General features: G+C 44.3%; 2 protein-coding genes and 1 long non-coding RNA gene across 4 annotated transcripts; all 3 read left to right on the top strand.

Annotated features, from left to right (window-relative positions):
* The first annotated feature begins 11,451 nt into the window (after positions 1-11,451).
* On the top strand, positions 11,452-21,120 carry LOC135571826 (sodium/potassium-transporting ATPase subunit alpha-1). Of its 2 annotated transcripts, XM_065018948.1 has the most exons (21): positions 11,452-11,630; positions 11,891-12,016; positions 12,745-12,804; positions 13,728-13,931; positions 14,070-14,183; positions 14,363-14,497; positions 14,670-14,787; positions 14,894-15,162; positions 15,259-15,702; positions 15,971-16,163; positions 16,896-17,071; positions 17,165-17,301; positions 17,455-17,605; positions 17,711-17,879; positions 17,980-18,134; positions 18,299-18,422; positions 18,575-18,720; positions 19,354-19,484; positions 20,214-20,315; positions 20,609-20,700; positions 20,902-21,120. In XM_065018948.1, the coding sequence occupies exons 1-21, from the start codon at positions 11,619-11,621 to the stop codon at positions 20,928-20,930; spliced, it is 3,087 nt and encodes a 1,028-aa protein (XP_064875020.1). In that variant the 5' UTR covers positions 11,452-11,618; the 3' UTR covers positions 20,931-21,120. The 2 variants fall into 2 exon arrangements, with proteins under 2 accessions (XP_064875020.1, XP_064875019.1); XM_065018947.1 differs by lacking the exon at positions 11,452-11,630 and having other exon boundaries at positions 11,704-12,016.
* Positions 21,121-31,912: 10,792 nt separating this feature from the next.
* Positions 31,913-45,624, top strand: LOC115119455 (sodium/potassium-transporting ATPase subunit alpha-1). The gene is made up of 22 exons (XM_029648252.2): positions 31,913-32,063; positions 37,402-37,518; positions 37,725-37,784; positions 38,726-38,929; positions 39,081-39,194; positions 39,291-39,425; positions 39,522-39,639; positions 39,934-40,202; positions 40,319-40,627; positions 41,084-41,218; positions 41,379-41,571; positions 41,718-41,893; positions 41,987-42,123; positions 42,330-42,480; positions 42,645-42,813; positions 42,904-43,058; positions 43,153-43,276; positions 43,981-44,126; positions 44,234-44,364; positions 44,461-44,562; positions 44,778-44,869; positions 45,367-45,624. The coding sequence occupies exons 1-22, from the start codon at positions 32,052-32,054 to the stop codon at positions 45,393-45,395; spliced, it is 3,078 nt and encodes a 1,025-aa protein (XP_029504112.1). The 5' UTR covers positions 31,913-32,051; the 3' UTR covers positions 45,396-45,624.
* On the top strand, positions 32,070-35,950 carry LOC115119456 (uncharacterized). Its single transcript, XR_003861988.2, has 2 exons — positions 32,070-33,833; positions 33,971-35,950. It is a non-coding gene; the product is annotated as an uncharacterized LOC115119456 (long non-coding RNA).
* Positions 45,625-71,682: the final 26,058 nt, after the last annotated feature.

The following is a 71,682-nucleotide window of genomic DNA, read 5'->3' as shown; positions in this document are numbered from 1 at the left end:
CGAGAGTAGCAACATAGATGAATTGCAGCGCACATGGGAAAATAGAGATTCTGATATGATCAAAGCTAAAATAGCCAATATGAAAGTACAAGAGTAAACATGATTGTTTCTAGTTTAGTTCGTCACAAGTGAAGTGTCCTGGCTGGCTGCGCATCAGTTCAAAAGATTGACGAGCGACTGAAGTGACCGCTCAGGAGCTGCGTCAGCCTAATCAGACAACCAACTGAAAGAAGTTAATTCTGCCAATGAGAGGATTGCATGACATATCCTGCATGCTTGCTTATGATTGGACAAAAGAGATGAAAAAGGAGCTTCATGTCAAATTGAATGTCCGTTAGTCTCTCATATGGAATTCCTGTCATCACATTTTCGTTGACTAAATAGAAATTAATTTGTCGCAGTTATCGTTTTTTTTTCATGTCATTTTTTTATTATCGTCATTCGTTTTTGTCAGGAAAAATAGGTCATTTACATGTATTTTTAGTCATAGTTATTGTTGACGAAATTAACACTGACACACAGACACACGCATAGAAACACACACATTCGTTGTAAACTACTTGTAGTAGTCAACTGTATTCCATTCCACATCAGCAACCTGAGGCCTAAAATGTTATGGCACTGTCTGTTCTTCTATGAGCTTTTAATGTCATGAGACAATCTTGAAATGATTGGCATGCTCAAACCAGACCCTCAGAATTATACATTTTTCAGGAAATGGACTGTAAAATGCCCAAATTTGGGCTTGACGTGCTGCTGACCAAATTGGCAGTTTGAAAGTTCAGTTACCCTTGTGTTCAACTTTTCTTTTCCTCCCAATTGCAGACGTTAAAATCTTGGAAAGTTTTCAGTCTGTAGTGACACGACTTGAGGAGAGAGTGACCGCCACTCTGTACATAAGACCAAGTTGTATAAAATGTGAGAGTGCTGTAGCTAGATGTATTGACGTGACAAACAAGAACAGTTGAAAAAGCCCTTTCTCCTCGAGTTATGCTTCTAACGGCTCTACAATGAGACATCAAATGATAGATTGAACGGGATATTAAGCACAAACACGTTTTATACAGGAAGTAACATATTATAGAAAATGGATGACGTTGTACACAATTGTGCAACATTTTCGTGACCCCTTTTGGCTCGTGAGCACTACCTTCAGAAATACTGCCTGAAATGATACAAAATCTTCATAACACATATGCAGGGTTTCATATTTTGCCTCAGCACTGAGCTTAGATGGTCAATATGGTAGGTACAATCTCTAAACAAAAGCACTGGCACTGGTTTAATTCAAGCCCAGAGAGAAGAAGCCCATACCTCTTGCCAAAAGCAGCGCCACCATCTCCTCTTGGCCCTCTTGTGTAACCTCTATGTGTGGAGAGCATCCCTCATCGTATCCCTTCTCCATCAGCAGGGCAGCCAGCTCTGCATGTCCCCTACAGGCCGCCAGCGTCAGCGGAGACACAGCAGAGTCAGCAGGTATGTTGACCTGTGCCCCGCTGTCCAACAGCAGCCGGTGTGTGTGTGTACTCATCATACAAGCCTCCATGAGTGCTGTGTGCATCTAATCAGTCCCAGCTTCTAACAAACAGGAAGTGCACCATGTCCAGGTGCTCTGTGTGTGTGGACAAGAGGAACAATGATAAACAATGCTCTGTGTGCTTCTTCCCTACAATGACATTTCCTGTTTAACATTCACTCGATGTCAACAGAAGTGACAACATTAGATCCCTAATGCAATGTGTCAGATGTCTCCCGTGTGGTTCTGTGTTATGCAGGGAGGGAGCAGAGGCACACCGTGGCTGATTAGAAACTGTACAGTACTCTGGCTGCATTCATCACCTCCCTCTGATTCATGTTCCTGAAAGACAAACAGGAAGACAGACTGAAAGACAGGAGTGAGTAAAGTGGACACACGGAAACACAGGAGCAGCAATGTATCCCGAGATAAATGGCATAGGCAGCATGTGCGTGACTGATTACATTAAAGGTGCTATACATTTCATTTCTCAGAATTTCTCCCCTACAGTTTGTGGAAGCTAGTTGAATTGCAACAGCACCAGGTTGCAATCTAAACAAATCTCCCCCTCCCTCGTAACATGGCAGAAACTTTCGGTTTTGGTCCACCAGCTTCAAACAGCTATAAAACACATATTGTTATTGAACATATATTTCACAGATGGTACAATGATTCCCTGCACTATTCCGTGCTTGTTTTCTAACATAAACAGAAATTGAGAGAACAGTGTGGAATTTTACCAACCAGGAAATGACAGTGATTTATTTCTACATTGGCCGTTTGCCCTAATTGGCCACTTGCCCCACATTGGCCACTTGCCCCAGTTTCCACTAGATAAAACATCCACAAAACCAAAACAGCTTATTTTGCCGGCCGGTGGGAGAAATCAATAGGCCAATATCACAGCCAATCACAACACTGAAGTGATACTGTGAAACACTATCATTCCAGTATTAGTGCAGATATATTATGGACATTTTCTGGAATTACAATGCAAAAATGTAAAAAAATGAATTTTCTGCTCACAAGCTATGTCAGGTAACCTGAGGTCAGACTAGGGTAGCTAGGTAGCTACAGCAGCTATGGATAAGAGAAATGTTCAACACAGCAAATAATGACTATGATTCAATTAATGGAGCTTACCTTTCTAATTAGCAAGCTATGTTCACTATATATATATACAAAAGTATTTGGACACCCCTTCAGATTAGTGGATTCGGCTATTTCAGCCACACCCGTTGCTGACAAGCACACAGCCATGCAATCTCCATAGACAAACACTGGCAGTAAAATGGCCTTAATGAAGAGCTCAGTGACCTTCAACATGGCACCGTCATAGAGGAGGCCACCTTTCTAACAAGTCAGTTAGTAGAAATTATTGCCCTGCTAAAACTACCCCGTTCATCTGTAATGTTATTGTGAGGTGGAAACAGCTCAACCACAAAGTGGTAGGCCCCACAAGCTCACAGAATGGGACTGCCGAGTGCTGAAGCACGTAGCCAGTCAAATCTCTGTCCTTGGTTGCAACACTCATTACCGAGTTCCAAACTGCCTCTGGAAGCAATGTCAGCACAAGAATTGTTCGTCAGGAACTTGCCTTTCTTTGATTGCTGAAAGCCAAACTTTTTCAATAAACATGAATCAAATACAACCACAGACTGTTTGCTCATTGCTGTTGCTCTAAGAAGGCAATTGTTCCAATTTGTATTTGATTAACGTTTATTGGAAAAGTATGGATTTCAGAAAACAAAGAAAGGCACACCACTGCAGAGGACACTTTTGTAAAAGTTAAACGAGTATATTTATATAATGAATATGAGTTTGGAGGGCTAAAACTATTCAATATCAAAGCATTACACCTGTCTCCTAAAGCTTCTATTATTCTGAAACTGTATCTAAATGCAAACTGGTTTTCCAGTAGGCTATGAAGAGAGGCACATCCGATGTTAAAAGAGAGGCTCTTTGCTCTTATAAAGATTAAAACGATACATTCCCGGTGGATTGACAATGGAACCCTCTTTAAATAATCCCCCTTCTTAAAGGAGGAAGCCATGTTGGCTACAATTCCAATTTTATCCTCCAGAAGAGGCAGAATATATATTACAGCAAATATATATATATATTTTTTAACCTTTATTTAAATAGGCAAGTCAGGTAAGAACAAATTCTTATTTACAATGATGGCCTAGGAACAGTGGGTTAACTACCTTGTTCAGGGGCGGAACGACAGATTTTTACCTTGTCAACTCGGGGATTCGATCTAGCAACCTTTCGGTTACTGGTCCACTAGGCTACCTGCCGCACCTAATATTAATATAATAATATGGCTAAACTCCTGATGTACTGATGGAGGATAAACCAGAGAGAATGTATATGAGTATGTATTTGAGTATCATGTTTATGAAAGACATTGTTTACAATGATGGTAAAATGATGTCATACAATCAAGTAATCAAGGTGTATGGAGATGTATGCTCAATACAAAATGATAACCAACTCAGCTGAGCTCTCCAACAAAATTGGAAGATGCAAATTACTTAAAAGAGAAAGTAATGAATTAGTTTGTTTGCCTCCAATTAAAGATGGCTTAAAATGACCAACATAAATCATAAAATGTATCAGTTTTACTTACAGTCAAGAAGTTTGACAACTGTGCAGCATAAAATTAAAGATAGTTGGGAACAGATTTTCCTCGTCTCAATACTATGCCATCGGGTTTATGAACTGATATACAAAACAACAATTGATGCATCAATCCATTCTTTTCAATTTAAGCTATTATACAAAAATTCATGCCTCAAAAACAATGCTCAGTTTATGGGGCATTGAACAGTCAGACCGGTGCAGACTGCCACGTGGAAACAGAATCAATAGAGCATCTCTTCTGGTACTGTCCATCGCTGGCTTGTTTTTGGAGTCCGGTTGAACCTGCAAACTGTGTTGTTGGGGGTCAATAGGAAATATCATTGTGCTCTTGGGTAAAACAAAATGTTTTGGAGATGGGGAGGTTCAAGTCACTAGTGAGACACCATGGTAGAATGGAGGGATGTAATTGCAAGAGGAAATGGTAGAATGATGATTTACTGGGAAAGATGGGTTGATCTGAAGGTTGGAATTAATGAGGGTTGTAAATACATACACACATGCACAGCATCAAGTTTAGGTTGGAGGTCCTCCAATCAGGAGTGAGGGTGGGGATGTTTTGTGTTTAGTTATGTATGTTTGGTGTTTTGGTTTCACACTGTGAGCGATGTGTGTGTGAACAGTGTGTGTGCTGGTCCTGTTGGTTATGCGTGCGCTCACCCGGTCATCAGGCGTGGCTTGGTCCATCCCGCCCTTGGAAAATCCCTTTTGGGCCGGGGGCGGGTGCTTCGGGGTTTCGGGGAGAGTGGGGGCGAGAGCACCTTTTGACCAGAGCACCCTCTGACGGTAGCGGCTATTCATACTGTTTTTGTATTGTATTGTTGTTTTAATAAAAACATTTTTTTTAATGACACAGTGATATATGTCTTCACAATCGGTCAAACGTTACACTTTGAATATCTCTATTTTACTAACCATGCACAATAACAAATGTATTTTAAATCATGTGTGAACCTAATTGAAAGATGTACCAGAAATTGTTGCTACAGTTGTTTCTGAATTTAAAAGTAATCCAAGAAGTAATCATCTAGTTTTTCAAAAGCAGGTGTGTGTGTGTGAGGTCTCAGTGTTACTCAGGACTCAGTGATGATTAAAGAGAAAGACTTCTGCTGTCAGATTCCCCATGACATCCACAGAGTGTTCCCCTGCTGTTCCATACACTCAGCAGGCCACCAAGTGTGTGTGTGACTGTGTGTGTGTTTGTTTGTGTGCCCTCTCTGGATTTGGACAGAGGCTCTTTGTTTGTGGTGCCAAGTCTCAGCTCAGGCGAGGAGGCTGGCACTGGCAGAGCCCTGTTACACTCTCTCCTTTATTTCATTCTTTTCTTTTTCTACTTTCTGGACTAAACTTTTGGTCTTTCTCTCTTGCTCTCTTTCCTGTTTACTTCCCTTCTTTATTTTTTTTACCACTTTTCGCTTCTTCCGTTCTCTTCTTTCTCGCATTCTCGCTCTTTCTTGAATTCTCTCTCTTTTTTTCATTCTCCCTCTTTCTCTCATTTTCTCCACTGCTATTTCTGTCTCCATCTCTTTCTTCAGTCTCACTCTCTTTCTCTCACACCTGAGTCTCTCTCTCTCACCTCTCTTCCCTAACGAATGTGTCTCTACTCTACCCACATCCTTTAATTCCCCCTCCTCTCCCTCACTCGCTTCTGATCAAGACAGTAAACTGTATCTGGATTGATCAGATGTGTATCTCCTGTAGGATTAGGAATGGAAAGATTGTGAATGGCCGATGGGATGATTGCTCAGACCTCAAGGCCAGGATATGAATGCCCCTGGATAAGGTCTTTCACACTGGTACGAATGCATGGTGGTTAAACCTTGTGTAATCCACAATAGTTCCACATAATCAAAGATGCTGTTTAGGGACACATACATGTGTGTGTGTGTGTGCGTGTGCATGCTTTTGCGTGTGTAAGCATCCAAGCAATAAGGTTTTATTGCAGTGTGATGAGCTCTTAACCCCTCTTCCTCTTTCCTTCCTTCTACAATTCTATTTCTCCTTTTCCTCTTTCCCCTGCTCTCTCTGTCCTGAATCCCTCCATCCACAACTACCCCCCCCCCCCCATCTCTCTCTGTGTCCTAGTCTGGGTAGAGGACAAAGCCATGTCAAAGTAGGATGGAGAAGAGCAGGACCATCCAGGGACCACTGTTCTCATCCACAGTGATGTGTGTGTAGTTATGTGCAGTTGTGTGTGTTTCCTTTCTCTCTCTCTCTCTCTCTAGTCAGTGAGTCCTGGAATTCCACAGGTGTTGAGGGATTATTACAGTGTCCTTGTTGAGATTCAATTGGCACAGTGGCCAGTTTAGGGCAACAGCAATGAGTTTCCTCTCAAAACAAAAGCGATTCACCATTGGGATATTAAACATATGAAAACAGGCCCCTGTGCTAATGCCCCAGAATCATACACTTCCGCTTTGATTCTCAGTTTTCCAAGAACTTACCTCTTTTGCAGTTATCTGGGTAGCAACAAATGAAACGGTGAGAACGGATGGGGCTCAAGCATTTCAAATACAGGTGCCAGTTCCATTTTGTGTTTGTTTGTCCACAATCGTTTTTTTAATGCAGGGAGTGGTCACCTCTAAAAAGTGTAAACACTGGTCATGTTTGCTCTAAATAAGGAGCAGTTCTCTATTTGACACACAGACACACACCACACACATAGACACACACAGTTTATCTCCATATTTATCTCCTCCCTTGTCTCTGTAGCCAGTTGCACCTGTGGGCTGGTATGAGATGAGGTGAGCGATGCCATAAATACCTTTGTTTGGGATCTTTGTTTCCACCCTGGAGGACAAGAGACGGTGCACTTCACTGTTCACCCATCCATGCTGGCTGTGTTTGTCAAAGTTAGTCGAACTTTGGGTAAGCTAACTTTTGTTTGTTGGTCTGTTTGTCAAAGTTAGTCGAACTTTGGGTAAGCTAACTTTTGTTTGTTGGTCTGTGAATGTTTTACCGCTTGTTAAAGTACACGACAGCCATGTAAAACAATGATTTGTGTTTCAGTGACGTGTTCGGCGCAGGTTTGAAACGCGATCAACGCTGTCTGCGAGACGCAGCATTGAAACCGTTTTGTTGGCTGTGTAGGCCTGGAGAGTTAGCGATAAGTGAATTCGTCCATATCTTGGCGAAGTAGAAAGGGTTGGAAGCAATTTTTCAACTAACCAGGGCCTCATTTCCCAGAGCCTTTGTAGCGTTAATATCATCGTTAGAACCTTCTTACGATGTAGCTTTAGTAGCCCAGGTGTTTCCCATAGCCTTCGTTAGTAAAGCAGCTCTGAAAAACCTTTGCACATCTCTGAGTGATCCAGACCACTCGTAGAGCAGCCAAGGTGCACATCTCTGAGTGATCCAGACCACTCGTAGAGCAGCCAAGGTGCATATCTCTGAGTGATCCAGACCACTCGTAGAGCAGCCAAGGTGCACATCTCTGAGTGATCCAGACCACTCGTAGAGCAGCCAAGGTGCACATCTCTGAGTGATCCAGACCACTCGTAGAGCAGCCAAGGTGCACATCTCTGAGTGATCCAGACCACTCGTAGAGCAGCCAAGGTGCACATCTCTGAGTGATCCAGACCACTCGTAGAGCAGCCAAGGTGCACATCTCTGAGTGATCCAGACCACTCGTAGAGCAGCCAAGGTGCACATCTCTGAGTGATCCAGACCACTCGTAGAGCAGCCAAGGTGCACATCTCTGAGTGATCCAGACCACTCGTAGAGCAGCCAAGGTGCACATCTCTGAGTGATCCAGACCACTCGTAGAGCAGCCAAGGTGCACATCTCTGAGTGATCCAGACCACTCGTAGAGCAGCCAAGGTGCACATCTCTGAGTGATCCAGACCACTCGTAGAGCAGCCAAGGTGCACATCTCTGAGTGATCCAGACCACTCGTAGAGCAGCCAAGGTGCACATCTCTGAGTGATCCAGACCACTCGTAGAGCAGCCAAGGTGCACCGTTAGATGCTTTTTTTGCCATTCCGCATCACTGTATTCATAGAGGATCTCCGCTAAACATAGAATCAACATGTTGATTCTATCTGTCTGACTGCGACAACTATAGAACGAAGTTGACTACAAATACAAAGTATCCAAAGTATTTGCAATTGTTACAAACAAGTGAAGGATAAACGAATGCTTCAAATGAAAACCGAGATGACTGCATTAAAAGATATATAGGCTGCATGGGCCCATATAGGCTATTTCAGTTATACTGAAATCTATTTCATGTTCAGTCAATTAAGTTCCATTTTGCTACTAGGCTACTGTCTGTAAAAAAATGTTTTTGCCTCAATGTGTTTCATGATATGTGACAACATGTGCGCAATGACATACCCAATCTGTGATTTTGTGCATTATTATTAGGGAAGCATAATGAACCACCTCAATAGCCTTTTTGCAGACATAAGTGGTAATCTCTCTCTAGGAGCTGATCCGTCACCACTATTGTGGAATAATTCTAATGTTAAGGTAAGATTTGAATGGACAAAGCTGACCCGAGAGCAGCGATGGCTTTTTAAAAAATCCTATCAGTAATGACACATGGTCTAACGACGCACTTAGTGAACGTTCTCTACGTCCTTGTTTGGGGAAACACTTAAACAGCTGGCTCATAAATAACGATGCATCTGGTACGATCATCGTAATGCTTAAGTTACATCGCAACTGGAAAACGAGGACCTACTTTCTTAGTTCGGGAGAAAGGTGTATCTTATCAATGTCCATGTTCAGTTGCAGGTGGTTCTCCAAAAACCAGAGAAGATTCAGAAAGATAGTAAAAATCTAAGTTTTGTATCGAGAAAGAAATGCCTCATGCATGTGTTTGGATCTTTGTTTTGGTCGCACTGTGTGATGCGCTGTCATCTTTTTTTTACACGTGGCCATGGACGCGTCGCATAGAAATGACTAGTTCCTGCAAAGATGTTGGGAAATGCAAGATGTCTGGCAGCTATTATGGCGAGGGAACTCCTCACTTGGTGCAAAACGTGGATTCTACAAACTTTAAAAAATATTCTCTGGTTTTGGGAGAACCACGTGCAACTAAGCACAGACATTTATAAGATAGACTTTACTTCGGAATCAAGAATGAATAAAGTATTAGCAAAACATTACTTAATGTTAGTTTGAATCCCTTATATTAGGTAGGTAGGATTTAAAAAAAATGTTGAGTCTGCCCGAAGTGAATGAGCTGGTATTCAGGCAAAAGATTTGGTGTTGCTTTGGCAGTCGAACTAGTTGAATTTTCTTTGTTATATGTTTTGTTTGTACATTTGTCTTATTTTGTTACCACTTCCCCAGAGCCTTCCAGGGCTTGTTGTCTTTTTGGGGGTTATTTTGGTTAGAGAGCAGTGGCAAGTCTTAAGAATTAATGTGTGTGCTTTAGCATGCTAATTATCACAAGTGTGTTATCTTTTAAATAATGTTTCATATTGAGTATGCTATCTAACAAAGAATGTTCCATATTGAGTATGCTATCTAACAAAGAATGTTTCATATTGAGTATGCTATCTAACAAAGAATGTTTCATATTGAGTATGCTATCTAACAAAGAATGTTTCATCAGGTCTTACAAATATTTTTAATCACAAGTGTAATATCTTACAATGATTGTGAATATACTTTATCTAAGTTTGCATGCTATTCTCCTTGAAGTGTTTTACATGCAAGGTTTGAGTCTTGGAGATGTGGTAGTATTTCTTGCCCTGCTGCTAATCCATTGTTTGTGCCCTCTATGTTAATAAACCTTGGCACTTTGGTTAATTATTGTTCATCTCAATCATTTGACAGACCTGTGCTTAACTTGTCCCGAGGACCTCCCCTCGTGTATAAAAAAGGCGGCGCAGTACCGTTTGTATATCTCTAAAAACACACACTCTCTTTCAGAAACTCCCTCACCTTGTCTGTCTACCCATCTCTCTTTTCTGTCTACCCATCTCTCTTTTCTGTCTACGCATCTCTCTTTTCTGTCTACCCATCTCTCTTTTCTGTCTACCCATCTCTCTTTTCTGTCTACGCATCTCTCTTTTCTGTCTACCCATCTCTCTTTTCTGTCTACCCATCTCTCTTGTCTGTCTACCCATCTCTCTTTTCTATCTACCCATCTCTCTTTTCTGTCTACCCATCTCTCTTGTCTGTCTACCCATCTCTCTTGTCTGTCTACCCATCTCTCTTTTCTATCTACCCATCTCTCTTTTCTATCTACCCATCTCTCTTTTCTGTCTACCCATCTCTCTTTTCTATCTACCCATCTATCATGTCATTATTTCCCTCTCTAAATCTCCATCTACACTCCACAAAGTATAACAGCTACTATGGAAGAATTCACATATCGCCGATTTAAGAGAGTATGGCTTACCAACTTTAAAGGTTTGCACTTTTTTGTAAAATGAATAAAGTCTATTTGATTATGTTGGGTTCTTAAGAAAATATAAACGTTTTTATGTTGCTATTATTTAAATAAACTGGTGTTACACATCTACACCCCCCCCCCCCTCTATCTCTCTTACCGCCCGCCTCTCCCCACAGACTGATAACCACAAACAGCCAGACGTTTACTAAACAGACACCCGCGGCACTCCACCCTGCCTCCCGAAGTACAACCTCTCCCTGAGTGTGTCAAGGTTACGCACTCTTCCCCACAGCCTCCATCTTAACCTGTGGATTTACATGTGACAGCAAAGGTCAAGGAATGAATGTGCTGGGACGTTGTCCAGTTGGAAGGCAGATAAGATGGCCTCTGGGTCAAAGTCAGTACTGTTTGTTATTATTGCAACAAACAACACGCCACCGAACAAAGGCCAATGGCCTTGGTTTCTATACTGGCAACTTATGTTTCAAATATGAGAATGAATGTACAAACACAGTTGTTTATGCTCGCTTCAACAGCTTTTCGTGATATTATTTAGCTTCAAAGGTGCAGGATTTCTTTCAAATCAACCAACAAGTGAGAAAGTAAGTGCAGCAGAGAGAAAGAAAATGATCTTTATTCATTCATTGTCCTCGTTCTTTTCCATTCCACTCCACACTGTTATTACTGTCAACTTCTTTTCCATTCCACTACACACTGTTATTACCGTCAACGTCAGACAGATTCTTTCTTTCAGGGGCCTTGTCGTCAAAATGACCAAGCTGTATAGGTGAAGGTTGAATAAATAAATAAATGACATTTCACAGATCCCCCTCCTTCTCCCCAACCCCTCCCATCCTCAGCCCCCTCTCCACTCACCTGCCTCATTCCTCCTGTGTACCTCCCCTTGGGCAGGTAAACCAGTCGGGTATATAAATATATTCAAACCTAAGTTAGCTATCCAGGGAGCTCTGGGGTGACTCGAGACGTCGAGAAGTGAGAGAGAGAAGTGTAAGTGTAAACGTGTAACAGGTGGAGTTTCTCAGGATAAGGAGCAAGTATATTCTCTTTACAAACCACTGGGATTGAGAGTCCTAGAACAGCAGTGCAAGGATGGGGCTTGGAGTAAGTCTGGATTTCACTTTTAAGTATCAGGATTTGGATTTACGTATATTGTGTCCTTTCAACTTTTAAAAAATCTGTCGTTTTGTTTTGCAGTTCATATTAAAAGTTTAGCCCTCGGTTCATGGCTGCTTCTTAGTTTTTAAAATAAAGTTCTATATTTAATAAAGTTCTGAATGCACTGCTTATCTAAGCCCTCGTTAGGAAAGAGGCACATCGATAGTTCACACTTCCTCATCATTAACGTACCTTCTGATATACAGAAGGGGAAAGATGATTATAAGCTGGCGGCGACCTCCGAGGACAATGGAAATAAAAAGAGCAAAAAGGAGGTGAAGAAAGCAAAGGAGAAGAAGGACATGGACGATCTGAAAAAGGAAGTTGACCTGGTGAGGAAAACTGATTATTTATTAAATTACTAATTATATTCATCTCATTTTGTTGACATGAACAATGCACATTTATCCATATACAATTTACACATCAAAGCACTGGAGTTGGCGGCAAAAATGTTAATCCGTAGTCCCAGAGATGATTTAAATAGTGTGATTTAGCATCAAAACTATCAGCATTTTCAGCAAGAAAAGACTAAGGTAAACAGTAAGCCTATTAATCTCTGTGGATCAGAAAAGGTACAACACACAACCTTTCAAATGTGCATCAAGCTCTGTAGTTTCTAGACTTGCATTTGGGTACTCATTAGCATTTTAATTGACTTACTATTACTCTGCAGTGAGTCTTGGGTTTCAAAACCCCAATGGCCTGCGTTTAAACTTCAGAGGAACAGTAGCATATCTTTGGAAACGGCTTTTTTAAATACAAGGAGCAGAATAAAAACGTGTGTGCACTGTGCAGAACTTCTTCAGGGCAGAAATGTGAACCAGACAATTCCATCCATCATAAAGAAACACATGACTTATCTTTGGTTTATATTGAAATCGATGCAGCATAACCTCATCATACCTAGGATCATTTCAAATGGTTTGAGGAATGTGTTTCATTAACTATGCATGTTCTGCATATACTTTCGCCATGGGGAAAAGTTGAGAGAACTCCCTAGTTCAACAAGCAACTGTTTCTTTCTTTCTCAATCTCTCTCTCCCTCTCTCTGATTTAGGATGACCACAAGTTGACCTTGGATGAACTTCATAAGAAATACGGCACAGACTTAGCCAGGGTGAGTGAGTGAATATGTGTGTGCCCCTGTTTTTTAAAACTGACAACCAGTTGTATCAGCTGCTCCTACGGTTGATTTCTGACTGTAATTTGAAGCACATTGAGGTCGTGGAGGTTACGGCACCAGGTCATATCGTAGGTAGAACTTCATCTGCCTTCTAAGTCATGATCACATCATTATCTACCACTGAATCTTTGAACATGAAACACATCTATGTCTTCCTAAAGTTTACACAGAGTTTGGAGTCAAATATATATTTTCCGATTGTGTGACTCCCATTACATTCTTTTCATTTTATTTTTTGAATCCTTTATTTAACCAGAGTGGTCACATTGAGATGTACATCTCTTTTACAAGTGAGCCGTGGCCAGAAAAGTGGCATACAATAGTAAACACAGCATAAAAACACAACATCAGACATGACAGTGAGTGGAAGTTAAAACGCTGCATAGAACACATGGATCAGACTTTCTCCATTTGTGTGACAGCAAGTCAGATTCACATGAACAATTTTTAACAAGCCATAGGTTGGTCTAATGCAGGGGACACAACATCTGCAATATCAGCTTTGTGTGGAGTACAATTAGGACAGGCCTAAACATTGTTTTGTGTGGAAAGGATAACAGTTAAACACTGTTTTGGTGATGGCGCACAGATAATGATCTGTTGATATTTGATCCAGGGATTAAGCAGAATTTCCACTACAAGGGCCACATTCACACGGGAACATTGAAAGCACTATGTAGTGATGAGGGGCGAGGTATGGGGGGGGGGGGATAAGATTTTCTTGCTGAGAAAAGGGGAGGGGAAAGTTTTGAGTTCCATAGGTAATCACTCTACTGCCTCTTCCTGCTTTCCTCCCTCCTCCTTTCTCTTCACTCTACCTTTCCCTCTCTCCTTCTCTCTCATCCCTCCCCATCCAGGGTCTATCCTCAGCTCGGGCTAAGGAGATCCTTCTTCGTGATGGCCCCAACACCCTGACCCCTCCTCCCACTACCCCTGAGTGGGTGAAGTTCTGCAGGCAGCTCTTTGGTGGGTTCTCTATGCTCCTATGGATTGGTGCTATGCTCTGCTTCCTGGCCTACGGAATCCAGGCCGCCTCCGAGGATGAGCCAGCTAATGATAATGTGAGAATTATAGAATTCTGAGATCATTTGAGACTTAACAAAAACTACAATGCCTCTAGTGCCTGAAAGGGTTTTCTTATTTAACCGTAACGTAATAGTCTCATAGTCTTTCTCCCTCTTCGTTTCTGTCCCTCACAGTTGTACCTGGGTGTGGTGCTCTCTGTTGTCGTTATTGTCACTGGCTGTTTCTCCTACTACCAAGAGGCCAAGAGCTCAAAGATCATGGACTCCTTCAAGAACCTGGTCCCACAGGTTAGACTTCTGCCTTTTCAAACACCTCTGAGAAGAACTTGATTGTATTGTCATGTCTACGGATTGTAATCCTGCCACCTGCCTTGTAGCAAGCCCTGGTTGTGTCCTCTACCTTGTAGCAAGCCCTGGTTGTGTCCTCTACCTTGTAGCAAGCCCTGGTTGTGTCCTCTGCCTTGTAGCAAGCCCTGGTTGTCCGTGACGGTGAGAAGAAGAACATCAACGCTGAAGAAGTGGTGGTTGGAGATCTGGTGGAGGTGAAAGGAGGAGATAGGATCCCAGCTGATTTGCGTATTGTCTCTGCCAGCGGCTGCAAGGTGAGCACTTTACAATCCCAAAAAACTTGCCTGAGACCAAAACGAATAAAAACAGCACAAAATGTTGCCATATTATATGACAAACTTTCCTGAACTGTTTCGGATGGGAAGCATGCGGACGCCTTTAGTGTCATTCAATGTTGTATTAATGCAATTCTCTTTTCCCACTCAGGTGGACAACTCCTCCCTCACTGGTGAATCTGAGCCCCAGACACGTACTCCGGATTTCTCCAATGACAACCCCCTGGAGACAAGGAACATTGCCTTCTTCTCTACCAACTGTGTTGAAGGTAAATACCTTCAGTAACTAGCCATAGTGATTTAATAGTTCAAATAACTTGAAATGTATCACTTAGCCATTTTGTGATTCTAAACCATATTCTCATGTTTTGTCAGGAACTGCCAGAGGTATCGTCATCAACACTGGTGACCACACTGTCATGGGTCGTATCGCTACCTTGGCCACGAGTCTGGAGGGTGGGAAGACGCCTATAGCCAAAGAGATTGAGCACTTTATCCACATCATCACCGGTGTGGCCGTCTTCCTGGGCGTGTCTTTCTTCGTCCTCTCCCTCATTCTGGGATATGGCTGGCTGGAAGCTGTCATCTTCCTCATTGGAATCATTGTTGCTAATGTGCCAGAGGGTCTCTTGGCTACTGTAACTGTGAGTACTGATGAAATGTCATGTTTAACAAAAACTTCAGTCCTAACAACAAAACGTATTGATTATTTAACTGTCTAATATGGCTTTCTATCGTAGGTGTGCTTAACTCTGACTGCCAAGCGTATGGCCAAGAAGAACTGCCTGGTGAAGAATCTTGAAGCTGTTGAGACCCTTGGCTCCACCTCCACCATTTGCTCTGACAAGACCGGAACCCTGACTCAGAACAGAATGACCGTGGCTCACATGTGGTTCGACAACCAGATTCATGAGGCTGACACCACAGAGAATCAGAGTGGTACCTGCTTCGACAAAAGCTCTGCCACCTGGGCTTCCCTGGCTAGAGTCGCTGGCCTGTGCAACCGTGCCGTCTTCCTGGCAGAACAGAACAACGTACCTATCCTCAAGAGAGATGTGGCTGGTGATGCTTCAGAGTCTGCCCTGCTGAAGTGTATCGAGCTGTGCTGCGGGTCTGTCAAAGACATGAGAGAAAAGTACAGCAAGATCGCTGAGATTCCCTTCAACTCCACCAACAAATATCAGGTAACCACATGCACTCTCTGTGGTATCTGTGGGTTAACAACGGGTTAAACTGAGTTGTAGAAGGTGGTGTGATAGACTCAAAATCAGGATGGATGGATGGTTTTTCTCAATCAGCTTGGGAATGCCACTTTGTATCGACATCCAATAAGTTGCCAGAACTTTCGTTTTCCAGACACTGTAGGCTACTTACTGGTCATTGCCTGCTAATTTAAATTTAAACTCTCTTCATGGTGTCATCTGATCAAAAACCAATTCATTTCGCCCCTAGCTCTCTATTCATAAGAACATCGTGGCCGGAGAGTCCAATCACCTACTGGTGATGAAGGGAGCCCCTGAGAGGATTCTGGACCGCTGCTCCACCATTTTGATCCAGGGCAAAGAACAGCCTCTGGATGACGAGTTGAAGGAAGCCTTCCAGAACGCTTACGAAGAGCTGGGAGGGCTGGGAGAGAGAGTGCTGGGTAAGAGGGCACCAATATGGAAAAATATGCATTCAAAGGTTTTGGAATGAATGAAAAGTCTAGAACAGTGGTATTCAAACATTTTCAGTGGGGACCCCATTTTTTCAACCAGAATTTCTTGTGATCCCACCCCAAATCTAATGACATAACATAGAGGCAATCTGGAGTTACTACATCTTTTATCCTCAATTTTTTGACGTATTGATAAATACCTATTGATTCTTGAAGATTATAACTGAATAAATGCCTAATTAGTTCAACTGTTGTAAACCATCATAACCCAAAATATAAGCTTTTTTTTACTCTAATGTTTGTAAACAAAGTAAATGTAAAACAAAACTGAATAGCCTCAAAACATGGTTAAATTATCATTTTGATATCATGGATGGCCAATCCTTGCATCCATAGCTCTGTCTACGAGGGGTATCATTTCTCCAGCCCCATCCCTCAGCTTTTTACCCAACCAGCTGTGGGGAGCCCGCTTTGTTATTGTTTCAACTGCTAATTGCCGCTTTCAATTTTAACATCAACAAATAACCTTCAATTCATTACATTTTCAAAATTAAAAGAAACCAATAACAAAATGATCTTTCTCAAAACTTTTTGTATATTGTCCCAACATAATCTGTACTCTTCATTTATTTCTTTGTGACTACAATCCAGTTCGACCCTGACTGGTCTAGAACATGAAGCATTTGTTGTGGCGTGTCTCTGACTCTGTGTCTTTTTCAGGTTTCTGTCATTTCCAGCTCCCTGATGACCAGTTCGCTGAGGGCTTCCAGTTTGATTGTGAAGAGGTGAACTTCCCAACTGAGAATCTGTGCTTCGTTGGCCTAATGTCCATGATTGACCCTCCCCGTGCTGCTGTGCCTGACGCTGTAGGAAAGTGCAGGAGTGCTGGAATCAAGGTATGGCAATATCATACTAAACACAAGACTCTTCAGTCAATCCACATAGCAGCCACTGTGATCAGACCACTCCTCTTCCCTTCCTTCCCTTAGGTTATCATGGTCACTGGTGATCATCCCATCACTGCTAAAGCCATTGCCAAGGGTGTGGGCATCATTTCTGAAGGAAATGAGACTGTTGAGGACATCGCTGCTCGTCTGAAAATCCCAGTTTCTGAGGTCAATCCAAGGTATTTGCAATTTGTTTGGGATCATTTCAGTTATGTCATCATACTGTCTACACTTAAAGAGGAGTGACAGAAACATTTATTTTGCCTTTTTGGGGCATCATCAGAACAGACCAATACAAGCCCCTATATTTAGCTTATATTTGTACCCTCCAGAGATGCCAAGGCCTGTGTTGTCCACGGTGGAGAGCTGAAGGACCTGTCAGCCGAACAGTTGGATGACATTTTGGCCCATCACACTGAGATTGTGTTTGCCAGAACATCTCCTCAGCAGAAGCTGATCATTGTGGAGGGTTGCCAGCGTCAGGTACTATTTTATTGAATTAATTCATGCTCATGAGTCAGTCAGGATGATTGCATCTCACTTTTGGAGTTTCTAACATCTGTAAACACCTCTCTTACTTATCCACAGGGTGCTATTGTGGCTGTGACAGGTGATGGTGTGAATGATTCTCCTGCTCTGAAGAAGGCTGACATAGGTGTTGCAATGGGTATCTCTGGATCTGACGTCTCCAAGCAGGCTGCAGACATGATCCTCCTGGATGACAACTTTGCCTCCATCGTGACTGGTGTTGAAGAGGGTAAGAGAAGCCCTGGCAATGACCATCAATCTGCTGGGTTTTTCCATCCTTCTCTCATCACCCTGACTATTCCTTCCCCCCATCCTCTATTTCCCCTCAGGCCGTCTGATCTTTGACAACTTGAAGAAGTCCATCGCCTACACCCTGACCAGTAATATCCCAGAAATCTCACCCTTCCTCCTCTTCATCATCGCCAACATTCCACTGCCCCTAGGAACCGTCACCATCCTCTGTATCGACCTGGGAACTGATATGGTGGGTCTTTCAGATGTGGATACTCCTCCTTTGTGAACAATCTGATCATGTGTTCTGCTGCGTTATGAAGAACAATGTACATGATCATTTTAGAGTTTGTTTGGAAGGTCTTTGAACTAACATCAAAGTTACCAACAATGATCTTTCCCATCATTACCTTCAAGGTCCCAGCTATCTCCCTGGCCTATGAAGAAGCTGAGAACGACATCATGAAGCGACAGCCCAGAAACCCCAAAACTGACAAACTGGTGAATGAGAGGCTCATTAGCATAGCCTACGGTCAAATTGGTAAGGAGTAAATTTGGCCCTTCTTCTGTTTTGCCTGCCTTTACCGGGTCTTGTTGCGTTGTATGTTGGCCAATCAGTTACATAGCAAATTAACAATCTGATCAATGTCTCTTCACTGACAAAAATACTCTCCTCATTTTTACTCTTCACAGGTATGATGCAGGCCACAGCCGGTTTCTTCACATACTTTGTTATCCTGGCTGAGAACGGGTTCTTGCCCATGGATTTGCTGGGTATGCGTGTGGACTGGGACAACAAGATAATGAACGACATGGAGGACAGCTACGGCCAGCAGTGGGTAAGTACACAAACACCGCTCTGCTTTTTGTTGTACTAACGGATTATCATTGGCCTTGTTTTGATCTGATAAATTCTCGATAAGAGCTTTTTCAATCTCTCTCCCAATTGTTTTGTTTAGTTTATTCCAGCATACATGGCAGCTGAAAGCTGAATTGCGTATATATCTGGAAATTCAAGATAACAAAATAAATCAGTAAATCTGATACATTATCAAGAAAGTTGAGAAGTCATGGATGGGATCACGGATCAGGGTTGATGCACAGCTTGCATTTCGGATAGTCAGCAGAGGAAATATCGATTGTCTTGAGAAAGACAGAGCACCTCAGTCACAGCCAGGGATTCAGACAGACAGGTCCGTAGCCCCAGCAGTGCACCTCACTGGCCCCAACAGTCCTCTCCGTTATTTTGGGCTTCGTCGATAGCTTGCTACTATTCCTCCAGAACTACCATTTGTGAATGCCACTGCTGCCGCCGGCACACAGGTTCACCACACATTTGGTATCAGAGTAGTCAGTAATCTTCACTACTGTAATGTACAAATGTAAGAAACATATGTCCTCTCACTCTTCTTTTTTCCATATGTCTCTCTACACACTCTCTCTCTTTCTATGGTCTATGATCCATCCTTCAGACATATGAGCGCAGAAAGATTGTGGAGTTCACCTGCCACACAGCATTCTTCGCCAGTATTGTAGTTGTACAGTGGGCTGATTTGATCATCTGTAAGACCAGGAGGAACTCCATCCTTCAGCAGGGAATGAAGTGAGTACGCATATCGATCTTTGTGGTCTTGGTCTAGGTCTGCATCCTAAGAGTTTTTTTCTGAAGCTTGATCTTCACTGCTCTGGTCTTGACTTACACATCACCAGAATCAGAATCAACTTTATTCACCAAGTACATTTACACATACTCACAATTGTACTTGGTGATATGGTGCTGCTAGCAATAGACAACATTAAAGGCCAGAATACATACAGAACAATTTACACAAAGTTTATATACATTATATACATTACCCCCTTCCTTTGGGAGAGTGTGTCTCCACATTTCTCTATACCATGTCCCTGACATGTTCCAACATCTCCGGTGACCTCATGGCCACCATCCCATTTCTGACACCAATGTAGCAAATTCAGGGGGTAGCCCCAACCGGAACTCGAAACCAGGTCCAGTGACTGTCAAGTCAAGTCAACACCTATACCATTACACCAAGAGGCCGGAACCTCTATACAAGGTCGCTAAGTGTTGGATACTTGATGCAGTGTGCATCACAGATTGCATAGTGCCTTGGTCACTACTGGCCAGTTGGTGAGGGCCACAGCACGGGGAAAGAAACTGTTCAGGTGGGGGGTGGTTTTGGTCATGATGAAGCTGAACTGTTTGCCAGAGGGGAGTTAATGTGCATACAGCCCTGCAACTGACTTCTAAATCAATATCCACCCTGTTGGTATCAAATCCATTATTATTATTATTATTTTCCTCCCATCTCAGGAACCGTATTCTCATCTTCGGACTGTTTGAGGAAACTGCCCTGGCTGTCTTCCTGTCCTACTGTCCTGGAATGGATGTCGCCCTCAGAATGTACCCCCTCAAGTGAGTAGACCCTTCTGATTCTCTTCTGTATATCAGCTTGGAACAAAAGCTCACCCGTTTTAAAAGATGAGTGGTAAAATGGATGGATATTACAATGGGTAGAGGAGACTACTGTGGCCTCAGAATCAGTTGGGGTTCACTAGTTAGCTGAAGTGTAATGGGGTTTACTGCCCAACCAAGAGAGAAAATAACATTTTACATTTAGGGGCCCTGTAAGCGCATTACCTCGCTGTTTTACGCTCAACTTAATCTCTTTATTCTTTTCTTCTCTCTTTCCTTCTCTCTTTCCTCAGGCCTTGCTGGTGGTTCTGTGCCTTACCCTACTCTCTGCTCATCTTCCTCTATGATGAGGGTAGGAGATACATCCTGCGACGAAACCCAGGAGGTAAGTGCTCAGGGACTATGGACGAAATCTGTTAAGATAGCGTCGCCAATTTGACATCAAAGTTAATTATTGTGTTATAACATGACAATGGCATGCAGGATCGGGAAGGACAAATTATTTAATTTGTCTCATGGAGATTTTCAGTGACGAGATGAAATCGAACTAATTGTGTTCTTCTCTCTGAATTTTCTCTTCTTTAAGGTTGGGTGGAACAGGAGACCTACTACTGACAAAAAGAGGCTATCCCCAGGATCACTCAACATCACTCTGCTGCTACATCTCAACCAACAACATTACACTACATTTCAATCTGCTACATTACCATTACATCCAATGAACACTGTGATGGTGCACTCAGCTGCATTGAGGAGTTCTTAATTGTGATAATGCAAATTGAAATAAACATCACTTCAACACTAATGCTTAAGACTGTATTCATTTTTTGTTGTCTGAATTATTTAGATTTATTGGTTTGGATTTAATGTAAGACATGTAGGCTTAAATTGTGTTGCATATATGGGAGAAATAACCTAGTATAGTTGTGTCTTATTTGATTAAAGTAAATGTCCAGTGTTTGCATAGTTCTATGAAATATGACTTATAATAAATTACAATATGAGTGAAATAGTTTTTACTTCCAAAAAGTTGTATTGAAGTATGTTAAAAAGCAGCTTTTCTGTGTTTGAATGGTGTGGGCGTACTCCAACAACAGAATGGTGTGGGCGTACTCCAACAACAGAATGGTGTGGGCGTACTCCAACAACAGAATGGTGTGGGCGTACTCCAACAACAGAATGGTGTGGGCGTACTCCAACAACAGAATGGTGTGGGCGTACTCCAACAACAGAATGGTGTGGGCGTACTCCAACAACAGAATGGTGTGGGCGTACTCCAACAACAGAATGGTGTGGGCGTACTCCAACAACAGAATGGGTGGGCGTACTCCAACAACAGAATGGTGTGGGCGTACTCCAACAACAGAATGGTGTGGGCGTACTCCAACAACAGAATGGTGTGGGCGTACTCCAACAACAGAATGGTGTGGGCGTACTCCAACAACAGAATGGTGTGGGCGTACTCCAACAACAGAATGGTGTGGGCGTACTCCAACAACAGAATGGTGTGGGCGTACTCCAACAACAGAATGGTGTGGGCGTACTCCAACAACAGAATGGTGTGGGCGTACTCCAACAACAGAATGGTGTGGGCGTACTCCAACAACAGAATGGTGTGGGCGTACTCCAACAACAGAATGGTGTGGGCGTACTCCAACAACAGAATGGTGTGGGCGTACTCCAACAACAGAATGGTGTGGGCGTACTCCAACAACAGAATGGTGTGGGCGTACTCCAACAACAGAATGGTGTGGGCGTACCCCAACAACAGAATGGTGTGGGCGTACTCCAACAACAGAATGGTGTGGGCGTACTCCAACAACAGAATGGTGTGGGCGTACTCCAACAACAGAATGGTGTGGGCGTACTCCAACAACAGAATGGTGTGGGCGTACCCCAACAACAGAATGGTGTGGGCGTACTCCAACAACAGAATGGTGTGGGCGTACTCCAACAACAGAAACAGCGTACTCCAACAACAGAATGGTGTGGGCGTACTCCAACAACAGAATGGTGTGGGCGTACTCCAACAACAGAATGGTGTGGGCGTACTCCAACAACAGAATGGTGTGGGCGTACTCCAACAACAGAATGGTGTGGGCGTACTCCAACAACAGAATGGTGTGGGCGTACTCCAACAACAGAATGGTGTGGGCGTACTCCAACAACAGAATGGTGTGGGCGTACTCCAACAACAGAATGGTGTGGGCGTACTCCAACAACAGAATGGTGTGGGCGTACTCCAACAACAGAATGGTGTGGGCGTACTCCAACAACAGAATGGTGTGGGCGTACCCCAACAACAGAATGGTGTGGGCGTACTCCAACAACAGAATGGTGTGGGCGTACCCCAACAACAGAATGGTGTGGGCGTACCCCAACAACAGAATGGTGTGGGCGTACCCCAACAACAGAATGGTGTGGGCGTACCCCAACAACAGAATGGTGTGGGCGACTCCAACAACAGAATGGTGTGGGCGTACTCCAACAACAGAATGGTGTGGGCGTACCCCAACAACAGAATGGTGTGGGCGTACTCCAACAACAGAATGGTGTGGGCGTACTCCAACAACAGAATGGTGTGGGCGTACTCCAACAACAGAATGGTGTGGGCGTACTCCAACAACAGAATGGTGTGGGCGTACTCCAACAACAGAATGGTGTGGTCGTAAACCAGTCAATTAAAATATTCAACAGCTGATTGGCCAGCTCTGCCAATATGTCAACATCATGTCATGGTATATGAGGAAATAGCAAGCATTTTTTAAACACTGTTTGAGGTGGGGCTTTTTTTCTCTAATTTATGCTTTGGCCAGAAATATGAGTGAGTATACAATGAGTCATCAACATTATTTGGGTGTGAGTTAATAGAATATTAACTTTTAAAAATGAGATTTTAACTTTATAGTTACTTTTAAGGTCAGATGTTTTTATCTCAATATCAAATCAATTCTGGTTAACAATTAAGTACCTTACTGTGATTGTTTTCAATTAAAATGGTAAAAAATAAACAAAAATAGCTTCTTTAAGAAAAAATAGCACAGCCGAGAGCTGCCCAGTGACACGAGCCCACCAGACGAGCTAAACTACTTCTATGCTCGCTTCAAGGCAAATAACACTGAAACATGGGGGCCTCCCGGGTGGCGCAGTGGTTAAAGGCGCTAGCTGTGCCACCAGAGACTCTGGGTTCACACCACGGGAGGTCCGTGGGGCGATGCACAATTGGCCTATTGTCGTCCAGGTTAGGGAGGGTTTGGCCAGTAGGGATATCCTTGTCTCATCGCGCACCAGCGACTCCTGTGGCGGGCCGGGCGCAGTGCACACTAACCAAGGTCACCAGGTGCACGGTGTTTCCTCCGACACATTGGTGCGGCTGGCTTCCGGCTTGGTTGGTTGAAAATAAGAATGTGTTCTTAACTGACTTGCTGCTTAACTGACTTAAATAAAGGTATACATTTTCAAAATCGGCAAATTGGCGCCCAAAAATAACGATTTCCGATTGTTATGAAAACTTGAAATCAGACCTATTTAATCGGCCATTCCGATTAATCGGTCGACCTCTACCTACATGTACATACTACCTCAACTAACCGGTGCCCCCGCACATTGACTCTGTATCGGTACGACCCTGTATATAGACTCGCTATTGTTATTTTACTGCTGCTCTTTAATTACGTGTTGCTTTTATCTCTTATACTTATCTGTATTTTTTTTAAACTGCATTGTTGGTTAGGGGCCCGTAAGTAAGCATTTCACTCACATTTAATTCGGCGCATGTGACTAATAACATTTCATTTGATTTGATTCTTAGCAAAGAGCAATTTCTCAACCAAGAATTTTACTAGGACTGTCTGGGAGTGATCTGAGTGGTGAGGGGAAAACTGAAAACTAGCTGTTATTGGCAGAGAGGTTTGCAACCCTCTTTGTTATTGGTCTATTAACTAATTTAGCACATGGGGATGTCACCAGGCAGGCCAAAACTCCATACCACCAAAACAGGCTGACATTTCAGGCAGTCTTTTCAAACAGCTCTTAAGACTTAAATGGCATTATCATAATTTTCATAAATTCACAGTATTATTCCAATCTAAAACAAAGGAATAAAACTAAGGAATATCTCGTTTTTGAGTGCACTGGACCTTTAAGCACTTGATAATTTAGGATTGCACATTTTATACTCTGAACACTGTTATCCTTATTGAACTGTAGGATTCCAAAATAGAACACCTAAAATAACATTCTAAAACTCCCTCCCTATGGTTATAGATAGAAAACACAAGGCTTGTGACACAGATTCAGATGGGTCAGTTGTTTTGTTTTGATGCTGACAACAGCAAGGTTGAGGGAGGGTATGTGAGGTAGATCTAGGTTTATGATTATATATGATTACTAGGCCAGACAAACAATAAGAGAATGGAAATATGAAAACACTTGCAAAAAAACATGTGAAATCCATTGAAGTCAAGCCAAATATGGCTTCAAAACAATGAGTCATACGGAACACATGCACACAATGGTGAAAAGGTATTGGTATGCCAAAGCTATTAGTCAAGGATTCCATCTGGCCGTATTTGATTACCTTCTCTCCTCTGTTTGAACCCCTATCCTCAATTATCTTAAGGGCCTGTCTGACTGAATGGTATTCACTAAAAACTCCAAACTGGATACAGGCTTTATTATCCAGTTATGAATGAGACATGGGTTCATGTTCATTCAAAGTTTAGTGCTTTCTTAAAGGGCAATTCCGCCCCTTTTCAACTTCATATTCATTATCTCCAGCACCATACCAGAGTCTACATACTGTATGTGAAAACGGCACATTTATATGATCTGCGGTTAAAAAGATAAGAAGAAAGGTCCTATAAAATGCTCTGTGACATCACAGTGTAGGATTAAAAATAGTGGTTGGAAGCTAAATTATTTTCCAATCATTTGGTTCTGAAATAATACAATCTGTTCCGTTCAACTGTTCCGACCAGCAAAATAAAGGTCTGAACCGGTTCAAACCCCCAAAAAGTAACGGTGTACAATTGATTTAAAAAAAATATTTAGGTCAACATTAAATTACTACACCAATCAGTGCGGATAGAGCAGCTTGCTATGGAGGGGGCAAGCCATAGTTATTTACATGCAAAGTACAGACAAGTGTAGGGCATGAGATGTGACTGAAATTTTGCAGGTTGGGAGAGAGTGAGAGAGGGTGGAGGAGGAAGCTTAGTTTGAAGCATTTATACCTACGGAGGAGCAGCTTCTATGAAGGAACGTTGAATTTCTTTGAACTTCCGAGAGTTAGCTTAACGTTGGACCAGAGCTAGCTAGCTAGCCAACAAGCTTGTGTGTGCAGAGTGGAACCAGAATTAAAATGAAAACACGTTAAAGCTGATAACTATAGTATCCTTAACTAGCATTGAAAAAGTGAATCCATTCTTCTCTAATTAAAAATCTCTCTTCCTAATTTCTGAATCACACTTGTACTGTCAGTAGGCTACAATGGCCTATGCTTCGGAGGGGGAGGGGAAGGTATCCTACACACACGCCTTTCTAGGGATTATTTCCTAGCCACCGTGCTTCTACACCTGCATTGCTTGCTGTTTGGGGTTTTAGGCTGGGTTTCTGTACAGCACTTTGAGATATCAGCTGATGTAAGAAGGACTATATAAATACATTTGATTTGATTTGACACACACACACACACACACACACACACACTGGCAAAGATTATCAGCTGGCAGGCAGACACTGGAATAAATTTCTGAGTGACAGAGTGAGGGTGTCACGCCCTGACCTTAGTGTTCTTTGTTTTCTTTATTGTTTTGGTTAGGTCAAGGTGTGACATGGGTGATGTATGTGTTTTTGTACTGTCTAAGGGTTTTGTAGGTTTATGGGGTTGTTTACTATCTAGGTGTTTATGTATGTCTATGGTTGCTAGATTGGTTCTCAATTAGAGGCAGCTGTTTATCGTTGTCTCTAATTGGGAACCATATTTACGCAGCCATCTTCTTTGGGTATTTTGTGGGTTATTGTCTATGTCTATGTCTAGTTGCCTGTGTCTGCACTTTTGTATGATAGCTTCACTTTTGTTTTGTTATTTTGTATAGTTTGTTTAGTGTCCGTCTTTATTAAAACTATAATGTATTCACATCACGCTGCGCTTTGGTCTCCTCACTTCGACGAACGTGACAGAATAACCCACCAACAAAGGACCAAGCAGCGTGGTAAAAGGCAGCAGCAGCGATCGCAGGACTCATGGACTTGGGAGGAAATTCTGGATGGCGGAGGACTGGGCACAACCAGGGGAATATCGCCACCCCAAGGCAGAGCTGGAGGCAGCGAAAGCAGAGAGGCGCCGGTATGAGGAGGCAGCACTGCAGCGCGGCTGGAAGCCCGAGAGGCAGCCCCAAAAATGTCTTGGGGGGAGGCACTTGGAGCAGTCGGCGAAGTTGAGGGGTGACTCTGAGATTGTCGAGGAGTTATTGGACAGATTGAAGGAGAGTGAACGGAGGGGAGATTATGAGACATTCGAGGAGTTGACGAAATTGGAGGAGAGTGAAGAAAGAGAGCTGTTGGTTTGGCGTAGTATGCACGGCATTCGCCCTGAGGAGCGTGTTAGCTGTCCGATGCCACCTGTGTCAGTTCCTCGTACTCAGCCTGAAACTTGTGTTAAAGTTCCGGAAGATTTGATGCCGGCTATACACACCAGGTCTCCAGTACACCTTCAAAACCCGGTGTGTCTTGTTCCTGCTTCTCGCACTCATCCTGAGGTGCATGTTCTCAGCCCGGTACCACCAGTACCGGTACCACACACCAGGCTTCCTGTGCGTCTCCAGAGCCCTGTATGCCCTGTACCTCCTACCCTCACTCACCCTGAGGTACGTGTCTCCAGCCCGGTACCACCAGTGCCGGCACCACGCACCAGGCCACCAGTGCGCCTCCAGGGTCCAGTACTCCCTGTTCCTGCTCCTCGCACTTGCCCTGAGGTGCGTGTCCCCAGCCCGGTACCACCAGTGCCGGCACCACGCACCAGGCCACCAGTGCGCCTCCAGGGTCCAGTACTCCCTGTTCCTGCTCCTCGCACTCGCCCTGAGGTGCGTGTCCCCAGCCCGGTACCACCAGTTCCGGCACCATGCACCAGGCCTATAGTGCGCCTCGGCAGTCCAGTACGCCCTGTTTCTTCTCCCCGCACTCGCCCTGAGGTGCATGTCTCCAGCCCGGTACCACCAGTGCCGGGACCACACACCGACGGGTCACAGTCTGGAACCTACCAGTCTGGATCCGCCAGAGTCTCCCTCCACACTTGGATCCGCCAGAGTCTCCCTCCAGACTCGGATCCGCCAGAGTCTCCCTCCAGACTCGGATCCGCCAGAGTCTCCCTCCAGACTCGGATCCGCCAGTCTCCCTCCAGACTTGGATCCACCAGAGTCTCCCTCCAGTCCGGCTCCACCAGAGTCTCGCTCCAGTCCGGATCCGACAGAGTCTCCCTCTAGTCCGGATCCGCCAGAGTCTCCCTCCTGTCCTGAACCGCCAGAGCCACCAGTCAGCCAGGAGCCGCCAGAGCCGTCAGCCAGCCAGGAGCCGCCAGAGCCGTCAGCCAGCCAGGAGCCGCCAGAGCCGTCAGCCAGCCAGGAGCCGCCAGAGCCGTCAACCAGCCAGGAGCCGCCAGCCAGCCAGGAGCCGCCAGAGCCGTCAGCCAGCCAGGAGCCGCCAGAGCCATCAGCCAGCCAGGAGCCGCCAGAGCCGTCAGCCAACCAGGAGCTGCCAGAGCCGCACCTTTGTGGGGGTGTACTGTCACGCCCTGACACGCCCTGACCTTAGTATTCTTTGTTTTCTTTATTGTTTTGGTTAGGTCAGGGTGTGACATGGGTGATGTATGTGTTTTTGTACTGTCTAGGGGTTTTGTAGGTTTATGGGGTCGTTTACTATCTAGGTGTTTATGTATGTCTATGGTTGCCTAGATTGGTTCTCAATTAGAGGCAGCTGTTTATCGTTGTCTCTAATTGAGAACCATATTTAGGCAGCCATCTTCTTTGGGTATTTCGTGGGTTATTGTCTATGTCTAGTTGCCCGTGTCTGCACTTTTGTATGATAGCGTCACGTTCGTTTTGTTATTTTGTATAGTTTGTTTAGTGTCCGTCTTTATTAAAACTATAATGTATTCACATCACGCTGCGCTTGGTCTCCTCACTTCGACGAACGTGACAGAGGGCTTTGCAGAGGCGCTTTGTTACATTTGTTGTAGGACTCAAAATGCCCGGAACGTAAAATAACACTATTAACTGGTTCCCATTCTTTTAAAATAATGGTTCTGTTCCAGAACAGCATAGATGTTCCTCAAATGTGTTATTTGTTTTACGGTTTTCTGTTCTGTGCCCTGAACCGGTTCCAACCAATGATTAAAAGTTTAACCTGCAACAAGTTTCTTGCTCCCCACATCACGGTGATTCTCATAGTGTTTGAAAACCAACTATTCATGATGTATTCGGGTAGAACTTTTATACCAATGGATACCAAATGAAATGGCCCATGGCAGACCGTATTTAGCACTAACTGAAGTTTATTTAGTGCTTTATCTGGATAGCCGGAAAGTTGAGCATTTCAGCAGTCTAACCTAGAAGTAACAAAAACATGGATACATTTTTCTGCATCATTTTTGGACAGAAAGTTTCTGATTTTTGCAATGTTACGTAGATGGAAAAAAACTGTCCTTGAAACAGTCTTGATATGTTTGTCAAAAGAGAGATCAGGGTCCAGAGTAACGCCGAGATCCTTCACAGTTTTATTTGAGACGACTGTACAACCATCAAGATTAATTGTCAGATTCAACAGAAGATATCTTTGTTTCTTGGGACCTAGAACAAGCATCTCTGTTTTGTCCGAGTTTTAAAAGTAGAAAGTTTGCAGCCATCCACTTCCTTATGTCTGAAACACAGGCTTCTAGCGAGGAACATTTTGGGGCTTCACCATATTTCATTGAAATGTACAGCTGTGTGTCATCCGCATAGCAGTGAAAGTTAACATTATGTTTTTGAATGACATCCCCAAGAGGTAAAATATATAGTGAAAACAATAGTGGTCCTAAAATGGAACCTTGAGGAACACCGAAATTTACAGTTGATTAGTCAGAGGACAAATCATTCACAGAGACAAACTGATATCTTTCCGACAGATAAGATCTAAACCAGGCCAGAACTTGTCCGTGTAGACCAATTTGGGTTTCCAATCTCTCCAAAAGAATGTGGTGATCAATGGTATCAAAAGCAGCACTAAGGTCTAGGAGCACGAGGACAGATGCAGAGCCTCGGTCTGATGCCATTAAAAGGTAATTTACCACCTTCACAAGTGCAGTCTCAGTGCTATGATAGGGTCTAAAACCAGACTGAAGCATTTCGTATACATTGTTTGTCTTCAGGAAGGCAGTGAGTTGCTGCGCAACAGCTTTTTCTAAAAAATTTGAGAGGAATGGAAGATTCGATATAGGCTGATCGTTTTTTATATTTTCTGGGTCAAGGTTTGGCTTTTTCAAGAGAGGCTTTATTACTGCCACTTTTAGTGAGTTTGGTACACATCCGGTGGATAGAGAGACGTTTATTATATTCAACATAGGAGGGCCACGCACAGGAAGCAGCTCTTTCAGTAGTTTAGTTGGAATAGGGTTCAGTATGCAGCTTGAAGGTTTAGAGGCCATGATTATTTCATCATTGTGTCAAGAGATATAGTACTAAAACACTTGAGTGTCTCTCTTGATCCTAGGTCCGCAAAGTCAGATAGTCTTGTGTTCCAAAAATGTTCGAGGTGAAGTGCGGAAGAATTGAAGGAATGAATCCGATACTCGGGCTTATGACCTGTGGAAGCCGAGGCTTCCAGCAAGGCGCGGATTTCATTGGCCTTGTTAGCCGTGATTTTAGTTCTTCAATCGAAGTCGCGAGAATGCTACTCCCCATAGTTGTTTTACCGAAGGTACCAACTGAAAAGGAGCACTGCTGTTTGATGCATACAGTGAAAAGGGAGCAACGTCAACGGTGGTGTTATTTGAAAGAGAGACTTTTTTTTGGTCTGGGTTTGCGTATGGGTCAAATGCAAAGCTGACCTTAGATCAGTCTTTAGGCATACCTGGGACAGCTTCATCCTACTCTGAGACCAACTTGTGGACTGGTATTTCTTCCCCACTAGGGGGCATTATGCAGATAAAGAGAGAAGCGCTTCCTCTCGCTCGCTCTGCGGGGACAGGAACGTGATAGTTTCCATGGTAACTCATTTACTGGATCAGGCTCACAGCTTGTATATACAATTTGAGATATTTTTAGTTCCATCTTTGAACACACACACACACACACACTGTGCCTGAGTGTGCTGCTGTCTGTCCATCTGTCCATCAAGTCTCTCCAAATAAAATTCATGCAAACGCTTTCAAGCAGCTTCTTGAGTATAACAAGTCCTAGATGATACTGTACATCGACATGAATCATGAAGCAAAGTCTTGTGTCTAAAAATATTAAATTCAATATAATTAGCATTTCAAATAGTTTTCTTTGACTTTAGTTGACCTGTTGGTGGTGGGGGAAAAGTCAGTGTCTGGGTGAATGTGTTTTCATTATGTAATGCTCATTATTAACACCATTTTAGATTGTCTTATTGTTGGGTGAAGCCAAAGGGAAAAGTTGATATTTGGGTGGACAATAAAGATGTGTTGTTCTATACTATTCTATTCTACCTCACACAGGTAGAATGCTACACTAATTACGGTGACCTATAGACATGTGGTTGAATCTGCCTCTGTCTGGTTCTGCAGTGAAATACCTGGTCCTGTATCCACAAAGCACCTCAGAGTAGAAGTGCTATAATATTATTCACTATGATCTAAAGGACAAACTGATCCTAGATCAGCACTCCTACTGGGGTCCAAACTGAAGGGTGAAGTTAAGACATACAACAGGACCTTGAGACGGGGTTAATGGTTAGGATCCCTAAGTTAAAGAGTTAATAATTTGTAGATGCAATAACCTGCCATCTTCCAGGCTGCCATTATTCTTCTGACAAGGTCACATTGTCCACAAAGTGTTCATGACAGGGTCAGGAGGGAATGTTTACATCCTACAGGGTTTAACGGCCTGGTTCGTTCAAGTTTAAACTTCCTAAAGACCAGTGATGGAGTTTACACTAAAATGATCCCTTTCCATAAATGAGGTTAAAATAAGGAATGAAGAGAGAGTGATTGAGAGAGAGAGAGAGAAAGAGTGTGTGTGTTTAAATCATGAACATTCTTAAATCTATGTGAAAATTTGTATTCTTAAAGAGGCTTGAGGATAGGTTAGTATCCATTATGAATATGAGTGGTGAGAGATATTGACAGAGATTTCATCCTACTATGAATAAGGCTGCACAGAATAGACCAAGTGACTTTCCTTCATAAATATTTGAAGTTACAGAGACTAAAGTCCATTGTCACGCAATGGATTCAATCTACTTTATGAAGGCCGATAATCGTAAAACATTCAATAATGGGGACTCCGCCCCTCCATTCTATGTTACCATGGCAAAAAGTGCAGACGTCACGATCGAAAGGAACACTGTATATAAGTATTGGACCTTTTAATGAGACGGGGAGCTTGGATGCGTGTCCGGTAGGAGTGACACGTGTGGATAAGGGCGCATCCAGGGGCAATACATTTTTCAATTCGTTTTAAAGTAAATTGGGATTTGATTGTTCAATAAGTTTTTTTTCCTCCACAAACTGCAAACATGGGACGTGGAGTAAGTGCGCTTTTTCTTTCCATCTTCACATTCCAGCTCCTCCATGAAATGCTAATGTAGCCTAATTTACGCAATTCTTAATTGTAGGCTACTTGTCAAAAGTGGTATTGATTTAAAATATATATATAATACAGTCGAAGTTGTTTTCAAATGATCACATGTACGTAGTTGGTCGCAATTTTCTTTTTCAAAATGCCTGCGATGGGAGCGTGACTTCCGCATTTTGTACGCTGAACAAAAGTTGCTTTCATAAAGTGTCTTGATCGAGTGTCAATTAGCGTTAAAAATGTGTTTTTAACATTGATACTGAATATCCACAGGTTGGTTAGCTTGGATCTAGTCGCCAAGGAGAAAAGCTTGTAAGCGCTACGATGATAGAATTGGCGGTGTACGATAAGTTTGAAGATTGATACAATGTTTATTTTCATCAAAGTAAACTGCCGCCAAGGTGGCTACAAATGTAGCGTGGGCTGTTTAAATTCGAGTTGCGGGAAGTGGAGGCCGGCATACTATCTTGTGACTTGTGTTACTTTGAGATACACGGCCATACAGAGTCTGTAGTCCACTTCTGAATATAAGTGATGGTCTTTCATGGTGACTTGTAAACCCGCTTGACTGAATTTTGTTCATCAATGAGAAATATAGGTAATGTTCAGGTTAGTTGCGACTGTAGGCTGTTGCGAAAGTCTGTTCTTCATAAATTGAATAATAACCGCAGTCCACCCCAATCACAATATCAACCATGCGCCAAAGTCGTCAGTGTTTATTTTTTTTGTCATGCTCGTTGAAAGAATATCGTTTTTGTAGATGGCCTACATTGGAATAATTCACTTTGGCTGCTTAAAAGGATAGTTCTGGATTTGAGCAGGATGCCCTTATCTACTTCCCCAGAGTTAGACGAACTCGTGGATGCCATTTTTATGTCCACGTTCAGTTTGAAGGAAATTTCAAACTAGCGTTAGCGCAATGACTTGAAGTATGTGGGAACACGCTAACACTAGTTAGCATTGGCTCACGAAAATACCTCGTAAGTTTCGTAATACTGGACGCAGAGATCCAACAATGGTATCCACGAGGTCATCTGACTCTGGGGGAAAATACCGAACTGTTCCTTAATAACATTTGAGCAAGTGCAAAATTTCGTTAAAAAAATAAATGTATTCCACATAAGGCTTAATTGTTGTATATGGCTTTGGCATATGGTTGTGTATGACATTTCTTGTGTAGCCTACATTCTGCGAATGTTCAGATAGGCCTACAATGTGTCTTTGGGAAGACCTACATCAACTACAGCCCTCATGTATTAATGAAAGTCACTGTTTTTAAAAAACAAACAATAGTTTTATTAAATTTGATACAAATCTATCCAAGACACATAATCTCCTAGTTGCTCCAATGAATTTCAATACACTAGATTTGTTGTATATTCCTCTCACTTCAAGGCATATTGTTCTAGACTTGTAGAATTAAAAGTGTTTTATTTTAATTTTAAATGGGCAATCCTTAGTCAATAGGGTTTTTGTCATCAAACCTATACATAACTACCTGCAATTTTATGGTGATGGAAAATGTATCAACTATTGGGGTGATTTTTATTTGATGTTTTATATATATTTTACAGCTACCTACCTGTGACTCCTGTATTTGGGTACTGTATGGCAGACTGGTGGGATATCGGGGAGGTTAATGGCATCATATAAAAGGCTCGCCACTCCCTGCTGGGCAACAGATCACACGGGCACAGTGATAAATGATGCATTCACAGCTACAGTAAGAGAGGGGTGACTAGAGAGACAGATTGGTTGTATGATGTGAATGCAGAGCAGCAAACCTCAGTGTTTTGGATTATTTCCCTGTATGGTGGTGAACACTCTGCTCTGCCCCCACCCCTTCTGTCCTCTTCTCAGCGCTCCGGTCCAGTACACGCACAATAGGCACAGATGCTTGGACAGCCGGACTAATGATTTCCAGGAGACCACATAGGTGGGGGATGAGGGTGGCATAGGGCTGGAGGGACCAAAGGGTTGGTTAGAGCGGTGAGGTGTATATGGAAGGGAGACCGCTGTGAAGATGAGGCACCAGTTGCTGCATTGTCATCATTGTTCATAGGCTCCTGTTCAGGGGGAGCTGGCAGATTTTTTTCTGAACTGATTGAATGGCAGATGGAGGAAAAAATAGTTTTTTCTGTAATGAAATGAAAATCAAGAGGTATGATAGTATTCAACTGCTCACTGTCAACAAATTGAAACGCCCAAAAGTTCCTTCCCGAAATGGAATACTATGGCTATTGTTTCCATCTCTCAAAATAAACTGTGATGATCTGAAAACAAGGCCGTTTTCCTGTAACATTATTAGGGCGCATTCTTTCTTTGTTATTCCACTTCTTTTCTCGCCATCTTTCATCAAGGGGGGTCATTGTTTTAAAGATTCCACCACTGAGTGTGATGGAAAGTGGCTTGTGGAAAATCTCCACTGTAAACAAATGAGGCCTAGAACATGTCCAAAACAAGGCCTTTTTATATGGTGAAGTAATTGTGGAATTCTTTTATTTCTCTCCAGTGTTTCATCTCTGAGCTACTATCAGGTTGTGGCCTCAGCTGACCATTCTTTCCCCCCAGGGGTCCACTGTGGAACCAAGAGACCTGCTCTCTAGCGCTCTTTAAAAAGAAAAAATCCTCTCTCTCTCTACTGAGGATTTCAAATTCTTTCCGCTCGACAGTCACTATGTATTAGGCATCCCTTTTGTCACACGCCACCCCGTCTCTGTGACAGAGAACACATCTCACCCCCACTGCCCCTTTCTCTCCTGCTCGATCTCCCTCTCTGCTCGTTTGGCTTAGCTGCCAAATGAGAGTACCACACATTATTACACCTTCTGTTTCCTCCACTGTAATTTCTATTCCAACTGCAGAGGGAATTGTCCCACATAGACCTACTCACAATCGGCATTTCGCAATAGCCATGTGCGTTCTGTTCTAACCTACATTTCAGACTAGTGCAATAAAGGAAGTTGCATCCCATTGATTCGTATTCTGCTTTTAACTGTGGCTCCTGGGGTCTTAAGGAGAAACCCAGGCATTCACCATCTTTTGTTCGGTGGGAAAACCGACTCTTCCAGTGGACGTGGTGGGAGTTTTAAACGCATTTCTTGTGAATAAATGAACTTTTTTCTAAACTGGAGAGAAAAGGGGGAGGAGAGTTACACGTGACTCGGTCCATTCAGATATCCGAGAGGTGTGGTTGTCGCCTGTAGCAACGGGGCAAAGTCCCAGGGCGAGGAGGAGCCAATATGCTTGAGCGAGCAGCTTTTGTATTTGGCACACGTACAGGAACAGAAGCAGGAATGGTGTTCACAGGAATTCGACCCTGGCTGTAAAATATGCACCCGCTCGACCGTCTTTTATGAACTTTTGTTGATCTGGCGGTGGTGTTGTTTTAGCGTAAAAGTGAGAGGCCCCTCGTCTCACTGAGGCTCTGTTCTGTCTATCGCTGTTGTTTTTGAGGACAGTTCTTTCAAACTTTCTGTCCTCTTGGAAAGAGATGTCTTGCCGGCTTCACCCCCTTCTCCACCCATCCTGCGTTCTTGCACTCTCTTTCACACAGTTGTTTCTCTTTCTGTCCCAGACTAATTACACTCACTCCCATATGCAACGTTCATGAGAACAACGATTACGCAGTTCAGAGTAGTATATTCAACTATGGGAGAAATGGTATGCAGACCCAAGCCATGTTTACCACAGTGGTGTTGCTCCCACTCCCAGATCAAACCATTACAGTAATCCCATATAAGAATGCAGTAAGCCTGGTATCTTAAGTGTTTTGCTAAGAGGGTCTGAATAAATTCCATGACTGTACAGTTTGTCCAAAATAAAGTCACTCTAAAGATATATTTCTCTGCCCCATTTTTTTATTCTTGTTTTTACATGGTTCTCTATGGAGGTACAAAGCCTCATTTGTTCTCAGGCTTGTAGTGGGACAACTGTTGTTTTTGCATGATTGGTCTTGTGAGAGATTCCACACAATTGCTGACATCCACACTTTTTTTTTCCTGTTTTCAGTGCAGTAGCTTCCTGTTACGTTTTGAGAGACAGCTGAGTAATACTTCCAAAACAGCATCCTCCCTTCCTTGCTTCATTGTGGTAATAACGGATGTGTGCACTATTGGGAAAGTAAAAGGGATATTTCTAAATAGTATTAGTGGGGGGGGTGCATTTCCAAGAAGGGCAAGTCTGTGTTTGGGTCAAATCAAGAGAAGCATGTAGAGCTCTCTCCCCCACATCCAAAACACTTCTGAACACCAGTAGAACCTGAATAATTTATACTCGCTAACTGCCTTACCAACGTTTATCTGGTACTGTGCGTTATCCTGTTACCGCAGTGTCCCAACACCCTCCCCTTTTCAGCCGTCTAGCTGACGCGCATTCTTCAACAGGTCTTTGTCCTCTTCCCAAAAGTGACCGATTTGATCATGGAGAAAGGGAAGAGTGAATGAACAATGTGTTTGCAGAAGGTGAGGTGCCAGGGTTATTTTGGACTTTCACAATGAGATGACTCCAGAGGAAGAAAGTTCTGTGTGTATTCAAGACAACCGAGCCAACGGTGTGCATCTTTCCCCTCTGGAGAGTTAATTTTGCCCCTATTCTGGACAAAGTATTGTGACAGGGCCTAATAGTCTCACATTCCTGGATTGCAGTGGAGTATGTTGAAATGACCCTCAGCCCCACCCCTCCCACAGCTCTCCTTATTGACGCAGTTGTGCAAAGTGACATGATTGTTCATTAAGCATTCCTCATGAACTTCAGATGCCATTTTCAAACATCTGAGTTTCTTCTGCTGAGTAGTGAAAGTAATTGTGCTATCTAGCACAGGTCGTAGACTCTAAAAGGTGAAAGCCTACCGGGTGATAGTTGTGGCAGTCCAAAAGGGACAGTCTTTGTACTTGTTGCACCATACCTGTCTAGGCCACGTTTGTTTTGTAAATGATAACTGGGCTTACGTTCAGTAGAACGATGCTACATCAATAACCCACAAGTTGTTGGGTGACTTCTGGTAAGTCATTTGTAATGGAAAAGTAGAATTTTTATCCTTTATTCAAATGAGCGAGTCTCTCATTGACTCAATGAATTACCTTTCAAGAGTTGGGCCCCCAGACTTGGGTTTTATTCATACCTCGGAAACACTATGGGAAACTAAGCAGATTCTGCATCAGGGGCTTGAGTTGGGTGACGATTTTATTTTCTCGGGCAGAGCTCTAAAGGGCCTCTTTCTACCTATTTTATTATATGTTAGTATATATTTTTTCTTCTCTCCTAACAATCTCTTCTTGACCTCTCTGTAGGAAGGACGGGAACAGTATGAGCTGGCGGCGACCTCTGAGCAGGGAGGCAAGAAGAAGAATGCCAAGGCCATGAAGAAGGAGAGGGACATGGATGAGTTGAAAAAGGAAGTTGATCTGGTGAGTCGGCTTCTCTCACTTTCATTCTCTTTCAGGACCTGGGAAGTTCATCTTTAAATCACAAGTCTTGGTCACTCGTGTGTTGATGTCACTGACTTGGTGTCAAGCTTGGCGCTGCATGTAATGTACTGTATGTTTCTCTCGATGGTGCGGAAGTGCAGTGCAATACGATTGTCAGTGACATGTTCCTAATCTCTGTCCCATAGGATGACCATAAACTGACCCTGGATGAGCTCAACCGCAAATACGGCACCGACCTTAGTAGGGTAAGTCTGGAGCTTCACTCATTTTCATTTCAGTTGGCGACTCATTCATCTCCCCTGCACTGTTTTCTGTTAACAAATTAGTTGTTTATCGACCACAGCTGGAAGGCAATTCAGCTCGGTTCTCCTCAATTCGAATAGTTTCAATTATTTAATAGAAAAATTAAGTCAAGTGATGGACTTCAAAGTTCTGCACAAGTTATGGGTTTCGGACTCTTGGGATCTCTTCCAATTATTAAACCGTGGAAGAAGGGGGTCATCAGGCTTGGATGTGACAAATATCCAAGGCAATACGACAGCTGCTTTATCCCTCTTTTACATCCATACAAATGGACTCTTGATCATGATTGAGAGATCAAGGGGAATAGTAGATTACCGCCTCCAAACCTAGCAGCGCAGCCGAGTGGTCCTTTTGAATAATTCACAAGCAGCAGGCTCATAGCACCTCAGCCCAGATTTAGGATGCGCTCAACCCCAGCAGAGGAGATGGCACTGCACTCAATCCCAGCAGAGGAGATGGCACTGTTTTCATTGTTTGCAGCGAGTTGCCTGGCAACTGTCAGCACCTCGACTCTCTCCAGAGCCCCATTGACTTGTTTCTCTGCCTTATGTGAAATTAGAATTATGACTTGGCCCTGCAGTGTCTCTGTCTGCCACTGACAGACCTTGTAGAGAGATATTATTGTGTTGACAATTTGCTTCCTCTCTCCTTATCACGTGCCGTGAGAGAGAATCTCAAGAATGGAGGGGGGGGGGTGTACCTAGATATGCCCGACTATAGCAACATACTTGATTTAAAAAAGCAAGGGTCGATAATGGTATACCCTTAAAAGGTTGGGTGGGAGGGAAGCACCCATTTATTTTAAAATTAAGTATCCTCCTACAGCATCTTAATTTGAGGTCTCGACATGTAAAGTAACACAACCAATTTTGTATTTCCTCAGGGGTTATCCAGTGCTAAGGCTGCCGAGAACCTTGCCCGTGATGGCCCAAATTCCCTGACCCCTCCTCCCACTACCCCTGAGTGGGTGAAGTTCTGCAAGCAGATGTTTGGCGGGTTCTCCATGCTGCTGTGGACTGGCGCTCTCCTCTGCTTCCTGGCCTACGGAATCCAGGCAGCCATGGAGGATGAGCCGGCCAATGATAACGTAAGATTCCAAGATGAAGAATGTTGATTTTATTGACATTGTGATGGAATTGAAAGCAGATGATGCTTGGGTTTTGTAGTTCTTTTGCACTGGTGTTTGTGCGGGGGAGTTAACTTAATTTTAACACGTTCTGCATCTTTGTCCCACACAGTTGTACCTGGGTGTTGTACTCTCTGCTGTTGTCATTGTTACTGGCTGTTTCTCCTACTACCAAGAGGCCAAGAGCTCAAAGATCATGGACTCCTTCAAGAACCTGGTCCCACAGGTACTGGCTGTTTTAGAAACACTTATTTTCAAGGTGTTTTTTCCCCTTTTATTGTTACATTTAAAGATGAATCTTGTTGTGTCCTCTACCTTGTAGCAAGCCCTGGTTGTCCGTGACGGTGAGAAGATGAACATCAACGCTCAACAAGTGGTGGTTGGAGATCTGGTGGAGGTGAAAGGTGGAGATAGGATTCCCGCCGATTTGCGAATCATCTCCGCCAGCGGTTGCAAAGTGGGTACTTTAAAATCCCCTTGCTCCAAATACGTCACATTCCACCCATGTCTGTGTCATTCATTATTGTATTACTCTAATTCCCTCCCCACTTAGGTGGACAACTCCTCCCTCACTGGTGAATCTGAGCCCCAGACCCGTACTCCGGACTACTCCAATGACAACCCCCTGGAGACAAGGAACATTGCCTTCTTCTCTACCAACTGTGTTGAAGGTACTTTGCTCAGATGAGAAACAAACTAAATAAAAATAAATTCTGCCCAGGGACCACAGATAAAAAATAAATAAAAAGCAATCTAGCTAAATCTGGTGCAAGGGCATGTTGTACATGGTCCCTGGCAAATAAATAAAAGAAAACAAACCATGACTGGGCTATCTTTGATGAAGTCCTGTTGCTGTATAAATTATGTCCACCATTTCTGAGGTTGAATCAATGTCAACTGCTGTTAAACAGTAGTCAATATGATGGCATGATTGTTAAATGAAATCTGCACGTTATTTCCTGCAGGAACTGCCAGAGGTATTGTCATCAACACTGGTGACCGCACTGTTATGGGTCGTATTGCTACCCTCGCCTCTGGCCTGGAAGTCGGACGTACCCCAATCTCCATTGAAATTGAGCACTTCATCCACATCATCACCGGTGTGGCAGTCTTCCTGGGCATGTCTTTCTTTGTCCTGTCCCTCATCCTCGGATACTCTTGGCTGGAAGCTGTCATCTTCCTCATCGGAATCATTGTCGCTAATGTGCCTGAGGGTCTCCTGGCCACTGTAACTGTGAGTACGGTCTTTCGGGAGTGCCCCCCCCAACACTTCACATATGGCTCCAGAAACCAGTACATTGTCAATTTTGTTCGACAGACATGTTGAGTGGCTTTTGGCTTTCTCCGTAGGTGTGTTTAACTCTGACTGCCAAACGTATGGCCAAGAAGAACTGCCTGGTGAAGAATCTCGAAGCTGTTGAGACCTTGGGCTCCACCTCCACCATTTGCTCTGACAAGACCGGAACCCTGACTCAGAACAGAATGACCGTGGCTCACATGTGGTTCGACAACCAGATTCATGAGGCTGACACCACAGAGAACCAGAGTGGTACCTCCTTCGACAGGAGCTCTGCCACCTGGGCTGCCCTGGCTAGAGTCGCTGGCCTGTGTAACCGTGCCGTCTTCCTGGCAGAACAGAGCGGTATTCCTATCCTTAAAGTAAGTGTCTCATTTCCCCAGAGTGAATTGACAACAGTATACACATGGTGCTATCGACAGGAGTTCAGCATATAAAGCTGCTGAAAAGGCTCAACAGGGGTGTGTTTCACCTTATGTAATTCCTCTCCTGTTGCCTGAATGCCTCATATTGCCTCATCCCTCGCAATCCCCTGGAATATAACCTCTCCTTCTGTTAATCATCTCACCTTGGACTAGCTGTGATTACCACACTTAATTTCACCCCTTATTTTCAGTGTCTCTTTGTCACTGTCTGAGCCTGTTAGAAGTCAAAATCTTCAAAGATTTCCTTTTCATTAAATCTGTTTAAATTGATGGAGGGCATTTTAATGTCTTAGGCCACATAAGGATATACCAGGTCCTCGGAAGTGCTAGTGTGTGAAAGAATGTGCGGCATACCACGTCCACTTCATCTGCCTACTCGTTTCTCTCTCACAGAGAGATGTGGCTGGTGATGCCTCAGAGTCTGCCCTGCTGAAGTGTATTGAGCTGTGCTGTGGGTCTGTGCAAGGCATGAGAGACCAGTACACCAAGGTTGCTGAGATCCCATTCAACTCCACCAACAAATACCAGGTAGGTCAATGGCACGGTAGCACCATGCAACACGAAATAAGGGGATATGTTTCACTGTAAGTCTTTGAAAACCCTTCCCTTTAGCACAGAGATCAACATTGTTATGCCTACTCTGGTAATCTATTCTCAAAATGGCTGCTCCTATAATTGTATCCTTTAGCTCTCAGTTCACCTGAACAAGAATGAGGGTGAGTCCAAGCATCTGCTGGTGATGAAGGGAGCTCCTGAGAGGATTCTGGACCGCTGCTCCACCATTTTGATCCAGGGCAAAGAACAGCCTCTGGATGACGAGATGAAGGACTCTTTCCAGAACGCCTACATGGAACTGGGTGGTCTGGGAGAGCGAGTGCTGGGTAATAGTCATTTATTTCAGTCATCACTAGCCAATACTACTGTATTTTTTTCCATCTGTGTTGTCAAATGATTCAATGTGAGGTGTAAAATTGCGCTTTTGCTCCTTTTTTTCAATTCACATTTTCACAATTTTGTATCCGTCTAGGGTTCTGTCATTTCCAGCTCCCTGATGACCAGTTCGCTGAGGGCTTCCAGTTCGATTGTGAAGAGGTGAACTTCCCAACTGAGAATCTGTGCTTCGTTGGCCTAATGTCCATGATTGACCCTCCCCGTGCTGCTGTGCCTGACGCTGTGGGCAAGTGCAGGAGTGCTGGAATCAAGGTATGGCAATATCATACTAAACACAAGACTCTTCAGTCAATCCACATAGCAGCCACTGTGATCAGACCACTCCTCTTCCCTTCCTTCCCTTAGGTTATCATGGTCACTGGTGATCATCCCATCACTGCTAAAGCCATTGCCAAGGGTGTGGGCATCATTTCTGAAGGAAATGAGACTGTTGAAGACATTGCTGCTCGTCTGAACATTCCAGTCAATGAAGTTGACCCTAGGTAATACAACAAATATTTAAGTTCTGTTATTGGAAACTACTGTTAAAATCCTGCAGTTTCTCTACATTTTTCATTTTTGAAGGCCTTCTCCCAAAGATTTCATTCAGGCTTGAATGTCAGGTCCTTTTCATGAGTGCTTATAGACATTATAGAAATGTCTTCATATCAATGGGATTTTTCATAAATAAAGGGTACATTTTTCCCAGGGATGCCAAGGCCTGTGTGGTCCATGGCGGTGACCTCAAGGACCTGAGCGCTGAACAGTTGGACGACATCCTGAAATATCACACAGAGATTGTGTTTGCCAGAACCTCTCCTCAGCAGAAGCTTATTATCGTGGAGGGCTGCCAGCGCCAGGTAATATTCAGCTCAACTTAAAGACACTAGGCCTATCTCACGAGAGGTAAACGGAGTGACTGTAGCGTAGATAAATTCCTTTAAAATTAAAAATGTGTTTACCAGTTTTCTCTCTTTAGACTTCTCTCTCCATAGACTCAAACACCTCTCCTCCTTATCCACAGGGTGCTATTGTGGCTGTGACAGGTGATGGTGTGAATGATTCTCCTGCTCTGAAGAAGGCTGACATCGGTGTTGCTATGGGTATCTCTGGATCGGATGTATCCAAGCAGGCTGCCGACATGATCCTCCTGGATGACAACTTTGCCTCCATCGTGACTGGTGTCGAAGAAGGTAGAAGCAGCATTTCAGTGGATTTAGAATGTTTGGAGTTCCTTCTATTCTGCGTTATTTTCACTAACGTTATGCATGTACCTTTCCTAGGCCGTCTGATCTTTGACAACTTGAAGAAGTCCATCGCCTACACCCTGACCAGTAACATTCCAGAAATCACACCCTTCCTCTTCTTCATCATCGCCAACATTCCACTGCCCCTAGGAACCGTCACCATCCTCTGTATCGACTTGGGAACTGACATGGTAAGGTATTTGTATATTTAAGTTTTTTTTCTTCTAAATCTTTGTTTACCGTTCAGTTTTATTCTAATTGTTGAAATCGTCCTCAACTTTGCAGGTCCCCGCCATCTCCCTGGCCTACGAAGCTGCTGAGAGTGACATCATGAAGAGACAGCCCAGAAACTCCAAAACAGACAAACTGGTGAATGAAAGACTTATCAGCATAGCCTACGGTCAAATCGGTAAGACCGCTTTTCACAAAGCCTGACTTGCGCAAAACAAAGTATTTTCATTCTTAGATGAAAGATTAACATCTCATACACCTCAAACTGGATTCTAACTCTAAAGTTGACTGGGTGGTTTTGGGATCAGCTGGAAGTGGGGTATGTACCAGAAATAGCCTCCCTGGTGATAAGAGAAGGGGTCTCTGAGTGATTATGGGATGTCTCTGGCTCAAGAGTTTCACACTTTGGTGATGGAGCCAAAAATAGGTTTAAACCAGAGGTTTCCACGTGAGCGGGACTTTCCTTAAGAGGAAACACTGATATGGACAGCATTCACATACGGTTGCATCATATCATGGGTCGCAAACCTCTCCCACCAACGTGATACTCCTTGGGAATCACTGTAGGGCGACAGGTAGCCCAGTGGTTAGTGTTGGCCCAGTAACTGAAAGGTCGCTGGTTCGAATACCTGAGCCGACAAGGTGAAAAATCTGTCGCCACCCCCTTGAGCAAGGCAGTTAACCTTAATAAGCTCCAGGAGCACCCTACTACTATGACTGACCCTGTAAAACAACACATTCTCCTGCACCTATCCGGTGTATGTGACAATCAAACTTTAAATGTTTTTTTATGGAGATTGATGCAACATAGAAAACCAACAGACAGAATGACATGGATAGAATCTGATACAAATGCACCCATCGTATCCCATCTCTCCACAGGTATGATCCAGGCTTTGGCTGGGTTCTTCACATACTTTGTGATCCTTGCTGAGAATGGGTTCTTACCCTCTAGACTGCTAGGTATTCGTGTGGACTGGGACAACAAATTTTGCAATGACCTGGAGGATAGCTATGGCCAGCAGTGGGTGAGTATGCAGACACCAATGTGCTTTTCACAAGCCTTGTTGATTGTAGATGATTAGCTGACTGTGTTTTGACGGTTTCTCCCTCTGTTGCTGACTGTTTCCCACAGACTTATGAACAGAGAAAGATTGTGGAATTCACCTGCCACACAGCATTCTTCGCCAGTATTGTAGTTGTACAGTGGGCTGATTTGATCATCTGTAAGACCAGGAGGAACTCAGTCTTCCAACAAGGAATGAGGTGGGTTCAGTGGCCATTTTGAAGAGCATCGGCTGTTGTTAGTTTTTGTTGTCAAAGAAATTACTTGATTTTAAATGCTGCTTCTGTCCTCCTCAGGAACAAGATTCTCATCTTCGGCCTGTTTGAGGAGACCGCCCTGGCCGCCTTCCTGTCCTACTGTCCTGGGATGGGCATCGCCCTCAGAATGTACCCACTCAAGTAAGTAAAGACCCTTCAGTTAGGTACACCCTTCAGTTAGGTACACTTAAATGTTATTTTTTTTAGTACCAAAAATACTTAACTCTAGGAGGACTTCTATTAAGCTTAGCTATGTGTTGCTTAAAATGTTAAGGTCTGTTCTTGGTGCACTCTGGTCTGGAGTCATTTCAGTTCTGTTATTTTTGTTTTATGTTTTGTTTTTCTTTTCTCCTTAGACCCAGCTGGTGGTTCTGCGCCTTCCCATACTCTCTCCTCATCTTTATTTATGATGAAATCCGAAAACTGATCATCCGACGCAGCCCAGGAGGTGAGGCTTAATCCCTTTAGTTATTACTGAGACTATCTGCTGTACTTGTTCATACAATTCTTCAGGTCAGTTTGGCTCTCAAAACCACAAGCTTTTCCCTCGTTCTCAGGAAGATAGTAAGGCTGCATATTTAGGTAGCTTTACTATCTGGCAAACAAGCGAAGTCTGTAAATCTTTAGTGCATCTGAAAAATATGCTGCTGCTTAGTCGGTGCAAGACAGTGGACACAGACACGTTTGGGAGTCTAGTCCACTCCATTGACAACTGCTGATGTAAAAAGGGCTTTATAAAATGCATTTGATGTGAGTAAACCGGTATGCTATCAGAGACCATGTTAAAGACGTCGGTCACTTGACTGTCTTCCTCCGTGATCGTCTGAACTACACACGGATCGTTAACATGATCTATGTTTATGTATGCTACAGCCTTCCTTAGTCCACCTGTTTTACCAGAGGTAATTGATCTCTAAATCCTGTTTTCCATCTTCTCTGTTTTAGGTTGGGTGGAGAGGGAGACGTACTACTAGAAAGCACCCCGTTTGCATCGCTCAAGTTGTTGCATGGTTGTCTTGCTGCTCGGAATTTTAAGTTCTGTAAAATGTGGATGTGTTTTTATATAGGGAATGCTTGATACTAAAACACTGAGATCGAGATGATGAACCAAGACATTTGACATTGTGTGCCTTGTTTCTGGAACAGGACCAATTTTATACATGTTTTTAACAGTAATATAAATAAACTTTCAGTCAGCTCCCACTTTGGTGTGTATGGTTTGTGCATGTGTGCTTGCACGTTTCCTCATTGCAACTTGGAGACTTTCCAGAATAAACACAGCATCAACAGATCTTCAGGTCCTTCTTTTCCTATCCTTCCTAGAGATTCTCTCTACTATCTCTGTTTTAACCATGAGCACTGCTATCAGTGTGCAGTCAACGAACACCAGCTAGTTGTTCACTGTCATTGTAGTACAGAATGTAGACTGTATTTCATGTCACCTTTTTGACCCATTCACAACACACACTTTGTTATCAATCTACTGCCTGACATTAAACACTAGCAAGCCTGTGTCAGAGCAACCTTCTATCAGAAGCACAAGGCAAGACTTATCAACTGGCAGCACTTGAGTATTAAAAACCCTGCTGATAACATTGTGGCTTAATATGTATATTTCATTCAAACCCACTGTGTAACGCTTACAGTAGCAATGCTCTCCTGTGGGTGGGTGTTTACTAAATAATATAAATAAATAAAATCGCTATGGAATGCCTGATCCAATATCCACCCACTAGTGGTGTACCCCTAGTCCTACTGACGGCATGACGACAAGAAGGAGAACTCCTGATTTCTCTGTGAACATCCCTCCTATGTAAACACTGCAGGTAGCCTAGTGGTTAGAGCGTTGGACTAGTAACCGAAAGGTTGCAAGATCAAATTCCCGAGCTGACAAGGTAAAAATCTGTCTTTCTACTCCTGAACAAGGCAGTTAACCCACTGTTCCTAGGCCATCATTGAAAATAAGAATTAGTTCTTAACTGACTTTCCTAGTTTAAATAAGAATTAACCTCTAGTTTGAGTTCCTGCCATAGAAATTGTGGAAGGAACAACCACTTCTGCAGCATTGTCAACTAAAAACATGTAGATCTACTGCAGGCTATATTATCTACAGCTGCAACCAGATTTATCGAAATAAGCTAAGCTACCTACTGTTCAGAAAACATTTGATAACTCCCCACTCAGACTGAGCACACTACAATTGAACCTAGCTTGCTAAAGTAGGCATTTCACATCCTGTCTGTCTGTGGAGTAGAAGACGCTTGAGACGACAGTGCACACAACATCCCATCCACAAGGAAAGAGAACTGTCACAAGCTCACAATCCCCAAGCTTGGGGTGTCAGTGCACAGTCCAGTTTTGTCAGTCCCAACCGGACTTCATGTCTGGGGAAAAAATGGTGGATAAATGATGTCTTACTCAGGCTTTGCCATTGATTTATTTTTTTCACAGTCCACACCAATATGATAGCAGCTGGGTCTGCTTAGTTCATTGACTGTTTATGAACTAGAAACAATTAGGGAGTGGAATGTCTCTCTTCCGTCTCTGGACAGGCTGCATGACAGCGTGTGGGTTGACAGTGCTGCGTAATCCCCATACCTCCCTTACTCCCATAGGACGGCCTATGTGGCTTCCAGTTAAAGGGATAGTTCATTCTCCAAACCCAAAGTTTGTCATGCCTCAAATGTGGCCTATAGTCGAGCTCCATATCCCACGGCATCTGTTGTGTAAATGTCTCAGGATTCAAATGAATAGGAAAGATTGGCACCACTGAGGTGAACTATCCTTTAATGTAAAGTGAAAAAAAACGTTATACTTACGGAAAGAAGTTCTATCTCCCGGGGTGCTTCTGGCAGGTCTTTAGCAGGTCTGGAAAGAGGCCAAAAATGAGAGGGGTGAGAAGAGTGAGGCTAGAAATAGGTAAAACAGACATGGCTAGAAATTCCACTTGATTTAACACAGACCTACCGAAATGTCAGCCAACTACATTCTTGCACTGAAAAACATACTGAATTATACACTTCCACACGGAACTCTGCATTCAATGAATGAGAATGACCATTCTAGATTAGCCCCATTTCAGTTATATGGTAGTTAAGGCTCGTATGTACAGTAGGCATGGAAACAAACCGACTTCCTGCACCGTGTAGAATTTGAGGTTTCTACAGTGATTTGGCCAAATACAGCCCCATTCAAGATTATTTCCATTCATGGTGTAGGCCTATCGAAGGGTAGAATGTTTAAACAACACTGTGAGAGAAGGAATGTGGTCCATTCATATCTTCATCTGCAAATATCATCATGAAACATATTAGAATGAGTACAATAGTTTAAAAATATATATTGTTAAATAGTGTAGTCTAGTGGTTACACAGTCACTGAAGGTCATAGTTGGAATTTTCTGAAACTTGTCTGTCATCAATAGCATGTCGTCGGTAGTTCCTATCGCTTCCTGATTTTCATTGGAACTTCATGTGTACATTTTAAGGCACTCAGCGTTCCATAACACTCAAGGGATTCAGATTCTATAACTTCACCTCTATCGGGAACAGAGCGTATGCTGCTTGATGACATCTTGTGTTTGAAAACTTTTAAGGTCAGGAAAGGCCAGATATGAGCACCTATTACATTCAAGCACCAACTTACATATCGGCTAGACAGGTCAGGTCAGGTTATAAGCAATCATATGGTATCTCTTTTGGTATCGCTTTGATCCAAGCACCAACACCTCACTATGCGGTGTGCTTAGTTTACTGCACTAAGGTGTGTGCTGTTAAAAAATGGTGTCTGTCTGGTTCTCTTAACGTTTCAGCTTCATTTTAATGAGTGCAGATCGGAGCAGTGGGCCATATCTCCTCCCTACAGCCCATTAACGACGCTGGCTCCACAGTAAAGACCTCTGGAGAGTGGCGGGCGAATGAGTGAAACACATTCACAAACATGATGTAGCACCCTAGGCAACCACAGAAAAGGGACCAGTGCTCATCAGAGCTCCCTCAGTATTTTCTGCCTCATTTAGGCTTTTAAAAAAAGCAATAGACACTCAGTCTGGAGAGGGACTGCTACTTCCTCCTCTCTGCTTGGCCTACATTTCTCCTTAGACTGAACAGCCAAATGGAACTCAGTCAGTTAATGGAACTGCACATTGGTACAGTTGGAACAGTTGGCTTCCCATGAGTACTGGGCCTAATCTCTTTCTGACCCTTCTGCATCACATTCTAAATCACAGCTCTGCCTGCCTGCTCTTCCATCATCTACAGGGGTTCCGGTTCTCCAGAACCCCCCAGTCAGAGATTCCGTCGATGCCCCTGTTGAAATATGCAGCCGTATCTTGGAGCTTGCGTGTCGAGGCAGCAGGTGATAATCAATACTTGGCTACTGGAGGGGAAAGGTGGCTTTAGCCTCTCTAATCACTGTTAGACTTCTGGGCAGCAGAAAAGGGTTAAAATAAACCTCTTCTGATATAAATATCCTTTACATGCCTCTATCTCTAGTCTGCCTGACTAATACTATTATGACTATGATATGATTATACTATTATATGATTATGACGTGATTGACTATGATGATTATTACTATGATATGATGACATGATTATCATCAAATCCAATCTGATGATATGATTATTACTATGACATGATTATGATTATGACATGATTGACTATGATATGATTGACTATGATATGATTATGACTATGAGATGATTAGGACTATGATATGATTGATATGAAGTCAATCCAGACTACAAGTGTTACTGAAAACTGTTAGAACCCAATTCAATATCTGCATGGTTTGGCTGTCCCTCTGTAGCCTGGCCCATCTGATTATGTTCATCCAGACCCCTCAGCTGGCTCTGTTAAAGAGCTCTGTCTGGTGCTGGCCCTCGCTGTGGATAAGATAAACTGTCTACTGTCCTTATATAGCCCGCTGCCATGCTGCACAGACAGCCACCCTTATTCCATGTATAGTGAAGCAGGTTCAGTTTGCGTGATGAGTCGCCTTGCTTGGAAAATTAAGATTAGTCATAGCTCCCAAAGCTAATGCCTAGGCTTTAACTCAATGGGCTAATGCAGTCTTGAGTCAACAATCTGAAGTTCAATACCCATTTGTTTCCTGAGACACGCTAGTAGCTTTTCTTTACGGTTTTGCGGTTGCAGTGCTGCGCTAACTGTTTGTTATTGTTACAGCTGTAAGTGGTCTTCTAACAGATACTACGTGGCTGCATACAATGTACAACACAGGAGTCTGGTGGCACAATCATTGGGGAGGACCGGCTCGTGGTAATAAATGGACCAGAATCAGTGGAATGGTATCAAATACGTCAAACACATGGTTTCCAGGTGTTTGACGCCATTCCATTTGCTCTGTTCTGGACATTATTATGAGCCGTTCTCCCCTCAGCAGCCTCCTGTCACGTACAAAGCTTTTTATTTGTTAAGTGCAAGAAGCCAGCCCTCAGGTTTTTAGGTGTAACACAGCTCTGAGCCATAAGGTAACTATAGATGAAAGTGTGGTGAGACAAGAAGTGGCTGTAGCTAACAACAATGTCGCCTGTTGCAGTCGACCTACAGACTCTGTCAGGACCCGGTTACGAACCCGGGTCTCCGGAGTGAGAAACAGTCACTTAACCAACTGAGCCACGAATAGTCGGCAGAACCCAGAAGATGAGGCAGACACAGCAGTACTTGAGACGGTGTATTTAATGAAGTAAAAAGTGAAGTTCTTCAGGAAAACATGTAACTCCACAACCTCAAAAGGAATCCTACAAGAACAAAGGTAATCCTCCAAGACAAAAAAGGTAAATCCACAAGGTGGAAGGTAAAGCACAAAAAGCCTCAAAAGATACTCAAAAAACAAACAAACAAGAACAAAAAACAGAATTCCACAAGAGAGTCCACCGGGATCAACAAGAGTTCTCAGAGTACTAGGGCTGGGTGCTAACATACAAACACAGAGCAAAGAACAGAGGGAAAACAAAGGGTTTAAATACAATCAGGGGTAATGAGGCACAGGTGCAAATAATAATGGGGATGAAGGGAAAACAAAAGGTCAAAAGGCACAATGGGGGCATCTAGTGACCAAAAACCGGAACAACCCTGGCCAAATCCTGACAGAATCCCCCCCCTAGGAACGGCTCCTGACGTTCCTACCAGCTCTCTCAGGGTGGAGGGCCCTGAACTGACGAATGAGGTCAGGGTCCAGTATGTCTTTGGCAGGAACCCAGGAGCGCTCCTCGGGACCGTAGCCTTCCCAGTCCACCAGATACTGCCAGGACCGCTGCACCCGGCGGGAATCCAGTATCCGATGGACGGTATAAGCCGGCTGGCCTCCAATGACACGAGGCGGAGGGGAGGTCTGTCTGCCGGGACAAGGGGAGAAAAAACAACAGGTTTTAATAAGGAAATGTGAAATGTGGGATTAATCTTAAGGGATCTGGGTAAGTGTAGGCGATAAGAAACTGGGTTAACTCTCCTGGCAACCTTAAAGGGACCGATGTTTTTTTGGGACAGCTTGCGAGACTCCACCCGTAGTGGTAAGTCTCTTGTGGAGAGCCAGACTCTCTGGCCGGGGCGCAGGGTAGGCCCGGGACGGCGACGTCTGTTGGCTTGTTGTTGGTACCTCTGTGAGGAACGCATAAGATTAAGACGGGTCTTCCTCCACATAAGCCGACAGCGTCTGACGAACTTCAAGGCTGAAGGCACTCTGACTTCTGCCTCCTGGTCCGGGAACAATGGAGGGGCATAGCCAAACTGACACTCGTGCGGGGACATACCAGTGGAGGAGGAGCGCAAGGTGTTGTGCGCGTATTCGGCCCAAACAATGAAGGACGACCATGTGGACGGGTTGTTACAAGTCATACATCGGAGGGTGGTTTCCAGCTCTTGATTCATCCTCTGTTTGGCCGTTGGACTCCGGATGGTACCCTGAAGATAGACTGGCAGAAGCCCCCATGAGTTGGCAGAAGGCCTTCCAAAACCTAGAGGCGAACTGGGGACCTCTGTCAGAAACCATATCTTGAGGAATGCCGAAGACTCGGAACACATGATTAATTACCAACTCAGCCGTTTCCTTGGCAGAAGGTAACTTAGTCAGAGGGACGAACCTGGCCGCCTTTGAAAACCTGTCGATAATGACTAGGATAGTAGTATTGCCATGGGATGGAGGAAGGCCAGTAATGAAGTCCAACGAGATATGGAACCAGGGTCTGTGGGGAACAGGTAAAGGGTGAAGGAGTCCTTGCGGGCGGAGGTGAGAAGATTTGCCCTGGCAGCACACGGGGCAGGCATTGACGAAAGTGGCAACGTCTTCTCTTATGGTAGGCCACCAGAACTTACGCTGGATGAACTCCAAGGTGCGACCTATGCCCGGGTGACAGGTGAGGCGAGAGGAGTGCCCCCACAGAAGGACCTGAGTCCTCACTGCCTTGGGGACAAACAACCGATTGGCAGGACCTCCTTTCGGGTCCGGTTCAATAGCTTGAGCTCGTCTCACGGTATCCTCAACTTGCCACGAGATCGGAGCCACGATCTTAGCAGCAGGAAGGACAGGCATGTCCGTGTCATCTCGAATGGCAGGAGCGTAGACTCGGGACAGGGCATCCGGTTTGAGATTCTTCGACCCGGGCCGATAGGTGAGGATAAACTGGAATCGATTGAAGAAAAGAGACCATCTAGCTCAGACATGGGCAAACTACGGCCCGCGGGCCACATACGGCCCGTTAGGCTTTTTAATCCGGCCCGCCGAACTTGTCCAAATTATAGTAAAAACCTCATTTTTTCCCCTTTCCCTGCAATGCCCACGTTTCCCCAATAGATGGCGCACTCAAAACACATTGACCGTTGTTGGAGTGGCGCGTATTTCTCTTTATTTCACTTTAATTTTCACTTCGTTTCACGTCACCATTAAGCCCTTCTATGAAAATGAGCGGACCAAAGAAAAGGAAAGTGGACAGCGAATGCCGAGTGTTTAATAAGGAGTGGACAACAAAATACTTCTTCACTGAAGTCCGATCAACGGCTGTATGTCTGATATGCCAAGAAGCTGTTGCGGTTTTCAAAGAGTACAATATCAGCCGTCACTTTGCCACGAAGCATGCAAACTATGCTAGCAAGCAGTCAACACAAGAACGGGCGGCTACTGCTCAGAGGTTGGCAGCTAATTTACAGAGTCAACAGAACTTTTTTCACCGACAAACTGCAATTCAAGAGTCAAGTACCAAGGCAAGTTATTTGCTGGCATTCAAATTAGCAAAGGCTAGCAAGCCTTTCTCCGAAGGCGAGTTTTTGAAAGAGTGCATGGTAGAGACAGCAGGTCTCTTGTGTCCGGAGAGCAAAGCCAAGTTTGAAAAAATCAGTTTAGCACGCAGGACAGTGACTCGCCGCGTGGAACTGATTGACGAAGATATAGTCAGCGAGTTAAACAAAAAGGCGGAGTCCTTTAAGTTATATTCACTAGCACTGGATGAAAGTAACGACATAAAAGACACTGCTCAGTTCCTAATTTTTATCCGAGGGATTAACGACAGTTTTGAGATAACGGAGGAGCTTTTGAGCATGGAATCACTGAAAGGGAAAACGCGAGGAGAGGACTTATATGAACAAGTGTCTGCTGTCATCGAGAGAATGAAGCTACCTTGGAGTAAACTTGCCAATGTCACCACGGATGGATCGCCAAATTTAACTGGAAAAAACATCGGGCTGCTGAAAAGAATCCAGGATAAAGTGAAAGAAGAAAACCCTGACCAGGATGTTATTTTACTTCACTGCATCATTCATCAGGAGTCTCTGTGTAAGTCTGTATTGCAGCTTAATCACGTCGTGGATCCAGTTGTAAAACTTGTTAACTTCATACGAGCAAGGGGACTTAATCATCGTCAGTTCATTACGTTCCTGGAAGAAACTAATGCGGATCACCAGGACCTAATTTACCACTCTCGCGTCCGCTGGTTAAGTTTGGGGAAAGTGTTTCAACGAGTCTGGGAGCTCAAAGACGAGATTCGCTCATTTTTTAATTTAATGGGGAAATCCGAAGAATTCCCGAGCTGAGCGACACAAACTGGCTTTGTGACTTTGCGTTTGCTGTGGACATATTTTCACACATGAATGAGCTGAACGTGAAGCTACAGGGGAAAGATCAGTTTGCGCACGACATGTACACAAATGTGAGAGCCTTCAAATCCAAGCTGGTTTTATTCTCCAGGCAAATGTCAAACAAATCTTTCGCACATTTCCCCACACTAGCCGTGCAGAAAGAGGCCGCCCGAAATGCGAAGAAATACTGCAAATCACTGGACGATCTGCACAGAGAATTTTGCCGTCGGTTCTGTGATTTTGAAAAAATTGACAAGTCACTTCAACTGGTGTCCTGTCCCCTGTCACAAGACCCCGAATCAGCACCGCAGGAGCTGCAATTGGAACTGATCGATCTTCAGTCTGACTCCGTCTCAAAGGAGAAGTTCAAGTCTCTTAAACTGAATGACTTTTACGCTTCACTTAACGAGACTGCGTTTCCAAACCTCCGGAGGACGGCGCAGAAGATGCTGGTGTTGTTTGGCTCGACCTACGTGTGTGAGCAGACCTACGTGTGTGAGCAGACGTTTAGCGTCATGAAAATCAACAAAGCCCATCACAGATCCAAGTTAACTGACCAACACCTCAGATCTGTCCTGAGAATTGCCACAACAAAACTAACTCCAGACTTTGATGCACTGGCAAAAAAGGGAGACCAACAACACTGTTCCCACTGAAATGGTGAGTTTTTCTGCTGTGTTATGAAAAAATGCATATGGAAAGTTTGGAAGTGCGTCTTTTAATTAAGAGCAATGCGCATTTACGCACAGCAGCGGTACAGTAGCTTAATTAACACGCCGCACATCGCTCTTAATTTAAATTTAAATTTTCAGCTGCAGGTAGGATATTTAATACAGCCTATGTCTGTGTGCTTGGCAACGATACACGTGTACTGTTTGCGCGTGAAGGCGAGGGCGTCCGTGGCGAGTTTGTAGAGCACGCGGTCAGGACAATCCATCCATGATTTTGCGGAGTTTAACACAAGTAGATATTATTGAGCTTGAGTATTTCGTTGTGTAATAATATGTTTTGAATGTTGAAAGTGATTCCATTTTTCAATAAATGTTGATTTCTTTAACTTTGCACCTTCGATTGAAACTTATTAAAAACAGACGCAATCTTGATAAATCACAGTGCGTATGTTATTTTAATCTATTTACATTTCCTCCTCCCAGTATCTGCGAAATAGTATGTAAATGCCATATCTTGCATATTCCTTGAGACAAATTTATTAACTGATAAGGGCTATTTTTCACATTTGAAAGACAGTTAATAAATTGGGTTGTAGTGTTCTTACTGTGCTATGAGGTTTGCACACACTACATTTAATGCTTTAGTATATCCGGCCCAAACACTCCCTCCAAATGCTCCTGGCCCGGCCCCTCTGTCAAATTTTAGAACCCATTGTGGCCCGCGAGTCAAAAAGTTTGCCCACCCCTGATCTAGCTTGTCTAGAGTTCAACCGCTTCGCCTGCTGGATATACTCCAGATTTTTGTGGTCCGTAAGCACTTGAAACGGGTGAGAAGCCCCCTCGAGCCAGTGTCTCCATTCCTTCAATGCCATCTTAACCGCTAGGAGTTCACGATCCCCCACATCGTAGTTCCTCTCAGCCGGGGTAAGCCGGTGTGAGAAGAAAGCGCACGGATGAAGCTTCTTGTCTTCACCCCTCTGAGACAGGACAGCTCCAACACCAACCTCTGAGGAGTCTACCTCCACCACAAACGGTTCATCCGTAGTCGGTAGTATCAGGATGGGAGCAGAGAGGACGCGCTGCTTGAGTCCTTGGAAGGCCGTCTCAGCTTCTCTTCCCCACAAAAACCTTGCATTGCCACCCTTGGTTAAAGCTGAGAGAGGGGCTGCCACCAAGCTGAAGTTCTTGATGAACTTGCGGTAAAAGTTAGTGAAGCCCAGGAAACGCTGAACTTCCTTAACGGATTTGGGGTGGGCCAATCCGCTACCGCCCCTACCTTCCTGGGGTCCATTTGGACTCGACCGGGTTCCACTACAAATCCCAGGAATTGTACTCGGGATGAATGGAATTCACATTTTTCCGGCTTAACGTACAGATGGCTGTCTAGGAGGCGTTTGAGTACTTGTCTGACATGCTTAGTGTGTTCTTGAAGAGAGCTCGAAAAGATGAGGATGTCATCCAAGTAAACGAACACAAATATGTTAAGCATATCCCTAAGCACATCGTTGATGAGCGCTTGGAACACCGCTGGGGCGTTGGTCAGGCCGAAGGGCATCACCAAGTATTCATAGTGACCAGTAGGCGTGTTGAAAGCGGTCTTCCACTCGTCACCAGGTCTGATCCGCACAAGATGGTATGCGTTCCGCAGGTCAAGCTTAGTGAAAACAACTGCTTCCTGGAGCAGCTCGAAGGCTGTGGCCATAAGGGGTAGCGGGTAACGGTTACGGACGGTTATGGCATTGAGTCCCCGGTAGTCGATGCAAGGACGTAATCCACCGTCTTTCTTGGCCACAAAGAAAAACCCTGCTCCCGCCGGGGAGGTGGATGGACGCATGAGGCCTGCTTCCAGAGCGTCCTTGATGTAGGTATCCATAGCAGCTCGTTCGGGTGGAGATAGGGAAAAGATCCGACCCCTGGGAGGGCAAGTGCCCGGAAACAGTTCGATGGGGCAATCATAAGGTCTATGGGGTGGTAGCATGGTGGCCCTCTGTTTGCTAAATACCAGTTTGAGGTCATGGTAACACTCGGGAACTCGGGTCAGGTCGATGGATTCTAAAGACTCGGGAGTAGAACTCGGGGAATTCGGGAAAATACAAGTAGCTTGGCACGTAGGACCCCACTGCTTGATAGTGCCCTCAGACCAGTCGATGTGAGGGTTATGGCTGTGAAGCCAGGGGTATCCAAGGACGAGAGGGAACTCGGAACAGGAGATCAAATGAAAGTTCATCAATTCCTGGTGTTGTGAAACTGAAAGTCGCAAGGAGGTAGTGACATGAGTGACAAGTCCAGATCCCAAAGGGCTTCCATCCAATGTAGTAACCCTCATGGGGTCACTAAGAGATTCAGAGGGAACGCCATTCTCCTTCGCCCAGACACCATCCATGAAGTTACCTGCGGCTCCAGAGTCTACCAAGGCTTGAAGGTGAAGCTTGTGGTTGTCCCAGGAAAGGGTGACTGGAATGAGCAGACGGGAGTTGGACGGATGGGAGGAGGTTATGTTTCCCATTACAGTTCCCCCCGGTCTGTACGGGACAGAGCGTTTCCCTGGAGCCCGGGACACGTGGAACGGAAATGGCCCGGTTTGCCGCAATATAGACAGCGTCGCTCCCTCATCCGGCGGTCTCTCTCAGCCTGGGAGATGCGTCCAATCTGCATGGGTTCCGGTGGAGCCAGCGAGGATAAAGATGGGGACTCGGAGCTGGGACGGATAGGGGCTAGAGGTCTACGGTTGAGTTCTCTCTCTCTCAGACGCTGGTCAATGCGTGAGGCCAACTTGATCAGGGACTCGAGATTGTCCGGTGGTTCCCGAGTGGCCAGTTCATCTTGGATAGTGTCGGAAAGGCCTTTCAGAAAGCACACCGTGAGCGCCTCGTTGTTCCAGCCACTCGCTGCTGCCACCGTGCGGAACTGGATGGCATAGTCCGTCACGCTGCGCCGACCTTGGTGGAGAGTCAGGAGCTGTTTGGCTGAGTCAGGACCACTGCTTGGGCCTTGAAACACTCGTTTGAATTCCTCAGCAAAGGCAGAGTAGCTGGCACAGCAGGAACTATGGGCATCCCACACAGCAGTAGCCCAGGCCAGGGCTTTTTCCGACAGCAGGGTGATGATATATGCGATCTTAGACCGGTCGGTGGGGAACGACGAGGGTTGCAGCTCGAAGGAGAGAGAACATTGGGTGAGAAACCCTTTACAAGCACTTGGATCACCTGAGAACCGTTGGAAGACGAGGTTCAGTCAGAGGGTTAACTGCCATGGGTACGTGAATTTGAGGTACTGGGACGGGAACTGTTGCCGGGGTAAGTCGATCAGATATCTGCTTTATGGAAGTCAGCATCTCCGACAGAAGATGAGAATGTCTAGCCATTAAGGCCTCTTGCTGAACCAGGGCGGCTTCGTGGCGTTGGACAGTCTCCTGGTGGTGGGACAGCATGGCAACAAGGTCCTGGGAACTGGCTGCCTCTGGGTTCATTTTTGGTTCATTTCTGTCAGGACCCGGTTACGAACCCGGGTCTCCGGAGTGAGAAACAGTCACTTAACCAACTGAGCCACGAATAGTCGGCAGAACCCAGAAGATGAGGCAGACACAGCAGTACTTGAGACGGTGTATTTAATGAAGTAAAAAGTGAAGTTCTTCAGGAAAACATGTAACTCCACAACCTCAAAAGGAATCCTAAAAGAACAAAGGTAATCCTCCAAGACAAAAAAGGTAAATCCACAAGGTGGAAGGTAAAGCACAAAAAGCCTCAAAAGATGCTCAAAAAACAAACAAACAAACAAGAACAAAAAACAGAATTCCACAAGAGAGTCCACCGGGATCAACAAGAGTTCTCAGAGTACTAGGGCTGGGTGCTAACATACAAACACAGAGCAAAGAACAGAGGAAAACAAAGGGTTTAAATACAATCAGGGGTAATGAGGCACAGGTGCAAATAATAATGGGGATGAAGGGAAAACAAAAGGTCAAAAGGCACAATGGGGGCATCTAGTGACCAAAAACCGGAACAACCCTGGCCAAATCCTGACAGACTCAGTGTCCATTGTTTTTTCTAAAAGGCTCAAATGAGGCAGAAAATAATGAGGGAGCTCTGATGAGCACTGGTCCCTGTTCTGTCGTTACCCAGGGGGCTATCTCCAAAACCTGTATGTGTACGTGTGTCTTTCGGCGGGATTGGGATAAAAGCGAAAGCCACATTTCGATTAGACCATGTGTGCAACTGACCAATAAAGAGATCTTAATCTTACAGGCAGTGTTTTTGTGGATGTGTTTCTCTCTCTTTCTCCCTCCACTCTTCAGAGCTCTCTTTACCGTGGAGACAGTGGTGCTAATGGGCTGTAGTGTGCCTTCAGGGAGGAGATTGAGTTTACTGCTCTCATCTCTACACTCGTAAAAGAAAATGGAGCTGAAACCTTAAAGAGAAACTGACACAGTTTCTGTCCAAAAACGAGCACCGTAGACAATCTCTCTAAGGGTGTTTTAAGTACATGGTACAAAGGGAAATGGATGGTAAATGTTATTGTGCCCAAAATAAGCTTCAAGGGCCCTGTTTGAATACTTTAAAAACTCATCCTTCGTTCCCAACTTCCTTCCTTGAATTTATCACTAATTGGATAGGTGAAAGCAATGACTAACTGGACGGGTGAAAGCAAGGGTTCCACTACATAGCTTTCATCCATCCAGTCATGTCAGATCAATCATTCATTCAAAGAAAGGGAAGGAAGGATGAATTTTAAGTAGGCCTATTCCAATGGGACATGTTTACAATATGTAAACTGGGGTGACCAAATTTCTTTCTATGGTATGCCTCACAGAATCAACACAATCCCTGTCAGGCTCTGGACTGTCCTGCCTCGGACATAGCTTAAATCCTGCTCTGATGAAGGCTATCTCCCTGGATCAGACTGTAAGACAGAGAGACAGAATTAATCCACATCCATCCCACTGCAACACAGCAGGCGTTCCTCCCTAGAGGGACAGAACCCGTCAATGATGTAGCACAGGAACTAAGAAGTAGATGATCGCGGTCCTCCAGACCGTATTAAATAGGATGTGAAAAACGCCAGGAAGGAAAGAAATAGGCCCAGAAGAAAGAAGGGGAGATGGAAAGGTGAGAAGGATGCCAACCCAAAAAGCTGGAGGGTCTTACATTTCCTGCAGCTGAGAGGTTTGGAGAAATTATTAAATTAACGCTAGCTTGGTTTTTCCCCCGCTGCCGCTAATTACCTGGCCTGCAGTCCATTTAAATGTCTAATTTCCTATAATGAGAGCGTCACATTTCAAAGGGATTGGAAATCGTAACACAGGCAGAATAAACAAGCTTTTAGACTTTGTTCTCCATGGTTACCTCCATGGTTACCTCCATGGAGAGAAAACATCAGCTGTATCTTAAAGATCCTCTAGTAGAGTGTAGCGTCTATCTGGAGAGACACTGGTGGGAGCAATGAATAGGATCTCGGTACGAGATGTTCATCTTAACTACACAGACGTCATCCCTGCTGGCCCAAACATTTTCCAATGTGCTCGCCAAAGCTCTTGGTCAAGCAGGCCTTTCATCAAAAAAAACTGAGCCACAGCACAGCTCTGCTTCCAAAGGTGGAAGGCGAGCTTCTGTTGGTTGTTTCCTGGCTGAATGTAGCTGTAGCCGGCTGGCAATGGCAGCGGAACCATGGCAAAGGGGAGCTCCACCACAACAATGGAGCTCTTGTGGAGCTCTGACCAGCGGCAGTAGGGCGAACAGGGTTCACTTCCCCCGGACTGGAAGCGTTTGTCTTTCTGGAGCTGTTCATTATTGCAGTGCTGGTCTCGTTCTCCCACCAAGAGGCCTTGCATGCGAGCGGGGCTTCTCTCTGTGACTAGCAATGAGCGGAGAAAAACAACAAGGCAATCTACTGTAGTTGCTCAGCAGATTGTGCACCATTGTGGATCATCACGGACAATGTATTCGCCCTGAGTGGCTATTAACAAACATGGCTGACGTATTTCATGTAATTGATATGGTAATAGACATGCAATATGTTATTACAGCCATTATAACCAATTTGACAAGGCTTGTGATTGTTAGCAGCACAAACCTATCAAAGGATTAGACGGTTTTGAAAGTGGGTCTTCTGTTCACATTATCATCTTTTGCTTCCTGGGTTTCTTGGAACTATCACTGTGGTTTCCTGGTAGTAACCTTCATCAGATTGTATGAGGGGAGATGAAATTAGATTTCTGGATTTTGCCAGGGGATAACAGGTCTATTGGCAAGGGACCCATCTGAAAGGTAGCAACTGATTTGATAGAAATGGGTTTCAAAGAAAAGGGGTGTATTCTGTGTGAGATACTGCCATTGAATACAAAACACACATTTCCAACGTTTTGATTAGCAGAACAATTTGGACAAGTTATCAAATGGATTTAGACAGGCCAGCTTACTAGTATTATTAGGAAAAGTTGAGAAATTGTTGTTTAACTATTGTTTTGACCATTTATAAAACGAGGGTGTCAAATTAAATACATTAGTTCTGTCACCTATCTATTCTGGGAAAGTATATAGCTCGCTAATGTTAGCTAGTAAATAGTTTAGTCAGCTAGCTACCACTGTTGACAGCATACTGCTAGCTAACTAGCTGCAGACATCCCCTTTATAGGCCTCTATCTTATGTTAAACTATGTATATAGTCACGTTTAATGTACAGCGGATTCACTTCACATAATTCATATCATGCCGGGGTTTTCTTTTCTTGACTCATCCATCATGAAGTCAGACACTAACATTTAACAAAGCAGAGGTGAAAATGTATGCGTTTTGGTGTGCCGGGTTGTTATTGCTGGTACGTTGGTTGCGGCAGGTATCCTCGTGGTTGGGCCAGTAACCGATAGATTGCTGGATCGAATCCCCGAGTCGACAAGGTAAAATCTGTCTTGCTGAACAATGCAGTTAACCCACTGTTCCCCGGTAGGCCGTAATTATGAATATGAATTTGTTCTTAAACTGACTTGCCTAGATAAATAAAGGTTACATTCAAAATAAAGAAATATATATAATTGCGCGTACGCTGAGGCTACACTTAATTGTCTCACTCACAGCCGCTGTTGATGGATAAATGGCGGTTGCAACTCGCACTCGCGAGTAGGCTACTTTAAATTAAAACGCTTTAATTTCGCAACCAACTGCCATTTCCTCAAATCCATTACATTTTCGTGGTAATAGCAGTGATACCATTGTAGTGAGTGTTTTCGTTGTATTTACAACTCGCTGTGAGTCACCTGTGTCACCTGAATCGTCCAAGCTCCCCCACTCGCCTCGGCAGGAATCCTCTGAGGCTCGCAGCTGGGTTTACCAAGGACCGAACTCTCACCTCATTTGTATTATACAGCAGTTTTCCTGTTAGTTATGCTTTAATTATGATATATATATCCCACTGGTGAAATTCACCACGCTGGATGACGCTGTCAGTGAGGCAACTCCACATGTATCAGTCACGGGTTTTAACGATGTTGCACTCTGCCGATTCAACACAAGACATCATGTTACGCATCCCAGGTGAATGGGTTTTAACCGTGTTGTTGTAGAGGCTTTAAGTAATCAGTGTTTTCTCAAGGGACATATTTTTGTTGATTTAGAGAAGCTCCTCTGGAGCCTCTGACCTGTGTGCCAGTAGGTGTTCTGAAATCGAAATCCCGATCCTCCACCAGCTGAAGGCTGGTTGTATAGGGATGCGGATACATTTCTGTGTTTGTGAAGAGGGCAGCTGAATCTCGAGGAGGAGGGCCAGCTTTTACGCTGTTTCTCTGCGCGCGTGTGTCTGCGAATGTGTGTGTGTGTGTGTGCACGTGCATGTTTCCATTGCCTTAATAACCCTCCCATTTACATTTACATTTAAGTCATTTAGCATTTTCCCCGAACAGTAGTGCCTGTCACCAGCCATTGGTCTTGCAGGCATAAATCAGGTTGGTTTAAGAGACAGACGTGTCCTCGCTTTATGCTTCCTAGAGCCTAGGAGCAGACATGGTGTTGAATGCAGTGCTATTTTAGAGAGCGGGTCCCGCAGAGACTTTCCCTTTTGGTGTGTTTGGTAATTATCACATCCACCATCTGTTACCATCAAGCATATGATAAGGTGGAGAGAGAGAGAGTATCTGGGGCATAGCTGAGAGATTGTGGTAGTGGAACTGTTTTATGTTCTACAGAGAGTGAGTGCGGAGTGTGTGTGTATTTGTGAGGGGGGAGAGGGGAGTGTGTGTGTGTATTTGTGAGGGGGGAGAGGGGAGTGTCTGTGAGTGCATGTGTGTGAGTGTGCGCGCGTCTGTGCTTGGGTGTTGTGAACGTGTAGGAGAGAGAGCGAGTAGGGAGAGAAAGAAATATAGTTATTTTTAGCCGTTTATGGCCTGCCCAGGGAGCTCACATAGCCTCACCTTGTCTGGCTGGGTGTATAGATGAGGAATAACAGGGAAATACAAGGACATAAAATAACAGCTTACATAAAATATCAGCTCACACACTCATGAGACAATACGAGACAATACAATAGAATACCATAGATCAATCTCCTCAGGCACTATAAGAAGGGATTATCAATAGCATCATCACATCCATCCTCCACATACTGTAGAAGCTACTATATAGACATTTGTTTATACCAGGCCATCTGGTGTGTGTGTGTGTGTGTGTTGTTGTGTGCCCAGTGTGGTGATGGGAGGTATAGTTTTGGACAGGGTCGCTAGTTAACGGCATGCCAGCACGGCAGGAGCTGGGACTGTGTGTGGCCTATACCCAACTGGAAGACTGAATCTGTTTTAAAATTAAATGAGAAAATAAACAAAGAAATGTGCCTCCCATTTCTCATATTATGTCACTTTGTTGAGTCTGGCAGACATTTACGAATTGAGAATTAATTTCAAATTTTGCTATTAAAGTTGTAACATGTTTAATGGTATAGTATGCAGTCATAATCCATTGGAGGCCATTTTTAGTATTTTGGACCATTGCCAGATAGAAATGCAGCATTTGCATTGATACTAAAAACATTATAATGGGCCATATACACTGTAATACTGCATTATCCATGCTGGCTTTAAGTAAAGTGCTACCAAATTGATTTCCTACCGACACACAAGGACCTCCTGTGAATCTGAGCGCCTGTGAGCACCGCCCACGTAGCAGCAGGGTACAACAGAGCCACAACAGCTCTGATACCCAGTCTCATCCACCCTAGACTCCATGCTCTACTACCATAGAGATGTGTATTCATTTCTGTGTGTGCCAGAGTCATGAATAATACATGGTTGGTGAAAGAAGGCGTCTGACTAAAGTTAAGGACCATTGGACTAAACACCTCCCTCTTCAACTGGATCCTGGGCTTCCAGACGGGCCGCCCCCAGATGGTAATGGTAGGCAACAACACGTCTGCTACGCTGATCCTCAACACTGGGGCCCCTCAGGTGTGCATGCTTAGTCCCCTCCTGTACTCCCTGTTCACCCACGACTGCGTGGCTAAACATGACTCAAACAGCATCATTAAGTTTGCTGACGACACAACAGTGGTAGGCCGACAACGATGAGACAGCCTATAGAGAGGAGGTCAGAGACCTGGCAGTGTGGTGCCAGGACAACAACCTCTCCCTCAATGTGAGAAAGACAAAGGACCTGATCGTGGACTACAGGAAAAGGCGGGCCGAACAGGCCTCCATTAACATCGACGGGGCTGTAGTGGAGGGGGTTGAGAGTTTCAAGTTCCTTGGTGTCCACATCACCAACAAGCTATCATAGTCCAAACACACCAAGACAGTCGTGAAGAGGGGACGACAACACCTTTTCCCCCTCAGGAGACTGAAAAGATTTGGCATGGGTCCCCAGATCCTAAAAAGGTTATACAGCTGCACCATCGAGAGCATCCTGACCGGTTGCATCACCGCCTGGTATGGTAACTGCTTGGTATCTGACCGTAAGGCGCTACAGATGGTAGTGCGAACGGCCCAGTACATCACTGGGGCCAAGCTCCCTGCCATCCAGGACCTATATACTAGACGGTGTCAAAGGAAAGACCAAAAAATTGTCAAAGACTCCATTCACCCAAGTCATAGACTGCTTTCTCTGCTACCGCACGGCAAACGGTACAAGTCTAGGACCAAAAGGCTCCTTAACAGCTTCTACCCCCAAGCCATAAGACTGCTGAACAATTAACCAAATGGCCACCGGAATATTTACATTGACCCCCCCTCCCTCCATTTGTTTTTTACACTGCTGCTCCTCGCTGTTTATTATCTATGCATAGTCACTTCATCCCTACCTACATGTACAAATTACCTCAACTAACCCGTACCCCTGCACATTGACTCGGTATTGGCACCCCCTGTATATAGCCTCGTTATTGTTATTTGGCACATGTGAAAAATAAAGTTGGATTTGATTTGAATAAGATGCTCGGTGGCACCCATGACAACAACAGAGAGGGAGAGGGACAGAGAGCGACAGAGAGAGAGGGAGGGGGAGAGATAGAGAGAGAACAAGATAAATATGGATTTAGAGAACAATAAGTAGGTGACCGATAATGGAAAGAGAAAAATAAAACTAACGGGGAAACATAGAAAGTAAGAAGATTGAGAAAAGAGACAAATAAAGTGTGTAAAAACCAGAGAAACAGCACAGTGCATCAGCCTGCACACACAGAGAGGAAAAACATCATTAACATACAGCAACAAGGAAATACCAATCTGTATGTAGACTGGTATTATGGTGTGTTGCTTTGCTTTCTCCCTCTGATGAAAGCATCCGTTAAAACATTCTCTCTTTCTCCATCTGCGGCACCACTGTCTTAAATCCTCTTGATGTCCAATGTGGAGGCACAATAAAACACCCTTAGACTCCTCACTAATGGGACTAATACAATAACTCTGGCTGATGTCTGGACTGGAAAAGCTGGGCTGACAGGGCTCTGGTACTGGTTCTGATTGGATTGTTTTGTGATAATTCTTTGTGAGTGTGTGTTTGTGTCTGTGTGTGTGTGCATGTGCGTGTGTGTGTGTGTGTGTGCGTGTGTGCAAAGAGAGAAATGGGAAAGGAGACAAAGTGAGAAGAGGGGGTAAATCAACTTATCCAATTTTAAGATCATACATCATCAATATTACATGACTTTGTTATGAGACATTTTTAGCAGTTTGACAGAGATGAAGAGAGAGGGGGAAAGAGAAAGAGAGATAGACAGAGAACAGCTACATAAAGAATACACAGGTAATCCAATCTGACAATTTCACTTTGCCAACATTTACACAGTTACGTTGCATTGTACATCTGTTCCCCCATCTCACTATTGTATGGTTATGACATCGTTGTGGCAACGTTAGAGTTTGGTTGCTGCTCGTTTCATGTAATGTGCTAGGATAGCTCCCTGCTGGCTCAGTGGCACCACTGATGGCTCTGACAGTTAGCGCTCAACCCAACACCGCTCAGCTCGGTTCAGCAAGTGTTAGGATCCATCACGTGTTGATGATGTGTGCAGTACTGAAACAGATTGTTTTTTAATGGTAAATACACGTTTTAAAAGTTTTCCTCCAAGAATGGCTGAGTGAATATCTCTTTGCACATTCAAATTAGACAATTTAATCTCTTGAATTCATCCACTGCAGGATAGTAACTGTAGGCTATAGTTTTCTTAGCTTATTGTCCCCTGAGACGTTTCTCATTTAATAGCCATCTCATCTATCTTTTGACTGACCACCATATTCCTTTTTTGTTCAGCTTGCTGTTATGTGACAGTCTCCAGGCTTCATTCACTGAATTTACACAGCCAGCATAATTCTGATCTTTTTGCCACTAATTGGTATTTTGACCAATCACATCAGATCTTTTCCAAGCGGATCTGATTGGTCAAAAGACCAGTTAGTGAAAAAAATATCAGAATTGAGCTGCCTGTCTAAACGCAGCCATGAATATCTCCATTGATATATCTTTGTTCTTGTGGTATTGGCTGCAGTACGTTGGCTGCAGTACGTTGGCTGCATTATTTTGGCTGCAGTATATTTACTGCAGGTTGTGCTGACAGTCCGATTTCTGGGCTCTGTTTAGCATCGCTGAAATACTGTAAATTATTTTAAAACAAAATGATGTTGAATTGGGATTGGCTCTGTGGATACAAAACACTTGGTGGAACAGTGAAGTGGAAATCGAAACAGTGAAGTGGGAATTGTTGCATACCATTGTGCAGTATTGCATTCTTAAACTCAGATACATCCCAAAACAGAATAGATTAGAATTTGTTTCTATCATACAGTCATAGTTGGCTCTGATTGGGTTATTACCCTGGGCTGTTTGCTGCTAGGCCAGTCCACTCACCTCGCTCCAGACCCAGCACCTCACAGAGTTTGATCCCTACCCAGAAATGAGACGCCTTGCCCTCCCGCTCTTCTGGAAATGAGACGCCTTGCCCTCCCGCTCTTCTGGAAATGAGACGCCTTGCCCTCCCGCTCTTCTGGAAATGAGACGCCTTGCCTTCCTGCTCTTCTGGAAATGAGACGCCTTGCCCTCCTGCTCTTCTGGAAATGAGACGCCCAGGCTCTTTCGTAACCGGCCGCGACCGGAAGGTCCATGGGGCGACGCACAATTGGCCTAGCGTCGTCCGGGTTAGGGAGGGCTTGGCCGGTAGGGATATCCTTGTCTCATGGCGCACCAGCGACTCCTGTGGTGGGTCGGGCGCAGTGCACGCTAACCAGGTCGCCAGGTGCACGGTGTTTCCTCCGATACATTGGTGCGGCTGGCTTCCGGGTTGGATGCGCTCTGTGTTAAGAAGCAGTGCGGCTTGGTTGGGTTGTGTATCGGAGGACGCATGACTTTCAACCTTCGTCTCTCCCGAGTCCGTATGGGAGTTGTAGCGATGAGACAAGATAGTAACTACTAAAACAATTGGATACCACGAAAAGGGGGTAAAATTTAAATAATTTTTTTTTCAAAAGCATGGTGATGAGGAAGAACATTTCAGTTGATGAAAAGAAGAAAGATGGAGATTAAACAAGGAAGCAGTCAGAGAGAGGAGAAACGAGGGAATGTAACGAAATGAGATGGAGTGGATGAGGGAGAAAAAGAAAAGAAACATCTCACCATTTCCTACGTATTCAGTTTCCATGCAAGGCATTGATATAGTAATGATATAGAGCCATAACGTCTGCATTTAACACACCTGTCTCCTCTATTGTATTCCTGAGATGGCACAGGTGTCCTCGCCCTGTGGATGAAAGGATCAGATAATGGACCCTGAAGGCTACAGCTGAGCCCTTCCACACCACCGTACCCACCACTGGCTCATTTCAGAAGGAATCACAAGGATGTGTGTTTGACCAAACTGGGGGTTTTCCACTGAGGAGATGATCAGTATTCACTGATTCATAATGTAAATCACCTGAATTATGTGCTGCTGTTCGCTGAGGGTAATCAATAGCTACTTCGTCCGAGAAGATTGCCCTGTGTAAAACACACACACACACACACACACCTCACATTAGGAATTATGATGCTGTGTGTTGGGTACTGTACCTGTATTGTTAGGATTCCCACGTATTTCAACAATTACTATCATTAGTGCTAATGGCTGTTTTGGTGGGAGTAGAGAGACAGGGTGGGTGGGGAACAACCTCCATGTCAAGAGGATACCATCAAGTTAATGTGGCTTCTCTATGTAACACAAGACTGACACTGAGGCTGGGTATATCTGGCCGTTGTTGTCTTTCAGTTTTAAACAACGATCATGGGTAAGAGGGATAACTCCGATTCTAAAGTCTGGTTTTCAGAGTGAGGTAGACTCAATGGATTACCTTTACTTTAAAAAACGGTTGACTGGGAGATGTATGAATTGTAATATCTTTCCTGCTGAAATAAAATATTATACAAAATAAATGAATGGATTCAGAAAGGTGGGGATGGGGGGGAACTCTTACGTTTCCATCCTCATTCACTTGATCAAGAAGGAAATATTTCCAGTTGCCTCTCTTGGAGGAAAATGGCTGAATATCTTTTCTAGATCAGAGTTGTTCTTCATTTCATCATGCACCTTCATTGAACTGTGAGATATCAACAGTATACTTTTTCATTTCACAAGCTCACTCACTTGTAGGTTTCCCTCAAGTCTCTCTAAACAGAAGCAAATATTATAGCTTCCATCAATAATGGTCCCGATAGGCCTTTTATTGTCTCCTATTTCCCTAAAAACATGTTATTGTCCAACAAACAGCATATTAAATAGCCAATCAACTGAATATTGCGGATGGTATTTTTTCCCCACTTGAACTAACCCCTCGGGTCCCTTCCCTCCGTCTACCATCCACTAACTCTCAAATAGACACGCAACTTTCAGACATTAGAGCAGTGCAACAGGGGAAGCAGAGGGGCGTTGTTATACATCGTGTGTTTTGTCGAGAGAAGTCTAGCTTGGAGGGCTAGGCGTTCCCCTGAGAGTTGTTGGAAGGCATCAGGAGACAGAGAAACAGTGCAGCTGCTGCAAGTCTGGTGATGTACGAACTCATCAACGCCAACCACCGCCCCTGTACTCAATTACTAATATAGCTGTAATCAAGCCTTTTACCGCTAACTCTGCTTCCACTCTCAACCCTCCATCCCCATCGCTGTCTCTGGAACATAGTCGTTAGCCAGTCGTTAACCATCCTTAATGATCCAGCAACACTGGCCCTGCAACGTGTGGTGAATCTAGCTGCAGCTGATATGCAAGTAGTAGCAGTAAAGCCATGAAGTCCATCTGAGTCCAACGCAGGCAGAACTGTCCTGTTGCTAACATGCTGAGCTAGCCATAATAAAGGCCTTTATTGCAAACCCAGTGGCCCCTCTCCCATTTCCCATCCCATTGGCAAATGAACCAATCATTCACATTTGTTAATGATCCAGCAGACTTGGTACCTGATCCAGTTTGGCCAAGATTCCAGTACCATGATTTACATTCTCCAGTCTCCACCCACTCAAGGTCTTAGAATTCAGTGCCATATTTTGCCTTCTCCATTCTCCACCCACTCAGGGCCTAGAATTCGGTGCCATGTTTTCCAGTGAGCTGAGTTGCTCCAGAGCCAGGGAGAGTGTAGCTAAAACACCGATATGTGTAGCTGAGCTAAGGCTTTATGGACATTAAAGATTAATAATTAAATACTCAAAGTGTTCAGATACTGCAGACTCTTAGCTGAACGCTTATCAGAGAAAGGTGGAGCTGGCCCGAGCTCCATGTAAGAACCATTATATTGCACCCACAGGGAAAGAAGTGATACTTGTTCTTCTTCATTTTATTTGAGTCCTCTGTGTTGTCAATCATACTGTTTCTTGAGTTTTGAAGTGAGCTTTAAGTAGAGCGATATCTATTTAGAAAGACTTTCATTATATGATCAGATTACTCTCTCCAGTGCTGCCGAATTCACCACCACCACACTCACACACAAACACGCACACACACAAACACTCACACCATACATATCATAGTGTAGCAGTTGAGTGCCAACCATGGTACGCTGTTGACGCCCCACTATGATTTCTGTCGCCCTGATGCAAGGGTCACTGTACCCGTTAGTGCAATTAGCTAACATGTCTCTTTGCTGATCTACAACCTGTTGATAGATGGTGGCAAGTTGCAAAATGGCTGGCGAGGAGAGGGAGGGATAGAGGTAGCCTTTAATATGCAGTGTAAAAAAGGGCAAACTGTTCCAACTACATCAATGAGTGCTGGCCCTTACAATTGTATATGGACATAACTGAAGGTATCTTACACCCTAGCAACCAGACATTATATTTTTTGTGTAGAAAGTAGTTTAGCGAGTTCCACCTCCATATCATTGCCAGGCCTATAGCCATAGACAGGGCTGGGAAGTTGGAACTGGACCAAGGAAAGGGTTAACCATTTGTGCCTGGTGAGGGAGGTTGGGTTCTAAATGACCTTGGCAACACTAACAAGAAAGCTCTGTGGAGTTTGGACCCTCTCCTCCTTCCCTCCCTCTTTTTCTCTCACTCTCTTTCTCTCCTCTTCTCCTTGGTTTCTCACGGTCTCTCTCTCACACTCTTTTTTTCTCCTTTTCTCCTTTGTCTCTCACGGTCTCTCTCTCTCATTCTCTCCCTCTCTTTCTCTCCTTTCTCCTTTGTCTCTCACAGTCTCTCTCGCTCTCTCACATTCGTCCTCCTACTCTCCCCTACAGCCTAATACCATTCATATAAATGAGCAATGTAGAACACACTTATCTTCATCCCTCCCTCCCTCCCTCCCTCGCTCGCTCCCCAGCCCCTCTACCTCCCACACTCTCTATCTCCTACAAATGTACATTCTCACTGAGAGTCAAACGTCTATCTCTGTGGCTTACTCTCTAGAACATTCAATCACTTGTTGCTTGTCATAGTGTTCTCTGAGCAACCTGCCCGTTCAATTTAGCTGCACCGATGTGAAACATCTCATCTCCATCCTCCTCACTGTGTTTCTACAGTCCGGCCGGCCCCTGTGTTGGCATGCCTTTGCAGTTGACCCTGACCTTTGTCACATGGCTGTGAACAATGGGAGGGCTCTCTCAGATTCCTGGGGCCTAGTCATGTTGCATAATCCCACAGCCCACGGCCCTCAGCCAGATCAGAACTCTATACATACAGTACATTCTATGAGAGATGAATACTACTGTAGGAGGTGGCTTTAGATGATATCTAGATACATACAGCACATTCTGTGCGAGATAGTAGTCTATGAGGGTAGGCAACAACACATCCGCCATGCGACCCTTAATACGGTGGCCCCTCAGGGTTGCATGCTTAGTCCCCTCCTGTACTCCCTGTTCACCCAAGACTGAGTGGCCGCACTGCGATTTCAACACCATCATTACATTTGCTGACAACACGACGGCGGTTGGCCTGATCACCGAAGACGATGAGACAGCCTCAACGTCAGCAAGACAAAGGAGCTGATCGTGGACTACAGGAAACGGAGGGCCGAGCACACCTCTATCCACATCAACAGGTCTGTAATGGATGGGGTCGAGAGCTTCAAGTTCCTCGGTGTCCACATCACTACGGAATTACGATGGTCCTCTCACACCAAGACAGTCATGAAGAAGGCACAACAATGCCTCTTCCCCCTCAAGAGGCTAAAATATTTGTTATGGCCCCTCAGATCCTCAAAAACTTCTACACTTTCACCATTGAGAGCATCTTGACTGGCTGCATCACCGCTTATGGCAACTGCTTGGCATCCGACCGTAAGGCGCTACAGAGGGTAGTGTGTACGACCCAGTACATCACTGGGGCCAAGCTTCCTGCCATTCAGGACCTCTATACCAGGCGGTGTCAGAAAAAGGCCCTAAAATTGGTCAAAGATTCCAGCCACCCAAGTCCCAGACTGTTCTCTCTGCTACCGCACGGCAAGCGGTACCAATGCACCAAGTCTGCAACCAGAAAAACTCTAAACAGCTTCTATCCCCCAGCCACCAGACTGCTAAATAGTTAGTTAAATAGTTAACCAAGTAGCTACCTGGAGTATCTGCACTGACCCTTCTTGCACTA

Source organism: Oncorhynchus nerka, linkage group LG5 (assembly GCF_034236695.1).
Source record: "Oncorhynchus nerka isolate Pitt River linkage group LG5, Oner_Uvic_2.0, whole genome shotgun sequence".
Lineage (NCBI taxonomy): Eukaryota > Metazoa > Chordata > Actinopteri > Salmoniformes > Salmonidae > Oncorhynchus > Oncorhynchus nerka.
The sequence above is the reverse complement of the archived record's forward strand: the minus strand, read 5'-3'. Positions and strand labels throughout refer to the sequence as shown.

Bases quoted from the DNA above. Each gene is read 5' to 3' on its own strand.
- LOC115119455 (XM_029648252.2), top strand. The intron at 39,426-39,521 runs GTGGGTACTTTA...CTCCCCACTTAG, and splicing joins TCTCCGCCAGCGGTTGCAAA to GTGGACAACTCCTCCCTCAC. The intron at 39,640-39,933 runs GTACTTTGCTCA...TATTTCCTGCAG, and splicing joins CTCTACCAACTGTGTTGAAG to GAACTGCCAGAGGTATTGTC.
- LOC135571826 (XM_065018947.1), top strand. From the start codon at position 11,804: ATGCACTGCTTATCTAAGCCCTCGTTAGGAAAGAGGCACATCGATAGT. The intron at 14,184-14,362 runs GTTAGACTTCTG...TCTGCCTTGTAG, and splicing joins TCAAGAACCTGGTCCCACAG to CAAGCCCTGGTTGTCCGTGA. The intron at 14,498-14,669 runs GTGAGCACTTTA...TTTCCCACTCAG, and splicing joins TCTCTGCCAGCGGCTGCAAG to GTGGACAACTCCTCCCTCAC.